At 42.6% G+C, this 71,900-nt stretch overlaps 2 protein-coding genes across 14 annotated transcripts in view; both read right to left on the bottom strand.

The window, feature by feature from the left end:
• Nucleotides 1–27,479: 27,479 nt before the first annotated feature.
• On the bottom strand, nucleotides 27,480–31,603 carry EDN1 (endothelin 1). 2 transcript variants are annotated; one of them, XR_001873763.1, is made up of 6 exons: nucleotides 31,401–31,603; nucleotides 31,099–31,240; nucleotides 29,950–30,108; nucleotides 29,570–29,677; nucleotides 28,511–28,802; nucleotides 27,480–27,502 (listed from the first exon to the last, which is right to left on the bottom strand). XR_001873763.1 is itself a non-coding variant. In XM_017808417.1 (5 exons), exons 1-5 carry the CDS (start codon nucleotides 31,462–31,464, stop codon nucleotides 28,664–28,666), a joined length of 612 nt encoding a protein of 203 aa, XP_017663906.1. In that variant the 5' UTR covers nucleotides 31,465–31,603; the 3' UTR covers nucleotides 27,522–28,663. The 2 variants fall into 2 exon arrangements, 1 of the variants encoding a protein (XP_017663906.1); XM_017808417.1 differs by lacking the exon at nucleotides 27,480–27,502 and having other exon boundaries at nucleotides 27,522–28,802.
• A 30,750-nt stretch (nucleotides 31,604–62,353) lies between these two features.
• Nucleotides 62,354–71,900, bottom strand: part of HIVEP1 (human immunodeficiency virus type I enhancer binding protein 1) — a 132,064-nt gene continuing 122,517 nt past the window's right edge. For 7 of the 12 annotated variants that reach the window (XM_017808515.1, XM_017808517.1, XM_017808516.1 and 4 more), the window contains one exon: nucleotides 70,351–71,526. In XM_017808515.1, coding sequence (XP_017664004.1) covers nucleotides 70,351–71,526 — 1,176 coding nt within the window. The other 5 variants (XM_017808518.1, XM_017808521.1, XM_017808523.1 and 2 more) reach the window with 5 other exon arrangements.

Here is a 71,900-nt window from a genome sequence, read left to right as displayed (position 1 = left end):
TTGATACTGAAGATGGTAACTTTCAAACCGGGCCTGCTTTGAGCAAGGGACATGGCAGATGTCCCTTCCAATCTCAATTATTCTTGGGGATCTGTGGTTTTATGCTGCCTCTTTCCCTAAATCTTGCCTTTTAAATGACAGAGCTCTGTTGCCTAAGTAAGAACAGCACCCAGGGAGCAGGTCACCGGCCAGCTCCTTTGTCCTCTTGTAGCACAGGCCTGGGGTGACATGGACCATTTTGCAAATTTCCATTCAGGCTATTACAGATGAATTCCTGTTGCAGGAAAGACTGGACCCAAACTGGAAGAGAGAAAAAACAAAATACAAGGCAAATAGGAGCAGGGGTCAGGGAGCCACAGCAAGAGGGGTGCAGGAGAGTGTTTTACACATACTCACAAGAATGGTCATGTACACACATTCACTGAGACATTTGACATTGAGGTCAATCACGTCTTTCAGCTATTTGGAGAACGACATTGCTGCAGGTTTCGAAAGGGTGATCTGCAAGTGCAGCCAAAGCCATCTCATTAGAGCACCTGCCAGTCTTTGTCTGTTGTCAAATAAAGCAGATGGATTTGGTCAGCAAACCTGCAGATAAAACATTAAAGGTTTTGTTATGCTTTTTTCTTACTTTGGGCCCCACTTCAAAGCTAGTTTCTGCTTTAAAGTTCTGACTCAGTCTGATAAATAAAAGAAGTCTAAGTTTCCAGTTAACCATGTTTATTAACAAAAAACCAACACAACTGACCCTTACAATTTTTAGGTTAGGCAGACTCCACCTCCAATTTTTTTTCATAAATGGAGGGGAAATTTACCAGAAGTTACAGCGAAATAATTCTATAAATAAAATAGCAAGTCTTAATGATAATCATCCAGTAGCAACATCCATTACCTCTTATCTTAGCAGTTTAAAACAATTATGCCTTACAGAACCTAAGACAAGATGACACGAGTTAAAGGAGATAATTCCCATGTGGCCGTAAAATTAGGCTGCTGTCCTCAGCATGAAGTTCACAAGAATGGACACAGGAATTGATACAGGAGGGCTGCATCTCACCATGAGCCTCACAGACTACTAGATTTTACATAACTCACTGGCATACTTTTTCTGGAGCTGGCACTTGCCACCACTATGGCTGAAAGCCCACTCCCCTCCAGTGGGGTAGATCACCAAGGGGCAGATAATTTTCCTGCCCCCCTTTCAGCCCCTTTGGAAGGAGGAGCAATGCTGAGTCTGGTTCACCAAGCCTTGGCTTGTGTGGGTACAAAAATCCTTATCACTCAGGTGTTGGTGCAACACAAACATTAGAAAGAAGAATAGATACCATCAGAGAGAATTCATTAGGAAAACACAAATTCTTCTCCTGGGCAAGCTACTTACATTTTCCTTTCAGCTCTGATTATCATTACAGAAAGCACCTCTCCATATTCATCACTTTCCAGCAGCTACTTCATAATCTATTTCACTGCTAATGGGATTGGGTGTTGCTTTAGATATATTTCTGATGCTGGGATTAAGAAATGGGCATCTTTCTGGGATTATTACCAAGGGCATAAATCTCAGAACGATGTGATGAATGGAGAGGTGCGAGGGAGGCACTTGAGGAACAGACCTTGTCTCATGCCAAAGATTTCAGGCAGGTAGGGATCTTTCGGAGAAGAAGTTACAAGCACTTGTCAAATATCATAGTAAGAGATTAGACATAATTCAGCAAATGTTTTCTGGTGAAGTAAGTAAGAGTAAGAAATACTCTTTCTTTCCTGGCAAAGCCCTCATTTATCACCTGGGAGCAAAACTAATTGAGTGATTCAAATGAGAATTATGAAGTGATGCTTTTAATTATCTCTTCCGTGTAATAATTCTTTTTCATGCAGACATGCAAACGATTTGCAGTTCCCAAAAGACGTGTTTGTGACTAAAGAGAAGAAAACAGGCCTGATTTTACCTTCAGAAGCACAAGCCTACATCCACTGTAGAGTCATCAAAGGTGTTGGAATAACACACGATTTAATACATAATTGAGAGCTATTCCAGCTTCAAATCATACTATTTTATCACCGTGTGCTTTTCCTGATGCCTCAGGAGCAATATGTGTTAAATCTGACAAAGAGAGGTTTCTGTTCAGTGAGGAGTACCTGCAGCTGATACGGTGGCAGTTTGGCAACATTTTAATATTCCAAGCAAACCTGTAAGGGTCAAAACAAACCATGGAGCCTGCAATCTCTGCATCTGGCATTTCAGCTGACATTCACCTGGTGGGGAGCAGGAGGAATGGTGGGAGGGAAAGAAGAGAGGGAGGAGCAGCACTGGCTTTCGGGTGGAATTGTAATAATTATCCTTTATGGTATAGAGCCTGTGCCAGTGAAATTAGCCCACCATTGTACGGAATAAACAGCGCCTTGGTTGAGACAACAAACCTGTTGATCTTATCTGTCGACACCGAGATCATCATCTGGGCTCTGACTTATCATCTGCTCTGTCAACAGTTCCCCCATAGAGAAAAGAAATGGCAATAGCAAGAGTAAAAGCAGCCTCCAGCATAAGATAAACTTTTTGCTTTAGCAAACTGCCAGACCTCAAAACCGTGCCATTTTAAAGAAGAAAGCACATTTTTACTGGATAAGATAGCCTCTGGGCAATGATCAAAAATGGGGTTATAGTGAATTCCATCTTGGACAACAGCTTGGTGATGCAGATGGCGTAGAGTTCAGTGTTTGCAATTGAACTTTTTCATCAGAAACCTCAGACTTTTAGTCTTTAATTTTGCTTGGTTTTCCTTTGTGCATTTGTCTCTGTACCTAAATTTAATGGAGAAATATAACAAAACAAACAAACAAAACCCAAAGCATGATGCTTCCATTAATAAAATATTTTGGCAGAAAGCTTAATCAGCAGAACCAGGGGACTCATCACTGTGTTTCCTTCCCTTGCAGCTCATTTTTCATCTTCTGTTTCTCTTTCCTTTTCTGTCAAGCTGCCATGAGAAGATGGCCTTTTGTTATGTGAGCAACGGGAATTAGCCCTGGATGAGTAACAGCTCCTTAGCCAACATAACCTGCAGCTGCATAATATCAACTTGGAGAAGTTCACAAAGGAAAGATTTGTCCGAGTGCCCAGGTGCTGATAAAAGGTGGCGTAGTTTCTTACCCTATTTGTATTCCATTTACTGCTGAGCCACCACGGTGCATAGAAAGAGGCAAAGCAATATCAGGAGTGTGAGGGAAGCCATATCTTGGGGAAGGAAGATCCAGGGAGAGCTGACTGCCTAGCCACACTCTGCTCTCTGAAACATATTGTAAGAGTTCAAACTCTTATTAAGAGGATCAACCTGTCCCTTTCTGAAACAATTTTGCAACTGTGAAGTCTGTAACATCCTCGTGTCTTTAACAAGGAAAAGAAAAAACTACTTAAATTAAATGGCTTTGGTGCAAAAAGGATCTGGCAGTGGGCAGCTTTATATTATTAACATTTCCCAGGAGTGATGTTCCACAGTGGCAGGCTGATGTAATTACCAGAAATGAAGTTGTAAGTACTATTGAAAAGACCAAGAGATTTACTAGCAACTTCAAAGAGGTAAAGATTTACGTGGATTTGCACAGGGATAGAAAATGCAATGGGTTAGAAAATCAGGTCCTCCAGTGTCTTTAATCTTTTGTGGGCTTTATCCAGACATTTTGGTCTACAGGGGATTTAAATTAAGTTGCAAAAGAGACTTCCTAAACTTTCTATCTGAATGTTATATTATGTGGGTTTTATACTATTAGCTTAAAAAATTGACCTTTTCTAAGCTTTTTGGATTAATGGCTTGTGGACAACTAATACTGGCTTAACACTGGCAAGGAATTTACTTTCATGATGTAGAGACAGATGATGATCTAATAGTGATTTGCTTTTATCCAGGAAATTCATGTATATATTAAAAGATGAGAGAAATATCTTGGGATGAACTATTAAATTATCAAAAATGACAGGTCATGATAAAGTACTCTGGAAAATGTATTTGAGAGAACTTATAGTACAAAATATGCAACAGAGAGTCACTCTGAAAGTATATGATCAGATGTTTAGACCTTTTTCGGTCCTGTTTTTGTTTGAAGAGTAATGGTTCTAAAGTAATTGTACAGGTTTGTTCTGAATTATTCAAAATTGATCATGCACCAAGTTTTGCATTGATTTGGTGATGTGTTTTTTTGGGGGGGTTTTTTTGGTTTTTTTTATGGAGGTCAGTCTAAAATGTGAAAAAGGTAAAAAAAAATTCATACTCGTTATTTAACATAATCTGGTGTCCATATCCCTTTGCTCCACATCCAAATCTTTTTTCAGACCATGCATTCTGATAAGATGTCCCAAAGATCCAGTGTTCTGAGGATCCTGCCTGTTGTTTTACAGCACAGGTGAGAGCATCACTTCTATAAGGTAGGGAGACACATTTTGAAAAACTCTCAGCAGTGTGAAAGAGCTGTAAGTTGTCTGGACCAGAGGTCACTGCAAAGATTCCTTCACAGATAAAAAAGCATCTTTTAAAAGATTTCCAGCTTCCATTCAGACCTTGCCATTGGTCAGCTTTTCCTTCTGGCCTCTAGATTCCAGCATACTTTGAAAATCTATCATTGTAAGAATTTTATGCAGGTCAAACAGGGAAAAGGTTAAGGCATGCTTCACTAGACAAACAGCCTTCCATTAAAAGAAATGTTGTATGATAGTTTCGACTCTGCCTTTGTTTCCCCCCGTATTCAATTGGAATAAAAATATTTATTTCACAGCAACATTGCATGGTTAAAACTGGCTTGCTTTTTAAAACCTCTGGAGAGGAGCTGACATGGTGGTCTGGGGATGATTGTCAACTTACCCTTGAGAAGAAGCGCAGTAATTTTGGACCCCAGTATCCTCAAAAAGGCAGACAGAGAGAACTCAGTAGGAGCTGAATGAAGCATGTGTTAAACACCAGCTGTGGGAGGTGGTGTCCATCCCATGCCTTCTGTCTTCAAGCCCTTTGCTGGCCCGTTACTGTGTTCTGGGAGTGCTGTAGCCAAGGCTGAAGTTAAAAGACAAGGACTACTACAGGATAATCTAGATAGACTGTGAATGCAACACAAAAACTTGTTCTCTCTGTTCACACCCAAAACCGAAAAGTACTACTTGTGACCTTCTCCCAGCTCAGGCATTTTGGAGATAACACTGTAAAATTTCTATTCTTTTTGATTATTCTTACAAAAACATGTATCAACTCCGTGACTGTCTCAGTTCCTCACAGATGTTGTATCAGTCAAAGGTGTTGATGCACAAAAGGACTGTGGTTGGACATACAGTACATACAATTCTCTGGGTTAACTTACTCATTAGACCTGACTGGCTGAGAAGGAGACAGAGCAGAGAAATATGGCAAACAGTACAGTAGTTATGGGAAGACCATCACCATTATTTGCTTGTTCCAACACAAGTTTCCCCCTGCAGATGAGGAGAGCCTTGTAGGAATGCTGTTTTAGCCAATATGGAAGAGGTTCCTTATAAGCTGGAATTAGTCTGATGGAGAAATGCCCCCTGCTGCACAGTGTGCAGGTGCCCAGCTGCTGTTCTGCAGTCGAGATAAAAAGTATATAGAGAGACATACCAAACCATGTCCCAAGAAGGGTCTTTGGGCAATGCTTTGCTGCATATGACACCACTTGCTAGACATTCTTTTGAAGGAAATAATATGTTTTGCCAACACCAGCTTGCAGAGACATTCGATGCCTTTAATATTTAGGACAGTGAAATCAAATCTGCAGTTGACTCACAGAAACATAATTTCATGGTACTTGGCTTCTCCCTTGCCTTGGTCCATTTTATGGTACTTACTGCCCTGCAAAATAATGCCAGTTGTTAATAAGGACATGCTGGTTCCACTCAAGGTAAATGACCAGGGAATTCTGATTCTGCCATATTTTCCCTCTGTTTTGTTTTCACTACCCTGAGTGTGGATTACTCTGTCCTTTGCTCAGTTCAGGACACAGACAGAATTTCACTATGGTTAGCCTCGTGCTCTGCCATAGCTGCAGCAATGAATGCCTTTAAGGAAAGTTAGAGCAGCCTCTGAACTGTTCCTCTAACACCGACAACTCTGTATAGATACACTGCATCCGTGATTCTTCTCTGTCATAAGCAACAGCTTATAAATTACGTAGTGGTCCATTTTGCCTGTTGAAATGTCCAGATGTAAGTCTGGAGCTAACTATCCATAAGAAGTAAAGTGAGGTATCTCACACTGGGCTATTTCTTATCATGCATACTAGAAATCCTTGCGATGAAGCAGAGGTGAACTTTTCCCAGAGGCAAGAGACTGCACAAGACTGAGGTGATTTAGTCTTGTTTATTCAATCTATATCTGAAGTGAGAAATTTAGTCAGGAGAGACCTCGGCTGGAGGAACCACATGTCTTTCTGAGGACTGCATCTGTAATTAACTTGTATTTGCCACATGCTGCACAGCTTTGCATAATGGTTATACATACTAGACAAACCCAGTGGCCAATAACCTCACCAGTATCAGGTAGCAAACTTTCACACAGTGATTGTACTCTAGAGTTACAGAGCAAAATCTGTGACTGGGGAAAAAAATCCAAACCAACAAGCGAAAAAAAACACCATAGGGAAAATGTGAGAAAATATGCTTTTTTGCAATATTTTTGCTCCTATTGAGGGATGCATGAAGGTTTACTTCAAATTAAAATCTAAATTTTAATTCTGCATTTAGGAAATAAGGAGTTTCTCAAATGGATGTATGCATGATTAGCAAGGAAAATCTGTCTTAAAAGGCAAATGCCTGAAATTGCCTAAGTAAATCTATAAAATAATTTTGAATGAATAATGAACTCCAGATTTAATTGCAACTGCAGTGAAGTCAGCCACCTGCCAGCTTGTAAGCTGCCACTGTGTTAAACTGATATACAGCAGGCATGAGCTAGCAGAGCTGCCCTGATTTCAGCTTCAGGGAAACACTGGGCTCAGTGAACCAATCCCAGGAGAAGATGAAGATTCAACACTGCAGTCAAACTCATCAGACTCCTCCCAGAAGTCAGCTTCTACATATACTACTGATGTGGCAGCGTGTATTGCAAATCCTAGTAGCATCAAATCTTGTAGAGCATGTTGTACATGATGTTTGGATTAAGCCAAATACTTGACTGGGGGCCGAGGAAGACCATTCCAGGAGACCAATATTGCATTCTTCTGCAGTATGTGAGATACAACCTGATTCCTAGAGCTATTTCAGACTTTTAAGTAACATTTTCCTACTGCATTATTGTTTCTGGACATGGGCTTCCCATGGGTCTCTTCTTCTCCCTTTACATACTACATTATTTGTATGGGCTCTCAGTCTTTACCATAGGTTTTAGTTTGTCAGAGGGTATTAGGAAGCTATTTTGAAGCCTCTAATAGTTAGTGGCATGTGGAGAGGATGCTCCAGGGCTCTGTTGGGATTAAACATTTACTGCTTGGCTTGTTTGTGATGACACAGACCTGGCTGGACTTCTCTGCCTATGCAAACTGGCAAAGCTCTGCATTTCAGCAGCCGGGAAACCCTGTCGGCACCAATTCTTTGTAGTGAGGAGCAGCTTAGCCTGAAAGCACGGAGTCTCAAAGCAGCCCTATCTGTCCTCCAGCACAAAACTCTTTGATGAGTTCTACAGAACATCCTGATAATACTAGCGAGAGGATTGCTGAGTGCATGTCTTTTCTTCACAGACCATGGAAATGGCATCCAGTGAAGACTGGGCACTCCTTCCCTGTCACTGGAAAGGTAGGTGATGCATAGACAGCACAAATAAAAATAAAAAAATCTGGGCACTCAGAATATCTGACAAGATAGGAACATGCAAATCAGCTGTCACCCACCACTCTTTCCCTAGCCCTGGTACATGAGGCACTGACAGCTAGCAAAGTGAGAACAGACACCATGCAAGTCATAAGTGCCACCACATTGGTTTTAATGACAATTATTGTCTCTCTGCCCATGTGCTCAGATCTCCTCTAGCCTGCTGGGAATATTTTTGCTGTGCTATGCTTTCCCTGGACTCACTAATCTAGCTATCTTAAGTTGCTAGCGTGTAACAGTGGAGCTATCTCATGCTCACTTCCGTATTTTGTAATTTCTGTTACCAACTATGATTAGATGGGTGCATCTATCTTGTATTTGGCAAGCTATCAACCAATGTGCTTAATGGCTACTGATGTCTATGGACAAGGAATAATACTTTTTCAGAACAGAGCACTCATCTCAGCAAACTTGCCTTTACTCACCTTTCCAAAACCTCCCAAGTGAGGACTCTATCCCATTCCTACCAAGAAGAAGTGTTAATACAAACAAAAGAAAGTATTTCTCCTGCACAAGCACAGAAAAGCTCTAGAGCTTCTTGCCACTCCAGAATTTTTGACAGACAAAGGTAGAAAGTAGTTCAAAAAAAAAAAAAAAAAAAAAAAAAGAAGCCAAACGCACCCTGCTATGTAACCATAAACTGAAATGATTGAAGGTATAAGTATCCCAATGTGGGAGGCAGACAGCTGTGTCCTTGCCTAGTTCTACGCTCTTTCCCTGAACATTTGTTGCTGGCCACGAGTGATTTGATTAACTACATGAGACAAATTTATGTCCTTATTTTACAGCCATCTTTCAGATAAAATACAACCCAGAATAGATCCTGACTGCTTCTTCTTGTTGCAGATGTCTCATTACTTGCCTTGAGGATAATCTGTGTATGAAGCCAGCTGAAATGCAGTGGTATTCAGGGATGCCCTATGGTTTTGTTGGGCTTTAAGCTAAGTATCAAATCAACTCAAGTAATCATGTTTTACCCATCTATAACAAGTTTCCTCTAGTAAGTTCAACTGAAAAAATTCCTTCACATTACTCTGTAAAGCAGACCTTACTGCAGCAGGTTAGCTACCATGTCCTGCTCAGAATAAGTCACCAGTTGCAATGATAGCCAGTAGATCCTGTACCCACATGTAATCTGTGTTATTTTGGAAGCAGCACAGAAAAAGTCAGAAAAACAGAGATTTTTTTTTTTTTTTATGACGGATATATGCAAAAAAAGCTCACACTCAAATTCAGGCTGTCCCAGCTAATAACATTTGTTCTCCATTGCTCTGAGGGTACCTATGTGCCTTTCTGGATTCAGCTTTCCAAGTGGAACTTGATCTGGGTGAGAGCAGGGAGGTGCAGGCATGCAGGATGCTTTCTGCTCCTCCCCAAGGCTATTGCATCACAGCCTTTGAGTCAAACATTTCAGACCTCCCACAGAGAGAAGTGCTGGCTCTTCACCTGTGCAAGCTTCAGCAAAATAACTTTGGGTAGCTTTCTCCAAGGCGTTTTGCTGAGGTCATACATGACTGTCACAAATATCTCCCACATTACCAAATCATGTGTGTTGGACAAAGAATTTAAATTTTATTTTTTATTTAAATTACTGTAAGGCAGAGGTTAGCTAAAAAACTAAAAATCATAGAAATAAATATCATACAAAGTGATACAAATAAAAATTACAAATAAAAATCATACAAAGTGATGCCTGAGTCACTTGATTGTGAATTCTTGCATTAAAAACCAGAAACACAGAAGAATCCCAATTCTGCTTCTTCCTTTTTTGTACCGTAAGGCTCTTCTTGCAACATCAGCTAAGAAAGCAATTTTCTGGAAACTTTCTGAAATAAGGGAATCTCTGAAGGAGGTGGTCGAAATTTGTATGTTGTGAACCTTATGCACCATGAAAAAGAAAGGAGGTTTTGTTGGAAGCATCAAACTACCCGGAAAAGTACTAACAGAGGGCTTGGCTAACTGGTGTAGTTTAGAATAGGACTGAGGATACTGGGGGGTGAAACAGAGAGCTAGAAAGCTTTGACTAGTTCCCTGATTTTATGTATAAGCTGCCCACAAGGAAATTAAGGCTGACATTTCTTGGGAGGGACTGTTAGCTGGTGAAAAGTCTCAGTTTCTGGTGAAGTAGCAAAAAAACTCCCAATGTATGTGTTGCTTTCTTGTAGAAGAACATATACAGCAACTATTTCAACCACGCAGGTGAGACTAACAAGGTAGCTGAGGTACCTACTGACAGCTAACAGATTTCTCAGAAGCAGCACAGCAGATCAGAATAACAGCAAAGCTCTGATGGTGTGCGAGGCTCTTGTATTTGCTGTTCGCACGGGATAACACTCCTGCCAACATTTGTTGAAACTTGTATCCTTGATCAGGAATGACATTTTGTCATTTCTGCAAAAGAGCAAAATTCCTCTGGTGAAGAATTTGAAGTTTAAGCAGAGTCAAAATTGCTCAATGTCATTAGTAGGGCCCAGGCTGAGCTTTCATGCTGAAATAACAACAATTAGAGAAGGAAAAAAATAGAAGGTTCAGAAAGCAGCCAGGAGGCCCCAGAAGGGTGTAAATGGTGCAAATTTTTGTTCTCTCAGTCGGCACATTGTTTCAATACTTTCCAATTTATTTTCTGCCTCCTTTTTTTATGCACTTATTTTCTGATTGAACAAACCCATTTTGGACACAGGAAAGTCAAAGTATTCTTACCTTGTTTGTGGAGCAGAATACAAATGACCCCTTTTAGAGTGTGGGACAGGTATGTGGTTAGCTGATGCTGAAACTATGTCAGGTTTTCTACAGAGCAGAAATAACTGGATAAACTAAGCATAGGTCCCTTCCTTTTGTTACTACATTATTGTTCCAGGAAAGCACCTATTGATTTCACCACAACTTTTACTAAAGACTAAATCTATACAGACTTCAGAACAGGGCCTTCAAGAGGGGGAACAACTGTATTTTTGTTGGTGTTCCTAAGAAATATGTGTAGCTATGATATCATCTGCTTGCAGAAGTTAACAAGTCTGAAGTCAGATTATTTAAGTGTCCTCATGTGAATGCCCACTGTTACTGTGTACAAGTCAGGGGGACATGTTGAATCCTTGGTAAACAGCAGACCTCCAAAACACATTTGTTGCTTTTGGGTTGATGGACAGGAATGGCAAAATATGTTTCTAATGAAGAAGCCTTAATTTTCCTTCTATAAATGAACCTAATACTATGGATTCCAGGTTTCTGCACTTCAACTACTCTATCTTAGCTATTTCATAAACCCTTTGGTCACTAGTAAGTTCATGCTACAGCTGGGTAAGTGCCTGAATCCTGGTCCCAATGGAGTCTAAAGAATAACTGCAAGAAAACATTCTAAGACATAGAAACTTTTTCCTTCAGTGAACTGATGGTCAGGCCCAATGCATACAGTTTTTATACACACACACACATATGTATATGTAAGTATGTATAAATGCATGTAAAATGTATTTATGCATGTGCTTGTGGTTAGGTACATGCTCTGCACATCTTCTTGACAGTGCTGACTTCCACTTAAGGGCAGCATTTGAAAAAAATATAGTTATTCTTTTAATGGAGAATCAGGTCACAACTGAGTAATAAGGGAAATAAAACCAAAAGCTACTCCTCCTCACTTCCTGAGCAAGAAGATTTCGGGTTTGAGGCTTCTGACAGGAGGAAGTTGTTAGGAGTTTTCATCCTAGCAGATCTCAGATCTGTGCTCAGCTGTCCTGGCAGTAAGCAGACTTGCTGCTCAACAGATTGGCACAGACAAGTGAATTTGTCAGCCTCACTTCAGACAGCAAGAGGCAAGGAAACATCTGGGCCTTCAACTAGCACTAGTGTTTCACTAGAAACACATCTGGGACATGCCCAACAAATACATCCTGGAGAAACAGTGAAGAGAAACAGGTCTGAGTCTCTCTTACATTTTTGTGGTATCATACAGCTGTAGGAACTTGGGGCTGTATAAGAAAAGCCTTATTTTTTCACCCTGCTAGTGCCAGTTAGTACTGCAGCACTATGTCAGCACATGATGTGTAAAACTGGAGTGTCATGGGGATCACAGTTCCAGCATACGCCCCTGTTTATGGGTTTTATCAACATAAAAGCACCCATTGCTAGAAACAAAATAATTTTAATAAACATCTTGGTTTGTTTTGCTCAGTAACTACATGGGTGCTATTTTGCCTCAGTGAGTCTTTGGTTTCTGATGTATAAAAATAGTATATTTCATTCTAGAAGAAGAGCTTCCTTCCTATTTTTAGAGGGTTTTGGTTTTTTCTTGGTCAATGCATGCCTTTCAGAAATGTAGTTAGTAGCATGAATGAATCGTCCTGCCTGTGAACCTAGAACCTTTGCTCAGCTGTAGACTTGCACTGTAATAGAGTGATTTTGGTCTTTTGTTTCCTTCAGTTTTACATGTAGGTTCCCTGGATTTAGTGATTTACCTAAAGAGTCTCTAGGCAAGCTTGTAGATCACAGAGTCACAGAACAGCCAAGGTTAGAAGGGAAGACTGGAGGTCATCTTGTCCAACCTCCCTGCTCAAGCAGAGTCCCTTAGAGCATGTTACTCAGGATTGTGTCCAAATGGCTTATGAGCGTCTCCAGGGAAGGAGACTATATTTTTTTGCCAGTGAACAGTGATGTGCTATTTTCCAAAAAAACTGTTGATTTTTATACAATAGTCCGTACCTGTGTATCCAGAAGAGTCCTCTTTTGGTAAGAAAGAGTACGATGGAAACCCAACAGTGGCATAGAAATAATTTGGTTGAATGATACTATGTCAGGTCCAAGCTGAACTGAGAAAGAGTTAAACTAACTCCAGAGCTCTTCCTCTGCCTACATAGACTGGGTTGATGATCTCAGGCACGGATTGACACTTTGTTTCCTACAGATTGCAGAGCATGTCTTAACAGTGAGTCAGTTCTTGTCCAAAATTTATGGGTAGCCCAAAGATAATGCCCTGCAGTAGCAGGCAATCTGCCACAGGGCTGCCAAAGGCTGGCCAGATTTTGAACAGCAACCGGCAGGGCCAGTAATCATCTGTGAGTCACAGTATTTTGTGGCTGGTGTCTATAAGAGATAGCAACTTTTGTTTCCCAGTTTCTGGTCAGTTTTGGGTTTGGTGGGAGGCAGGAGCTGCTTCACAGAGGCAGATGGTGCAGTACTGCTGCTATACTTCAATCTGTGCTGTAGTTGACGGCATTTTTCCTCCAGGTAAGACAGCATCTCCCACTGCACACACAGTGTCTCTTGGTATGCCTGACTTCCAGCTGGGAAGGAACTCTAGAGCTCTGAGTATCAGTTTGCAGAAGCTGCTGATGTGTGTTCTTATCTGTTCTCTCTCTTCATTTTGAGACTAAGTCATGAAGAGGCATCACGGTTTATATAACTTAGTGGAATGAGTTATAGAAATTAAATGCCCTGTTATCCTTATTTCTAAATCATGTGTCACCCTTGTCATTCTTTAAAAGAAGAAATCTTCTAATATATCTTCAATGATAAGAAAAGGCTTCTTGATCTCTTTTTGTTGCTCACATAGACACATTCGTCTGTTGTGCATTCACACGCTCATCTCCTCTTCTTTCTCTCTCACACGTGTTCTTGCACCCCCCTGGAGGTCCTGCTTTCTTACATGTATGTTGGTACACAAAACACAACCAGGACAAAAGACTTGCACATCCTAATTAGCCTGGATGATTTTTACTTGATGGTGAGAGCCTTAAAACCTGAAAAGGCATTGAATATCAACAGCGTCGCACTTTATCTAACAAGGGAATATTTGTTTTCATAAGTGAGCTACCCAGTACCAGCAGTCCTGACCTGCCTGGCCATGGGGTGAACTGAGATGGAAGAAAACACTCTACTTTCCCAAGAATAAGCTTAGGTTATCTTTTCTTTAACCTTCTAGTTTGTTTCCCCTGCTTGTTTGTTTGGGTTGTTTTACCCTCTACCCATTTGAGGTGTGTTTCTGGTTCAATGCCCCTGTAAAGGCCAGAGGAATTAGCACTGTTGAAAGAAATCCAGTACTGAATTGCCCTTGTGTTGTCTGGACTTTGTTATGGCTTCAGTTCATTAAAACCAAGAGATGGACAGCTGGAAGATAGAGAGAGACCAGCTAGAGGGGGACACTTGGGGCTGGATTGTGGTAAATCTTTTTTAGGGGCCAGACCTGTTTTCTTTTGAAAAGAACACTATGAAAAAGTCACAGCTGTGAAATGGCAGGCTGCGTAGGAAATTACATATTCCAGGCAAGCTGGAGAAAGATAGATACTCTATGCCCTAATTTTCCCAAGTGTCTCATGTCTGGATCCCATCAGAGCTGCAACTCAATCTGTAGATGAGTATGCTCCATCCCTGCCTCACTTCTTCAGTTCTCTGAGCTATCCGTTGATTTATTCCTCCACACACCTCCCAGTCCTCTGATGTCCCTGAAGAATGATCTGAGCAGGTCCCTTTGCTGGTGTGGTGGGCTGCCTGCCACTCCTGCCAATTGTGGGCATCCCTGAGGACCTGTGGGCAAGAGCATTTCTCAATGCGGAATTCAACTGCCATGTATTTGTTGACTCTATCCCAAACAGATGGACAAAGCACAGGATGAAGACTGCAGTAGGGGAGAGATGGTACCTTCCCAGAGACTGAGAGATGCAGCCAGTTGAGAAAAAGGGGGAGGCAAGACTGAACCCCTAGTTTGTCTCATTTTCTCCAAAAATTGAGATCTTCAGAAAGCTGCATTTTGCATAGCTATTCCAAATCAAACTTCCCAGGTCTCCCCTGCCTACTTAGGTAAAATTATCAAGACAACCGAAAATAGGAGTGGAGTCCTTGAGGCATGGTGGCAATAGAGTGACTTTTTCCTATCAGTTCTCTGAAAACTTGCTGTTGCTACACCAGTAATTGCAACAAGGGAGATGGTCATTGTAACAAGCTGGCCTATTTTTAACAACAAACCAGGACTGAAACTTTTCTCCCTTCTCTGTTCTCAAAACTTTTATTCCTGTTTCCTTCCCCTCTTCCCCCAATTTAACCATTTAATTGCTGGGGGAAAAGGAAAATAGTAGGAAAATAATATAGAGGACACTAATGACATAGAAGAGAGTCCTGGAAGAAAAAGGTCTGTTTCTTCCATTTCATCCAAAAAAATTTAAAAAATGTTTCAAAAACCAAACTTTGAGGCTTTTATTTTTCCCAGAGAGTTAAATACTTAATGAAAAGTATTTTATTTTAAAACATGCACCAGCTCTGTGAAATAAACCACTGAAAACGAGTTTTCTACCTTGTAAGTGTGTCAATGTCTGCTAAACAACATACATTATAAATAAATCAATGTGACTGAATACTCCTGTATTTGGAGGGAAACATATATCAAAACTCTTTTGAAGTTATTTCTGTCTGATGTGTCAGAGTTTACTAAGCTGCTTCCTAGACTCTCTGTCAAAGAACAGCAGAAACCATATAAAATATGATTTAAAAATAGCTACTTATTAGGAAGAACAGATGGTGCATTCATATACCACAAAATTGCAAATTTTTAGGAACCTTGAATATCAAGTTCTTGAGTTGTAACTCAATTGCACTGGAAACTTAGTTAGCAAGTCAGAGAAAACACACAGAATACTGCAGAGCTGTAAAAGAAACGAGTGCTGACACATTAAATAAAATGCGTCTATTTTTATGTCAAGTCCTGATAACAGTACATTTTTTTGTTTTCAAATATAAAGAGAAAAAGAATTCAGTTCTTTCCAGAACTTGGCCAAGGCACCTGATTCACAACGGAAAATATTTTTATGTCTTATGTCAGCATTACTTTGTTCCAAATTAAGGACTCTGGTACTGAAATCTTTCTTTTATGACAGCATTCATTTCTCACCAGTTCTCTCTTTCCCATAATAGTGTTGCACATTGGAGATGCAACACAGAAGCATTTCGGCTCACTCAGCTCTGCACATCAGTTTTCATTTATATCTGAATGCAAAATTACCTAATGAAATCTATTTTTGTGATGCAAACCAGTGAAACCGTGCAGGAAGAATGAGAGCTTGAAACAAAATTTCCCAAACAAATTAGTCTGAATCAGACTTTAACTGAAATATTACCAGAAAAAAATGGTTACATACATCTAAGATGTCACTGCAAGCATTTAAGGGCCAAGGCTGAAGACTCAAATCTCCCTTTCAACTTAACCGACTATCCCTGTCACTTGTTACTATCTGGAACAGAACGGCAAATTGTTATGAGTGTGTTAGCAATATTAAGTTCTTGAAAGATAAATCAATAAACTGAGAAAGAGAGATGTATCAACACTGCCAAAATGCTAGCATTACTCAGACAATTTTGGAAGGCTTAATATCAGCAGCTGGAAAAAAGCTACATTAATTCTTAGTAACCGTGCATTTCACTAGGGGGCTAAGTCTGTCTAGCTCTCCCCATGATTTTGCACCCCAGTTCAATGAATTTTCAAAGCCCACATGAAAAGTCATCTCTGATATTATTTTGCAGAAGCCAAAGTCCCACTGAAGTCAATGGGGCTTGAAGAATACAACAGGGACAGGGCTTGCTTAAGGGGCTTTAGTCCCATCGTGTACAGCCAGCATATATCCCTAGTACTTTGGACTTCTCATGACACATCTGGAATCTTAGTGTGTAACTTCCATGCCATCCCTGTCTACCTTTCTCTTCTGCCCTTTCCCACAGTTGTAAACATTTCAGAAATTGGATTGGTTGGACCATGTTTTTTATCCCTCTAACCACCTTCTTTTCCTTTTTGTACCAGTGCAACCATTTACCCAGGATGTGCTAGAAGACAACGCCTGACTGGAAAACTCACTTCTAGCAAGTGCTGTCCTTACTGTTATTCTTCATTCAATACACTAGCTCAGTGTCTACAGACACTGCCTGAGTAACAGAGTTCCCTGTACCTCAGCAGAGCTCTTTGTGTCATTGCAATGCTGCAAAACACAAACACGAGTAAACTTGAGAGCAGCATCTCTGCCAGGTAAACTGCTCATTAAACAGACAGGAGATAAGCTAAACTTGCTCCACCTTTGCAGCTGAATACAGGTCTCTGAATTAAGAGACAAGCCAACAAAACTTTATGTGTAGTTGTTCATAAGAGTACGAGAGATAGACTATTGTCCTCTTCCTTGTTTTCATCTGCAGTGAAAGGTCAAAATCAATTTAGAAGTTACCTGTATTTTTATCATCTCATCCAGTGAAGAGAAAAAAAGTATTTAAGCTTATCCAAAGGAACAAGAGACACACGTTCTCACATGGGATTGACTGTGAATATTAGAGACCTGAGGAGAATATTTTTTGCCCTTACAATAGTTTTTTGCAGCAGCAGGCAGTACCCTCTGCTGTCAAACATTAATGAGAAATCGATGCAAGTCAAGGTGGCCCTATCTCACAACTTTGTTCTCTCTCTTCAGCACTGAAGTCACTTAATTAGGTTCCACTGAGTACCCACATGGCTCAAAGCTAGCATGATTCTTCATCTACATATTTCAGGGTAGAGCATAGTGGGCTTGGACCTGTTCTGTCCTATGTGTTTGATACTACTCTGGAAACTTCAGCTGACCCATCCTGACTTTCTCACCAGCCAAACTTACATTGAGAAATAGGCCAGTGCTGTCTAAATAATTTGATTTTCTGATGGTAGTACACATGGAATGCATTCACAAGGTTTCTTCCAACTGAGAGTGAGTACAGTAAGAACTGATCTACAGTGAGATCCTCGCGTATACTCTGATGCTATCAGGATCGACAGTCCAGTGCTGTTTCTACATCCTTTCTAATCACACTGAAATTACTATTTTCCACTAATTTTATTATTGAAACTTGTCCTTGAATTACCTCACTCTTCTCCTTTTTTTTTCAGAGAAGATTTCCCAATGAAAAATTGCCCTGGAAGTGTGCGATATAAATAACATCTGGGTGTTCTAAGCTCTTCAAATAGCCGACTAAGTCAGAAAAAAGCATGAAGAAATTTTCTTTTTTTTTTTTTTCTTTTCTCAGTATGATATTTGAAACTAGTAATCTCTTCCTCTTGAGTCAGCACAGCAATGTGAGGGTGATAGGTCAGACTGCCTCATTCAACATTTCATGGAAATAAAATTCTCTTCAGCCTGCCTTCTCTCTCACTTCTTTCTTCCCTCTGTCTTGTTGCCTCCTCAGGATGTCCTAGACTTAATTCATGGCAATGACACCCATCCTAGAAACTCAGCTTAAGATGACAAGTTACTTCTGCCAAGAGTTTCCTTTATGCTATTTCCTTCATCACACCTTCAGTTTATTGCATAGCTGTTATACAATGCATCTTGCTCCTGCTTACCTCTAAAACATACCAGAAGGTTGTTATTTATCTACGGGAAAACAACTGATAAATGGCTGTCCTGCTATTCTTCTGTGAGAATTTTGTGTTTCCCATAAGAAAATTGAATACCGAATACATTTCCATCTGTTTAATGTGGTTTCGTCCCTTGAACGCTACTCCATGAGGATAAGGTGGATATTCCTCCATAGGCTCCTTCACAAGGTCAAAGAAGAAAGTCAGATGTCTCCAGAGAAAAATTCCTCTCAGTTCTGGTGCATCGATGATCTATGTAAATCAAGTAGGATTAAACTAGGCATTTTTTTCCCACTGTGTCTCCACATTGCCAGTAGATCCTTCCTGTATATTTTACTGCCATCCTATTTCTGGCCTCTCCATATCAACCTGTCCTCCTGGCTCATACCCACCTCCTTTATCGTTCACCTATAGCATAATATCTTGGGAGCAATCTCATTTTCTTAGAGAATATCCCCTAGACTTTTGCACTTAACCATTTCTCATAAAATTAGGCTGGCTGTAACTCTCCTTTCCTCCACCCTCATTGCTTGCTTAGTGGATCCTAATCTGCAAATGTGTCTGCTTCTAAACCCTTTACTCAGCTGGGAAGCATACTGGCTTCGGGTGAATAGCATACCGAGAATAAATTCCACAGTATTGAATTGCTACTAAATTAATACCCGTTTGGGAACTTTGAACTGATCACCCAGCTCTGCTCATCTTGGTGCATTCTTGTTGCCCTTTCTGTTTTGGAAGGCAGTTCTTTGTTGGTAGCTTCATGAGACCCTCAGGGTCAGAAAGTAACTTGCCGCAAGAGGCTGTGCAGACTGAGTCTCTTCAGTCTCATTTCACTCTTGCATCATTCCCATCTCTGTCTTGTTGCCTCTTTAAGGTGTAGCTCCCTAGAGTGCGTGGTGATTAGGGCTGTCCTCCAGATCAAGTTTCCCAGCCCTGAGGCCTTGTGGCCTGGAGAAAAAACTCCCTATGGATCACCTGCATACTACTATAGGCTGAAGGTTTGGAGAACTTCTAAGGCCAGTAAGACAGCAAAGGATTCGTGTGGACAGGTGCAGGATTTCACTGTATAAACCATGTGCATGTGCCATTTCCTTCACTCTGCTAGTAACAGCTATTTAAAGCTGGTAAGGTCTCCGTTCTTCCTTTCTGTAACAGATGCTGTGACTCTGTCCAAGTGTTCCTCAGTCTGGAGGACACCAGAGGGGAATTTCACTCTTAGGGAGCACCTCTTCTGCCTGTGGTGAGGACAAGCCTTGGTGGCCAAGCCCCAGATGGCCTTGCAATAACCACACTGAACCTCATTACAAAACCTCGCATTTGTGAACAAGCTTTTTAGGGGAGAATGGAAAGTGAAGCATCAGTCAACACTTCCCGTAGCTCCAGCCTCTTGCACACACTTGAGTTGTGGTGTTTCATTTTTCTAACAAATGCTCTCTCATCAGAGATAAAAAAGAAGCCGTCAAATGACTGTGTAAGAGAAACATGACCTCTGGACTATCCTGAATGCTCTGTAAAGGGTTCTGCTGTAAAAGCACCACCAACCTGCTTAAACAGCCCAAGAATGAGGTTCCATTAGGTTCTTCATCATGTGGTGATCATGACACACTCTTGCAGGACAGGGCTGGGACCAAATTCTGTGCATGAGACCTCCCTTATAGGGACCCTATTTGGCTAAATATTGGCTCATTCCTCCAGATGAGCAAAGCCAGCTTTGCACTGAGCAAAGTACAGTCATTGCTGGGTAGGGTGGACTCTGGCCACATGCAGGTGAGGCCATAGAATTTTGTACGCCATGTCTCTGCTGTGCTGTAACCAGATGGCAACAGGTGAAGGAGATGTATGCTGGCAGACAGTCAGGAGCTCTGCCTCTGGAAGATGCAGCATGTCCTCACAAACAGACCAGCTGGGCTCCCTGTAGGGGCTGGATACTGGGAGCCATAAGCAGGATTTCTATTCCACTGCCACCTTGAAGGTGCTGCTATTCCCCATGATGCTACTTATCATCCAGAATTTTCCAACCCTGCCTTGCTGCAGTAGTTTTTAACAGTTTTCTCTTCCTAGAGAGACCATCCCAAGGAGCTGGGAGTAAGATTTGAGGACCGTCCTGCTTCCTATTCAATGCCATCTAGACTGACCTGCTTCTCAGATGCTTTCTCTCTCTGCCCTTACCAAGCCTCACTCCTGCAGCAATGCCTGATGTTCTCTGGGCAAGGTGCTGGGAAGAGGCGGAAATGAGCATTTGCAAATACTTTGAACTGTCTCCTGAATAAATGGAAGAAAACTAAAGGATCCCAAGACCTCAAGGATTATTGATTTTATAGTTATTTCAACAGCTCCATCAGCAGTGGCATGAAAAAGGAGCTCATCATTTATAAATTAACTCTTCCAGGGATCAAAGGCCTGTCAGGGCAACAATTAGTTCTGGTAATTTATCAGTTGTTTGAGCTTGTCAGATGGAGATAGAAGGGTAGTTCTGCTTCAGCTCCCCTGCAAAGTTGTGACTGTAGACAGGGCTAGGTAGGATGTGCAGGTCACTCATTTGCTAAATATTTCATGTTCTCCAATGTTTCATTAGTCCTTCTGATACCTGATCCAATTTGACTAGGCTGTCAGGTGAAAAGGAGGCATCAATTAGCACACTAATGTCACTCCAGCTACAGGTTCTTTGTCTCCTTAACAATGTCCCTGTCAAATCCCTGCTGCGCAGCTAAACAAATTGGAATGCAACAAAAAGAAGGAAAAAAAAAAAAGGCAACCAAAACCTGTGGTCTGTTTTTAATTAGCCTATACACCATTCAGAGCTTCCCAACTGTGCTGTCCAGAGAGGGAAAACTGAGGACAAATACACTCTCTCCTAATAGACCTCATAGTAAAAAAAAAACCAAAACAACAAACATGTAAGCAACATGAACTGATTGAACAGAGGAGAAACCTGGGCAAAAGCAACCATTCTGTGTAGCAGTGCCTGGGAAGCGTGCTAAGAACAGTTGAGCCCTTTGCAACATCCTTTGCAAGTGCACCCAAGGAATTTTGCTATACTGACCAGAACTCTGCTAGGTTAAATAGGGATTAAAAAAAACCCCAGATATCAAGACAGAGAGCCCCTTGATTCTGGAGTTTTCTGACAGTGGGATGTAGATCCAAAATGTGTTGTACAACATTGAAAAGACCTTCACTGCAATACATTACACTGCATGTGCACACATTTCTATGCTTACAACTACACATGCAGGGTTGGTAAATGCTTCAAATTTTCCCTGATGTACCTGATTGCACACACACTTTGCAGTACCTGATAATGTATTAATACAATCATATTTTTATAATAAAAGTATCTTTGTTATTTCCTATGTGGCTGGACTCAATTCTGCACTTTCCTTTGCTGACAGCTTCATTTTGCAACTTATTTTCAAACCTACTTTGCATGGATAACCACAAGTTTAATTAGTTTGTAATGTGAGCCACCAAAAAATTTCCAGTGGAAGTGCAAACTCTTCCAGGAATTTCACATATGCAGGTTGTCATAAAGCACATATGAACTTGCATCCCTTAATTACATCTCATGGTTCTTCAGGCGTTCACGGATCGCAGGCTGAAGAAACAGCTGCTCTCACAGTTCATATAGAAGCAGCTCACAAAAGTTATGTTTGGCCACAAAAACAGCACAGCAATACTTGTGTGAAAATAAAAATACAGGAAAGACTGGAGTTTGCTTAGAAAGTTGACCCCTGTGCATGTACAGACATTTATAGAAATGTCTGTGGAGAAAAATGATTACTCAGCAGAAAGTGGTTAGTTCAAAGAATAAATTTTTACCATATAGTAATACCCAGCCAACTTTCTGACTTTCCTAAAGGGTCAACACTGGAACCAGTAATCCATAATCTATTGCCAATTCAGAGCAAAGGATGGCACTCATGAGGACTTTGCTTTTCAGCCAGGTGAAAGACATCCTTGTGCTTATGATGAAGCAGACTCAGGGTGAAATAAAATTAAATTAACAGCCTTAATGCACATTTGGAAGCCACCGGAAAGCATATAGCTGTAAAGTGTCCAGCTGAATGTGTACCGAGAATGACATAATAGTTAGCAGAGACCCAGAAGGAAAAACAGCAGGCCAAGTTCTCAGGAAAAGCCATAAGATTTTAGAAAGGTAAGGGTAAAATTTCTGGGAAAATTAAGAAAATGTTCTTCTTATGATTACATGAAAGAAACATAGACCATTGCTGAGGTGGATTTCACAGTTGTAGGCTATTGCTGCATGACTGATACACTGTAAAACCATCGGGCTGGTGAAATAAGGGGTGTTCCTCCAAACTCACCTGAATAATGCCAGTTTAGTCTATTCACAGGGAAGATGGGAAAGGCCTCCCAACTGAGATGTTTTCTCAGAAAAATCTGCTATAATGTACTGATAAAACCTGTGGGGTCATTTTGAGACAATATGTATGGAAATAGCATCTGCCATCACAAAGCCACCCACACAGCATTACCCAGAGTGAACCCACAGGCACGTGGGAAGGGCGGTTTGCATTTCCAGGGGAATGATCAGGGCTGCTGGTGTGGCTTGTAACTTGCAGGCACCCTTTCTCCCATCTCCCAGAGGGTATGCTGGCAGCTGCATCGAGCATGGCAGGCTCTGTGCAGCCCAGTGATGATCACTCTTTTCAGCAGCAGGGGTTCTTTGATCCCTGCTTGCCTTGTCTCATAATTTAGTCGATTGCCTGATGGATGTCCTGGGTAGTCCTTGTGTGTGGAAAGACAATCTCCTTTGAGGTCAGCTGAAAGGTACAGTCATGAGGGAAAAACCCACAGGGTGCTCTCAAGACACCTCTTCAGCATATAATATCGTGGTTCTTGTTCTGTGCTTGTTTATGTTACTCAAGGGAAATCCTCCCACAGGCAAATACATACCTTAAAGGCCTTCACATTTCTGATAAGAATACAACATGTACCATTTGTCCAGTTTTTCTGTCCACTTTAGTTTGCTGTCTAGTTTGTGAATATCACTGTTTCACACTTGTTAGATATAAGAGAAGATTAAAATATGAAGCAGAAGAAAAACAGACTTCTTGCAACAATAGGACTGAAAGAAATATGAGAAAGAAGTTCTGGTCCATTAAAACATTCAATGCATCAATGCATGTGGCTACCTTTGCACAAGAGCATTGGCCCTTTTTTCATGATGGACACTTCACCAAGTCCTCAGTTGAATTGTGTTTGTGAAAAGAGGTGAAGAAAGCAGAGAAAAATGTAAATCCAATATATGTGACCAAAATACAGTGCTGCTTTCTTCTTGCCAGACTAGAAGTTGGATTTGTTTCTAGTGACTGGCACATAACATACATTTTTTCCTTTAGCTAGGAAAAAAGTTAGTTTTAGGGTTGTTTTTTTTTTAATTTTATTTCCTTGGAGGGAAAAACACAACAACAACAGTGTGGGCTTGAATTACAGTTGATGAACTCAAATCATTTCTGCAGCCCCCAAAATAGCTGGTAAGGTCAATGAAACCGCAAACTCCACAGGGCTCATCCATGAATGCAGCTTTTTGAGCCAGAGGCAAACTGCCCCATTGCTTACCAAAGTGAAATTTATCTAATTTATTACTAGGAAATGCTTGCAGGGAGTAAAAAGCCAAACAACCAACAAAACCACCCCAAACCCAGACCAAGAACAGCAAGAGCCACTGAAGGCCTGTACTAGCACCAGCAAACCAGTGTCTATTTGTCCCCAGCGCAGTGATACCAGAAAGAAGGAAGCCTTTCTAGGTCAAATCTGCTCTCATTTGCACTGGCATAAATGATGCCTCTAAAGCTGAGGGAATTGTTGGCTGGCTGACTGGATCAGTGGACTTCAGGCAGAATTCAGGTCTCCTTGACCTGATCGGAGCAGAGGAGCTTGTCTCAGGCACACTCCTGAGACATACCAACTGATTGTTTAACCATATTGAGCAAAATAGGCTTCCCTATCATTTTTCACCTAGCTCAGATTTGATTAGAGATATAAAATAAAGAAAGACATGAACACCCATTCTGGCTAAGTTTTTGAAATGTCATTCTCACGATGTTTACCACAGGAAAAATGATCCTGCCACTATCTTTGTACTTTATCTGCAGCTTTCAGTCTCTTTGCATACTTACACTTAGCATCACAGCTTCCAAGCATTCTCCTCTAATTAATCAAAAAGTCCGTCCTTCTGTTTCCTAGGTCACGAAGGAAGAATAGTACATTAAATAAAGGCATTGGCTGAGGATGGAAGCTGGATTTCTCCCCAAGGAACCTAATAACAGTGTTTTGATGCAGGCCAAGTCAAAATTGATACGGTTTTATATACACAGAGGCAAACAGTTGAGTGTGAAGAAAGTAAACATCAGATAGCATTCAAACAGTGGTTTATCCAGCTCATTCTGTGTTTGTAAATACAGAAGTGTGTTGCGGTGGCTAAATTTATCCTAATGTAAGGAAACGTGAACAAAGAGGCTACTATTTGGTAACTTCTATAGGCAACATTAGGACATCCTGCGTGAATTATTTAGGGGCAGTTTATGATAACATAGTGCAGATTAGAGTTGCCATTTCTGGAAAAATTAGGTCAGAATTATGTAGATAAGATGGAAAGAATTTCAGTAGCATTGTAGTATTTTCCTGACTTGAAGCCTGACTCACACGTCAAAGCTTTGTTTTATTGTATACCTTGTTTTGATCTATAGTCAAAACAACCTTTATCCAGCGAAAATGAAAATAAACCAGCTGAGAAAGAAAGAATTACACTCAGTATTTAATAAAAATAAGTACCTCAAGCTTAATTTTGGAGAATAGTTGTCTTTTCCTGTGAAACTTTTTGTAACTTTGGAAATTACCACGCTGAACCCAGGAAAATTCAGAGGAGGGTGATACATTTTGGTAACAGCTAAGGAATGGAGCTTTTCCTTGCTCTTGATCTGAGCTGGAATTTCAGTCATAACGTCAGGTGTATTTTCAGCCACACTGGAAACTGGTGGCCCTCTTCTCTACATGCTTCCCTTTATCCTTCTCAAATTTCCTCATGGATTATAAGAACCTCTCACTTAAAAATGAGATGATCACGGTCATGAAAGGTTCACTTTTTCAGAGAAGTGAGATTAGTTCTAGTTAGAAGAACGAGAGCTCTTACTCCGCAGCCTTGCCTTTGCAGTCAGCACAATGTTTCCATTGGCTTCAGGTAGAATATTTTTTCACTCAGGTCGTTTATTATAAGTAAGAATGTACTTTTACACTGCTCTGTGTTCAGTGCCATAAAACCCAGCACATACCATGCTTCTCTTTTTTCACCGGGGGCTCTAGCCTAAGTTACTGAATCTCTCTCTGCCATGGAGCTCACTTTGAGAGGGAACAAACCTCCGGGCAGACCCTGGTACTTGTATATGAACCAGCCATAAGATAAAATGCTTTGTGTTCCCTTTTGCTTATTCAGTGAGACAAACAGACTATTAAATTCTGGCTTTTGGTCCAGCTCATTAATGCAAACCAGGGTAAGCTGCAGTTTATGCTTCTATGCCAGAAGGCAAACAGTGAAGGTGGAGGCAGAAGCAGAGGTGTGCCCCCTTTCACCCTTGCTGCATGCTAGCAGGCCACTGAAGCCAGCTGGACAGCACAAAATGGTTTCTGCCACTGCCAAAGCCTGCAAACCCCTGCCTCCTGGGCTCTTTGCATTGCCACTCAGGCTCAGTGCTGTGTGGGACTCTACTTTGCATGATGCTGGGAACTGTGCCTAACCCAAAAAGCCAGTGGGTGCCCATCACTACACAAAGCTGCAGCATGAACCAGCAGTGGACACAGTTTCCTGGGAAGGAGAGGAGAATGGAAGCCAGCTTTTGAGTCCAAGCATGAGCAAAGTAAACCCTAGGAGGAACAGGTTTATTTTTAGGATGGTCTCTCAAGAATCTTTTAAGCAGTTAGCCAGGAATATGGGCTACTAAAGCCCACCCATGACATCATTCAGCTCAGCCACTTACAAAATCAAAATAGCCAGCCTTAATAACAGCACAGACATTGCTGCAGTGCTCCTCCACTCCCAGAACTGATCCTTTCCTCATGCTCTTTTCTGGAAGACAAAACAGGAGCAACTGGGATGGGATGCTGTCCCTTCCCTAGCAGGGACATCCCACACCACCTGCTTGCCCATCACTTTGGCTGAGTGAGAGGTAGTGCCTTAACTACTTGCTTGTTTATTTTCCCTGCCAAAGGCAACCAGTGGTAGGAGAAGAAATGGAAAATCAGGGAGCATTAGTGAGATCTCTTCACGCCTGACAGAGGTCACTGATCCAGGCACATCCCGAGCAGTTAAGTGCAGGTGATGCAGAGATCAAAGAGCAGCTCCAGGGGCTGCATCCTGCCCTGCAGAAGCACAGCAGCTCCCAGTTCCTTCCCACTGCCTGGGCTAGGTGCTCCTGTCAGACCAGGGCTGCCAGCAATACCATGTCCCCACTGAATTACTGCTCCAATACACAGCAGAACAGTGTGAAGAAAACATGATATGGGGTTTATGCAGCCTTAGAGTGTTTGGGTGTGAAAATGCTGCAAAGAAATTAAAATTGACAAGAAATTCAGAAATTTTCAGTGGTGACTGCCAGTGCTTATGTCACAATCCTTGTATTTCTTTGTAAAGGTTTGTTTTTAAAAAGTCCCAGACTCAGTTTTTTCACGGTTTAAGTCTTGTACTTTTCTTTCCCTATGGGATCAGAGATGATTAAATCCATTTATTTGCTTTAAGCATCTTTCTAGGTATAACTGCTTTACAACAATGTTTGGAGATACGTAAAAATTTAACTATTTCTCTAGCTCTTTCCTGAGTTTGGGCCCCATTGAAGTTCCATTGAGGTCTCCATCTTTAAACTTGCATGGGCTGGGCTGACACTCTGAGGATAGCATGGTAATAAGTAATATAACCCCTCCTAGTCCAAGAGAACCCACAGAGCATCCAGAGTGTGCATTTTATCCTCTAGTTCATCTATACCCAGACCCCTATTGCCCATATTTTAATGGTAGAGTAAATCCAACATTAGAATTCATCCTACTGAGTGAAAAAGACATCAGCCATGTGAGCAAGATAAATTACTTTGGCCAATTCAAAGTTTGCCATAAAGTTTGGATAAGCAAGCTTGAAGCGAGAACAAGTATTATCTCCTGTCTCACATCTGGCACAAACTTCATGTGCCATGGTCTGGCTAACCTGACAGAAGGGCAGTCATGTGCACACACTTCACCTAGGTCAGCATTGTACGTGGGGCAATCTATCTTCATGATCATGGAGCCACAGCCTAAGGAAAAACAAGCCAATACAGTAATTAAAAATATTTATTTCCAAAGATATTTACCTTGATAGGCATAAAGCATTTCCCAATTTCATACAGAAATACATAAAACATGCATAGACCAATATGGCCTACTTCAATGTGTATTCAACATGGTAAATATAATGAAGAACTTGTGTGAATATAAATACAAGACACAAAAAATAAGCACATAAGAATTCAACCTGTCAGCAAATTCAACAATGTGAACAAATTCACTGCTATAAACATTCACCCAATATTAGCCTTTTGACTTAATTCAAAACAACCCTTTGTTTAAATTTATTTCCAGCAAAAAAAGGCCCTGAATAAATCTCACAGTAGCCTCTGCTACATCCCCACTTCAATGCATTTTTGGTGGCATGTGAGACACAACAACCTCTATTATTAGAACTTCAGTTAGCCAAATATCCTTGTTATGGGAAACTTAGTAGTATCCTCTAACTTTTATTTTATGTTGAAGAGTCCTTTAGTATCCAAAACCAAAGGACTTTGACTATGCAAACAACCAGAGTGTCTAACCCACATTCAGATAACTCTGGTTGTACAAGTAAACTAGACTTCTGAAAAAGACAAAGGGTTGCAGCTGATTAGTAAAGGCAATAACAAGGTGTAAAAATACTCTAGAAGGAGTGCAACAAACAGTACGCGAGGTAGACATGTATATAAGCAGTAAGTCCTGATTAAAGTAGCACTGTGGCTTTCATTTTTGCATTTTAATGAAAAGGTAGAGTTCTTCGCTTTGAAGTTTGTACTTAGATCTTGCTTTCTGTCCTTGCTAAGCACATCTGTGAGGTCTTCCTTGCAAGATGCTTGTGATGTAGACTCTGAAAGCTGCTCAACCGATGGGTAAGTTTCCAGAAGCAATATTCAAATATTTCCTCAGACAGATGTCTTTTCATGTATGTGACTGTGGATTTCCCTTCAACCCATCCATCTGAATTCCAAAAATTATAAAATCCTTTGTTTTTATACCTCCGAATACAGGGTCTCCTTATCATTTTGCTCCGCTGGGCAAACACTTGGACAGAGAGGCCCTTCACCATCTTGGAATGTTGGAATCAAGAGACAGTTTTGGTGATGCTTTGTCAGCAAACGTTTTGGAGAAAGATTCAGGTGATCTTCCCACTAGGATGCTTTCAGGCTTTCCCAGATGCTTTGCCTCTTGTTCGCCCTGTTATGTTTGAGCTTCTGTCCTTTCCGGAGCTCAGCCTTCAGCTTTGCAATACTGAAGGAAGCTTTGATACTGTTACCAATGGCTTCCAGCCTGCAAAACCAAGAAATATACATTTATCGTCGTGACAATGAAGATGCTTCTCCAGTGTGCAAACATTCGGTTTTTGATTAAATAAACCTCAGTCTAGATTTCTGCCCTGGGATCCTCATAAACTGTTAATTGGTATACCTCTGTCAGAATCACGCTAACCTAAGCCACTTTAAATATTGTATTCATAATTTCAATACAAACATTAATATAAGTTAAAATATTCACTCAAATAAAGATGCTCTAGACTTCCTTTAAATAGCATGTATCCAGCCAAGAGGTTTCCAGTGTTACTCTTTTTGGCTATTTTGTTTCTTTTAGGTAAACCTGATCCTACTTCCAATGAACAAGTACATTTTTCACGTAATTAAGCAAGCAAGCCCCATTTTCAAAAAATTATTTAAGACTTCCAGGGCCTAAGTTTCACTCAAAATCATCAGGCTGCTTGTTCCCATAAATCCCGTTCTGCTTGTGAAAGCAGAACTAAAGAGCCTTCTTTAGTATGGGCAAACTTCTGTATACCATACTTTTACATGGGCATATGGTTGACCAGTGAATGCAAAGTGGAGGATGCTAGGCAGAGCTCAGCACCTTTTTCCTCACGAGCTAAAAACCCAGTGCATGAAGAAAAGCTGTCAAGATATCCCCACTAACTCTTCTGGAACTCTCAAGCTGAAATCATCAGCTAAGCCCATGATGACCTGAAGGCAGGTGAACTGTGCTCTCTATTGCTGCCTCAGGGAACTACAATGGGATGAGAAGAAACTCACCGCTTCATTTTCTTGCTGTCAACAAGCTGTCGGTTCATGCATTTGGGTGCAATGCACTTGCCAGCTTTGATGCGGTGATGTGAGGTTTTCTCCACAGTGGACTGAGCCCTGTTAAAAGTGAAAAGGTGCTGCTATTAAAAAAACCAACCAAGTCTGCAGTCCACAAGGTGAGACATCTCACCAACCACTTCTCAAGGCATGTAATAAGCAATCTTTCTGGGCCAAACCATAGTATGTATCATAGCAGCGTGAGCACTATGAGGTAGGAGGCAGGGCTTTGGGGAGATTATTTGCTCAGCAAGTGCCAAAATGAGTAAGTGTACCACAATCCATCCTTTTTACATGCACTGCCTTTTAAAGAGTGGCAACAAGAGACACACCAGAGATCTTTTCCTGTCTGGCAGAAGTTCAGACATTTCTTGTCCTTCTGGTTTGCACATCGGCATCTGCTGCTGGGTTCAGTGAGTGTCTCCGGCACCATGTCCTTCAGTGATCTTCTGGAACGAGAAGGGCCTCCGAGACCATATGGAACAGTCTTCCTACGATCAAAGGGACAACATGAAAGTCATTCAAATAATTCTGTGCCTTCAAAGCACTCTGGCGTATTTTGGGCAGTCTTATCAATGGGATTGATTGCTGGAGTAAAGGTTGTGGGATTGGGAATGCCTCGTTAGTCACAATTTCAATGCAAATGCTTCTGATGATCCTGCAATGTATTCATTAGCATGCCTACTGACAAGGATAATGACCTTTTAATTGTGTTTTCACAAGGCTGCTGTGCCTCCCCGTGCAATGGAAAGCAATGAAACCTCATCTCTTTGAACTTTGGCAACTGCCAACACTGAAAGAAGCAATAAAAGTGAGGAACAAATCCTCTGCACTCATAAGAAACCCAGCAGCAGAACAAATCACCACAGCCAGTGTTTGCAGCCCTAGGTTAGGCTCTGGCTCACTACTTTTTGGTGAGGAGAGAGTAGAAATGGGTACTATGCATGATCCTGTTAATACGTGGGATGTGTTAACTTGCAGCAGAGAGCAGCAAAAGGGAGCTAGGAGCCCCCCAGTGTCAAAGCATGCCTTCCAGCCTCCTAACTGGTCGGAAAGAAAGGCGGTCAAATTCAGGCTGGCAAAATCATGCCTTTGGCATTTTGTCTGCTTCTGATTCATACTGAAAAGTATCCTGCAGCCTTTGCTGAGCAGCACCCAAAGGAAATACTCCTGCCCAGATTTTAGGAAAGCAGGTGTGTTAGGGCTATTAGGAGCTATCTGCTCAATCTAAGCGGTCAAATCCTGTCTACTTTCTCCCGGTGAATAGTCTCGTTGCTAAACTCGGCAGAAAAGTGGGAGCGGTGAGGGGGGAAAGCAATAGGAGAAAGTGTGCAAAGAAATATTCCTTCCTCCCCTTCCCATTTTCTGCAGGGGATTTTTGGTTCTTAATTTTTCCCTTCACGCTCCCCTCCCTTCCCTTTTTCCTAACCAAAGGGGAACCCAGAGCTGGGGAACTGCCGAAGCGCCTTCGCTCCACTCACTCGGGAGTGTTGATCCAGATGATGTCGAGGTGGCAGAAGTAGACGCACTCCTCGTCCAGAAGCGAGGAGCAGGAGCAGCGCCGGGCGCGGCGGTGCGCGGCGGCGGCGGGGGGCGGCGCGGCGTCCACCTCGGCTCCGGGGGCTGCGGGAGAGAGCGGCAGAGCTCAGCACCCACGGCACGGCTAGGCAAACGCGCATCCCCTTCCGCAGCATCCCTCGGGCATCCCTCCCCGGAGCCGGGCACAGAGCCCGGCTGCGGCCCCGCAACACCCCCCCGCGAGCGGCAGCGGACCGGCACCTACCTGCCGGCAGCAGCCCCGGGCAGAGCACGAAGAGCAGCGAGACGATCATCTGGGAATAATCCATAGCAGGCGGCGGAGGGCGGACGGAAAAACTGGTGTGTGGAAAGGGGGGGAAAATTAATAAAAGTCGAGGGAAAAGCGCGGAAAGTGTCTCCCGGCGTGAGGACCGAGCGCCGTGGCGGGTGCCCTGCGTGGTGCGGCTCGGTGCGCCCCGGCGCGTCTGGCTGGCGCGGCGGTCCCCGGCGCCCTTTTATAGCGAACCCCCATGGAGCTGGTAAACAGCCCCGGCGCTATTTTATCCCGAGACAATGTTATTCTGCTATTAGTCACCGCGCGGCAACGTGCGGGCCGAGATAAGGCCGGGGCTGGAAAGGAAATCGCCTGCGAACTTCAAGAGCGGCGGCGGCGGCGGGCGGGGGGAGCCGCGGGCGCCCGGGGGGCGGGAGGCGAGCGCCGGGGACCGCCAGGGGGCGCCCCGCCCGCGCATCGCACCTGAGGGCGGCTCTGGGATCTGGGATCCCGGGCGCCGGGATTCGGGGCTGCAGTACTTCAGGGATTTAGGGCTTCAAGGGTCCAGGGATTCGGGAGTTCAGGGCTTCAGTGATTCAGTGACACAGGGCTTTAGGGCTTCAGTGATTCGGGGCTTCAGGGCTCAGCACTCTCGGCTTGGCCCGATGCTCACTGCTGCCTTGGGGGAGAACTCGGTCGTGCGACACGGGAGGTCACTTTGGCGGGGATGAAGGATGTCTGACTGCGTGGGGACCCTGCCCTGCTGGGTGGGCTCGGAGGTCTCAAGTGGTTTGGGATTGGCAGCAGCGGTGGGACATTGGGGTATAATCCCCCTTTTCTGGTGTGGTAAGGCAAGGTGCCGTGCCACAGAGCGTATTTTAGGTGTGAGCAGGTGTGTAAAGGGAAGGAGGGAAGGCCGATGCCTCTCCTTTGCCTTTGTATCTCACCGCAAGGTCTCTTTTCTGGTGAGTTTGTTTTTGCTGCCTTGTGTCAAGGTGCAGTAGCTGCCAGTGTGGAAGCTGGACACTTGAGGAATGGCAGTGCCATCACAGATGTATACATGCATGGAATCCACTGAGCTCCTAACGGAGTAAACCAGCCCCTGAATATAAACTTAAGTGAACTCAAATGCCTGTGATCCGCTGTGGAGCCGTCGTGCCGCAAAACGTGCCAATTTCACCTATGATAAATAGATAAGGCTCTCTTGGTATTTGTGGAATTTCCGTGCACTGTGCTGTAATAATAGAATGACCTTGAATATCACAAAGACTGAGGCTGTTAAGCGCAAGTTGCATTGTGATCTGTCAGGTGAATGGCCATTTTTTTAAAGTATGAAATTATACTGTGCCACTGTATCATAGCGGACAGACTGTCTGCAGCCGTGCTGAGTCAGAATAAAGGTCCATTTAGCTGGTATCCTTTCTCCCACAATGGCTGTTAGCTGGTGGTATGAGAAGGAGTACAAGAAAGGAATGCAAGTAGAGACTAATCCTTTCCTCGGTGTAACTTCCCTGCTTCTAACAGGATGAAGTGTAGGGGCTTTCCGAGCAATAATGAACATTTAGACCATTATGCTGAACAAACACTAGTGGCCTTAGATGGTCATATCTCTTTATCAAAGGTTCTCTAAAAACTGCCCTATAAAAGCTCTGCGAGTGGAGAAAGCTAGGCTATACAATTTTTTTTTTCCACACCTTTCCAGCGTGGGAGTCTGTTTTTCAGAGCAGGGATTGTATTATCTTGTGTATTGTGTCTCCTTGTGAATGTAGGGCAGGACTTACCGGAATGCCAATGTATCCGTACCTGTGTGTATGAATTGCTGCAGTCATGATAAGAATCTGCCAGCAGAGGTCACACAGCTACATACAAAAAGTAATCACAGCCCTCTGAAGTAATAAACTCTATTAGTGTCCAAAAGTTGGGAAAGAAAGTAAATGATTTTTTTTTGGGGGGGGGGGTGTTTAAAAAAACCCAAACAAAACCAACAACCAACAAAAAACCCAGAACTAAAACAAGCAAATGAACAAAAAGAAAAGAAAAAACACAAAGCATTTTTGAGGGTTGAAAGATAGTTATCATTCTGTATTGAGTACAAGTATGCATAGCCTTTCCAGGCCTGTCACTTGAAGGTTGTCTTTCATGCCAGCACTTACTTACATTTTTTTTTCCTGAGATTCCTTTTTCCGAGATGTGCACTTGAAGCCAAAATGACTCAGTGTAAGATATTTTCAGCTTTGTCAAAATGCCTTGTTAGAAAGTATTTTGTCAGCTGACAAAAACGACATACATGTTTCCTGTAACTAACAGAGCACAAACACATTGCAGGCACCTCTGAAGGTGCTATTCTTTTCTACATTTTTTTTTAAGCAAAAACATCTACAGTAATTTTTCATAAGAATTCACAAATATTATTGTTGTCAGAGATCCATTTCCTCTGATTCAGCGATTTCTGATAGCTCCACTTTCAGATCTTGAGACTAACCAGAATCAAGCTATTCCTGTTGCTTGTTTGTGTAATGCAAAAACAAATTTATGTTCAGTTACCAGTGGCCCAGATGGGTCATTTCAGGCTGCCAGGATTTCAAGGCAAGGAGGTGGGTTTCCCTGCGAAGAGGTAACCCTGACCCTTTCTTGGACACTGGGAGGTACCGGGAGGCAAATTTGTGCCATGAAGAAATACCCTTTGAGAGTTTTGACAAAGAAAGAAGATTTGCTCGCTTTAAAGCTGTTTAAAGGAGGAGTCTGTAACAGTAGGGGTCCCAGTAGGGGTCTTATAAAATATACATAACAAGACTAAATTTAGTCCAGCATTCAGGGTTTGCAGGATGGAAATATGAAGTCAGGTACCCAACCAATCATCCCAGTGCATGCCATGCCAGCTCGCCCCAAGGGCTGGGAAGTTTGCACATATTTGCACTGCTACCCCTGTGGGTAAGGGTGGAAGCAGGAGCTGAAGCTGACTACTCCCACAGCAGGCTTTGTCCCTTTCTAGCTGGAGCACCTTGGCCAGCCACAGCTGAGACATTGTGTTACGCAGTGAAAACTTAGCTGGCCAGGCAGGCTGTGGTTGTAACGTTCCAGCTGGAAAAGGCCATGGCACTGAGTTTTCTAAAGGACATTTTGTTTAGTGTCAGAAATGTGAAATGCCTGCTTATCAGCAAAACAATAAAAGGAGATTGTAAAACTGTGCCTTTCTGTCTAGGGAGCAAGGGGAGCAACGTGCTGTTTTCTGTAGATTTGAAACACAATTCTCAATTAAGTAAAAGTTGCATAACTTGTCCCTTCACTTGCTGCCCTTCTTGCACCTTATTTTCCTCTTAAGGGCTGTCCAGTCCCCCTGTGCCCCTTACTACACAAGAAACAAATTTTTTATGTAACATGCAAGTTAAAGAGCTAACTAGGACATCCAGTGGGACCTGGGCAGGCTTGAGAGGTGAGCCCATGTGAACCTCATGAAGTTCAACAGGGCCAAGTGCAAGATTCTGCACCTGGGTCAGGGCAATCTCAATCCCAAATACAAGATGAAGGATGAAAGGATTGAGAGCAGACCTGAGGAGAAGGACTTGCAGGTGTTGGCTGACAAGAAGCTTGACATGAGCTCGCAATGCGCGCTTCCAGCCCAGAAAGCCAGTTGTATCCTAGACTGCATCAAAAGCAGTGTGGCTGAGGGAGGTGATTTTGCCCCTCTGCTCTGCTCTGGTGAGACTTCACCTGGAGTACTGCATCCAGTTCTGGGAACCCCAACATAAGAAGGACATGGACCTGTTGGAGCAAGTACAGAGGAGGCCACAAAGGTGCTCAGAAAGCTGGAGCAACTCTCCTATGAAGACAGGCTGAGAGAGTTGCTTTTGTTTTTGCTAGAAAAGCAAAAGCTCCAAGGAGACCTTATAGCAGCCTTCCAGTACCTAAAGGGGGCCTGCAAGAGAGATGGAGGACTTTTTACAAGGGCATGTAGTGATAATACAAGGGGGAATGTTTTTAATCTAAAAGAGGGTGGGTGTAGAACAGGAAGAAATTCTTTACTGTGGGGATAGTGAGGAACTGGAACAGGTTGTCCAGAGAAGCTGTGGATGTCTCATCCACAAGGCCAGGTTGGATGGAGCTTTGAGCAACCTTCTAGTCGAAGTTGTCCCTGCCCATGGCAGGGGTGTTGGAATGGAATGATCTTACAGGTCTCTTCCAACACAAAGCATTCTAGGATTCCATGATAACTTAGGCTTCTTGGAAATCACCTTATTCTGATCTGTCACTATCCAGCCTAAAATAGATTTAAGTCTCCTTAAAAATATGAGAGTCTTTGGGCAGAAGCCTAGTTTCTTGTATAGCAACTTTCTTCATCTCTCCCCATCTCCAGTTAGTGACGTTTGGCAAAGGACATAGGTACCTGTCTCACAATACACTTGCGGACCTCTTAAAGTGCTGAGGAGAGGAGTAAGGTCAGCCACTAATCCCAGAACCTCAGCCACACCTCTTTGTTAAATGGTGCCCAACTAGGCGAACTACCATCAGACCTTTGTGACGCAGTTATCATCACCTTATATAAGAAGAAAGGAGATAAATCAGACTGCTCAAATTACCGAGGCATTACTCCGATCTCCATTGCTGGTAAAATCCTTGCAAGAATACTTTTGAACAGACCCGCTATAGCAGAAGAACTTCTACCTGAAAACCAGTGTGGTTTCAGAGCCAACAGGAGTACCACAGACATAGTATTTGTTCTCAGACAACTGCAAGAGAAGTGTAGGGAACAGAACAAAGGTCTCTGTGTAACCTTTGTTGATCTCACCAAAGCTTTTGATACTATGAGCAGGAAAGGTCTATGGCAGATTTTGGAATGTTTAGGATGTCCCCTCAAGTTCCTTAAAATGATCATCTCACTTCATGAGGATCAGCATGGCCAAGTCAGATATGACAATGTACTTTCTGAGCCCTTTCAAATAACCAATGGTGTGAAACAAGGCTGCGTTCTTGCACCAAGCCTATTCACAGTCTTTTTCAGCATGATGCTCCAAAGGCTCACGGCAGATCTTGATGAAGAAAATGGTATCTATATCCGATATCGTACCGATGGAAGCCTATTCAACCTAAGGCGACTGAAGGCCCACACTAAGACCTTAAATTATCTTGTCCATGAGCTGCTTTACGTTGACGACGACGCCCTCATCGCCCACGCAGAAGTAACCCTGCAGCGTTTAACATCCTGCTTTGCTGAGGCTGCTGAACTTTTTGGGCTGGAAGTCAGCTTAAAGAAGACAGAAGTTTTCTATCAACCTGCACCTCAGGAAGTCTTATATCATCCCCATATCACCATTGGCCAATCAGAGCTCAAATCAGTCCAGCAGTTTAATTACCTGGGAAACATCATCTCCTCGGACGGTAAGATTGACGGAGAGATAGACAACAGGTTAGCAAAGGCATATAGAGCTTTCAGAAAACTCCATAAAAGAGTTTAGCGAAATAAACACCTAAAGAAAAGTACAAAGATCAGTGTTTACAGAGCCATCGTACTGTCTACTCTTTTATATGGGTCCAAATCATGGGTCATTTACAGCCACCATCTGCAACTCCTAGAACACTTCCATCAACGCTGTCTCCGTACAATCCTAAATATCCACTGGTCTGATTATGTGACTAACACGTCTGTTCTAGGACAAGCAGCAGTCACAAGTATTGAGGCCATGCTACTGAGAACACAGCTGCGTTGGGCAGGACACGTCTCAAGGATGAAGGACCACTGCCTCCCTAAGATTGTGCTTTATGGTGAACTTGCTACTGGCTGCTGCAAGAGAGGAGCCCCGAAGAGGAGATACAGGGACTCCCTGAAACATCATCTCAGCTTTGGCCTTCATCATTGGTCTACTCTGGCCTCCAATCGGGAGGTCTGGAGACACACCATCTATAACGCTGCTGCTTCTCTTGAGAACGTGCGCAGGATCACTCTTGAGGAGAAAAGACAACATAGGAAGAATCATGTCTTGTTGATACCACCTAAGGAGTCTTTCTGCTGTGTCTTTTGCAACCGTACTTGTCTATCTCACATTGGCCTTTTTAGCCACCAGCGTGCTTGTAGCAAGTGTGGGTAGAGTCCTTCCCAAATCTTCGTTAGCAAAGCCTAGCCATGAGATCCTCTCCTCATCCCAATACCATCAGCAATTATTTTCTTTTCAAAATTCACTCCACATACAAAATCCTATTTAAAATAGGGAGAAAAGTGGCAGCTACATGATGTTTGGAGCAGAGGAGCCATCAGCAGATGAGAAAAGAAAGCTCTTCCAGATCATGCATGTCCTGGCACCAGGTAGCAGTGACTAGGTACCATTAAAATACAGAAATCAAACTGAGCTTAGAGCTGAAACAGAGGAGAAAACCAAAAGTATTGAAAAAAGTTCATAGTTTCTCCCAGGACTAAAATTGTTATTGCCAGAAACACAAGAAAGATTGTTTGCAGAGATTGAGGTTTCAGAGGTGCTCTTGTGAACCCTTCCTCCTACTTATACTTTCCACAACAAAGAACTGGAAAGCAGAATCAGCTTTTAAATGAGGGGAAATATCAAGTGGGAAAAGGAAAAGGCTTAAGTAGTCTGGGAATAAAGAATTCATGTAACTTTTAGGTAAGAGTTAAACAGGAACTTCTCCCCTACTTCTACCGTCCCTTTCTACCTTGATGACATGAGAGAGTGTGTCCACTTCCCACTGAAGTGAGCCACAGGGATGCTGGAGGTGCTTGGCTGTTCCTTGTCCAGCAAGCTGTAGCAGCTCCTCCTGCTTCCATCTTTTACTCTGTTTGCTCTTGTGGAGGAGCAGAAAGAAGAATATCAGGAGTAGGGCAAAAATTTACACTCTGTAGGTGGAACACGGGGCAGGAGACCTGAGCTCTCTCTCCCAGGCCTTGTGAGGTGACAGAAGTGACCAATAATGCCGAGGGAGTGCCTGGTGTGGTACCAGGATGGCTCAGGTGGGTGGTCATTTCTGCTGTGGTAGCTCAGGATTCTGCACACAGGAGCCCTGAAGGAATTCAATCCCTAGCCCTTCGGCATTAAAAACAATTTGTGCTGGGGTGCTTTAAGAGGATTTAATTTTTTAATTGACCCAATTCTCATGTCACTGACAACATTAATAGAAGTTATATGACAAAGGCCTTACTCCTCGCCCAGAAAACCTTGAATTCTGGAGAAGGAGCTCTCTGTCTTATCCTTGTGCTCTTGCAGACACATCCACCTTCAGCCATGTCAGTCAGAAAATGCTGGGCTGGACAGTCTGATCCCATGGCACTGTGATATATTCTCATAGCCATGCTTGGACTTTTAAGTTTGTTTTAGGAAAAAAAAAAAAAGTATTTCTGCTTGGTCTTCAGCTCCATTCCTCAAGTCAAGTTCAAAATACAAACAGCATGAACTAAGTCTTCTAGAAGTGTGAAAAGATGGTAAAATATTACATGTATCAATAATCAGCCTCTTAAGAATGGGTTATGCAAGTAAGAGTTCAACTATATAAAGACTATCATCAGCAAATACAAGAGACTGGTGAAAAGCCAGCAACAGAAGGCTTTAGCAAAGAAAAGCAAAATACAAAACAAAAGGCATCACTTGTAGAAAGCCAGATCTGGTTCCGTATACAAGCTCTTCAATGAATACAGCAGCATATGACTGAACACTTATTTGCAAATAACAGTTAGTGGAAAATGTGCTTTATCAGGTTTGTTTACTTACTTCTTGGCAAGTCTGGCTTGCATGGAAGTCAAGCCCAATGCTTCCAATCAGAAAATCTTCTAAAGCAAATTGCTAAGAATAGTACACAGTGCTCCAACTGATTTCTTGCTTCTATCAAAAATGCATTTCAGAGTTTCATGTTCTTTAAAAAATGTCACTTTCCCATGGTCTTGGCAAAGAATCAGTGATGCCATCCCAATGTCCAGAGCTGTGAATTGAAGGGAGGAGGACAGTTCTCATCCTGTCTGACAGCAGATACTCTACTACGCTTTCTAAATTAGAGGAATATCTTGACTCACCTGGTGTCTGAATTGCCCTCTTGAGTATGGAAAGGGGCCTAAGGTGCTGACAGTCCTAAATTTAGGCACCATCCTCTTCTTGACATCTGGAGTTAGCTGGTGATGAATCCAAGTTGGTAACTTGCCCATGGGACCATGAGAAATTGCTGTGTGGGTGCAGAAAGGAGCTGAGTTCCTCAAACCCACGTCCGATATCCTTCCCCCTATACTGTCAGCCCTCCCAGCACACAGAGGTTTGCTTATCAAAACTGACTTTTTTTGCTGTTTTGATTTGTCCATCTCTTGGAATTTATGTTGCTTTTCTCAGAAAAAGTACTTGGGAGATCTTCATGCAACTTGCTCAGAGACACTTCTTTGAGTTAATGAATTTAATTGACTTTTCGTGCCTAGTTTTTCCACCTGTCATGTGGCCTGCTCCACCTTTGTATGAGTCTCCAAAGACTCAAATCAGTAGATTTCTGAGAGCTAGCGGCTCTACCCTTTCCTGAGTGCATAGAAGCTTTGATGAAATGAAGGTAATTAGAAAAATGCATTGTTCCAAAAATGGTGTTTGTTGAACTTTCTTTATAGCACAGCCCTTTGGCTACCAACACGTAGCCCCGCTGTGACTGTTTTGCCACCTCCTTTTTAGGCCTGGAGTAAGATAAGTGGGCTTGCTGCTTCCAATCTTTTCTTTGTGAGAGAAATGGGTATGTGCTAGGAAACACCATGGATTTAGATGCCGCCTGAGCCATTGGGGTATGGGTTTATTATTCTTTGGTTACTTGTTCCAGGTACTTGCTTTGCTCCCAGATCCCCTAGCACTATGCTTCTGTGCATGACTGCCTGGAAAATGGACAGGAAAGTAGCCTCATTCCAAACCAATGCTTCTAGCATCAAAGGTATACTCACTGTGCATTTAGGCATATGCTTGTGGGGTTTTTTTTGTCCAGAACATACTTTGACTGTAAAAGAAGTGCTGATCATCTCTCTTCAACTGCAGTTCCTAGTCTTTATCTGTCCTTGTTTCTCCCAGGAGAAGGCAGCATTGTGAGGAAACACTGCATTAAACGTGATCCAGCTGTTTTTGGCACACAGTCTCAGCTTGAACAAGTTACACCAAAAGCTGACAGAGGAAAGAAGCTGTAGATTAATTGCAATTATCAAAAAAGAAGTTGAATTCAGAAATTCTCCTTCTTATTTATAAAGGAACAATAAGAGGGATACCCTTTTCTTTTTCAAGAGACATATATACATTAAAATATCTACTCTGTGTCAGAGGCAAAATATGGACCACACAGATCCAGGGGTTGTTATGGCAATTGCTCACCAGTGACACTGACAAGAAGGAGATTTTGTGACACGTTAAGGGTAAGAAAACAGGAATAGCAGCCTGAGGACAGCTGATGCCCCAGCACTGAGCTAAGATTACCTTACACCCCCCCTCCCCACACTCAGCTGCAAGAACTAGCCTGTTCTGAAGTGTGCATGCCACCTGCAGCATCAGCACTGCTCCAGCACACCACAAACTGCCTGGGAAATGTGAGACACCACTGGAAGGGAAAGGTCTATATATGACTCCAGGTTCCCATGAGCAGCTAAAAATCGAGATGCCTGACAGGGCTGTGCGTCAATATTTGCCATATGACATACATGACAAATAGCATATAGGAATAAGGCCAGCATTTCTGGCTGCTTTTACTAAGCATCCTTGAGGCATGTCTCTATAACGAATTTTTCACCATCATTTCCATTTTGACTGCTTGTCAGAGCCTGAATTAGTGCCCCTGGGAACTCCTCTGCAGTCTTGGTGCCTGCAGCCAGACCTTTCTGTTTCTGCTTTTTTGAGCAGGTTTACTTGCTACACCAAAAAAGGGCAATGCAATTTCCTCAGTTTCCTATAAGTGTTCAGCATTATAGTTGTATTCAGCTGAAGTGCTGGAAGCCTCGGTGGGAAAGGTATCCCAGAGCAAATGACAGGTTGTGCTTTGGCATGGATGATGAAGACTTTTCCACTCTTTCTACCAGTACTGTATATGTGGAAACCCATTCATCATCCTTTGACTAAATTAATGTTCAGATTAGTTAACTGACTTGTAGTTATCCTGTTACCACTGGCATAACTGTATGTGAACCTTGCTTCATAATGACAATTTTTTCCCAACATTTATAATTTCTTCACAGTTTTTAACAGTGTCTTCTTTTTATTTAAAGACAAACATATTCCACCTTTCCTAACAGGATTATTCTGTAAGACTGTAGCATTGGTTTCAATTTCAACAGATACAAACAGGAACGACCAGATTTTTACACTGGGTCTAGGATGAGTCTTTTGAAAATAGAAACTGCATATATCACACAGGTTAGGTCAAACCATCAACTGACAGAATAGTCTAGCTTTCTTCAAATTTTTGCAGATATATTTCCTTTTTCAAGTGGAAAGACTCTTTCTGAAAAGCTAAGCTGGCTTCACACCATTGGAAACCAAGCAAAAGTGGTTTCATTTTAGTTTATGAAGACAGAATAGTAAGGAGGATCCAAACCTGGCCACATCCAGTTGGCAGCCAGTCACTAGTGGCGTCCCTCAGGCCTCAGAGTTGGGCCTAGTCCTGTTTAATATCTGGATATTAATCATCTGGATGAGGGGATTGAGTGTACCATTAGAAAATTTGCAGATGACACCAAGTTGGGGGGTACTGTCAATCTTCTGGAGGGTGGGAGGTCTCTGCAGAGTGACCTGGACAGTCTGGATAGATGGGCTGAATCCAATGGTATGAGGTTCAACAAGGCCAAGTGTCAGGTCCTGCACTTTGGCCACAACAACCCCCTGCGGCACTACAGGCTGGGCACAGAGTGGCTGGAGAGCAGCCAGGCAGAAAGGGACCTGGGAGTTTGGATTGACAGCAAGCTGAACATGAGCCAGCAGTGTGCCTGGGTGGCCAAGAAGGCCAAGGGTATCCTGGCCTGTCTCAGGAACAGTGTGGCCAACAGGTCCAGGGAAGTGATTCTTCCTTCCCCTGTACTCAGCGCTGGTGAGGCCACACCTTGAATGCTGTGTCCAGTTTTGGGCCCCTCACTTCAAGAAAGACATTGAGGTGCTGGAGCAGGTCCAGAGAAGAGCAACGGAGCTGGTGAAGGGTCTGGAGCAGAAGTCCTATGAGAAGCAGCTGACGAAGCTGGGGGTGTTTAGCCTGGAGAAGAGAGGCTTGGAAGAGACCTCATCACTCTCTACAATTCCCTGAAAAGAGGTTGTAGCCAGGTGGGGGTCGGTCTCTTCTCCCAGACAATCAGCAGTAGGACAAGAGGGAACAATCTTAAGCTGCACCAAGGGAAGTTTAGGTTGGACATTAGGAAGGAATTCTTTACTGAAAGAGCACTAGAATGGGTTACCCAGGGAGGTGGCGGAGTAACCATCCCTGGAGATAGTTGAGACTGGATATGATGCTTCCTGACATAGTCTTAGTTGACAGGTGGTGTTAGGTCAAAGGTTGGACTCCATGATCTCAAAGGTCTTTTTCAATCTAGTTGATTCTGTGATTCTGATTGAAACAAGTTCAGTACTGGGTTTTCAGCACATTTCAGCAGTGAGTTATACACCTAGTTTTGTTACTAGATTTTAAAATGGCTTTTAAATCACACTTTTCTCTAGGACACAGAAATACAGTTAAGAGAAATTCCAGGTCAAACTTAAGGAAGAGCAAAGGCCTCCTTTCTCAAGAATTTTGATCCTGCTGCCAAGTTTTTTAACTTTTCTTCAGCTACTGGTTACCAGAACTGTATCTTTTCCCAGAAGAAGTGGAACTGGCAGTAAATTTGAAATTGTTTTGTTTTGCATAACAGAAAACAGAAATAAAATGCTTTGCTTCCTTTGATGATTCAAAAAGTTTCACTCATGGAATGGGACCATGACACAGCTCAAAGCTTTCTCTGTTTCTTTACAGCTTGCTTGCTTCTCTGGCAAAGTGAAAGTCAAAAGCAACAAGGCAAAGTGACCCTCTCAAAACCCACTTTTGTCACATGAAAATGATTTAGGATCAGGCAAACCGGAAGTTCCCACTTCCTTTTTCCAGAGAAATTACACCATGTCAATTACCAGATGTCTGTTTCATTTTCATCCACTTACCCTTGTTATAAGAATAGGAAGAAGCAGGGCACCTAAGGCTATCTGCCTTTTGCTGCCATTATTGTTCACAGTTTTTCCCCTCTTTCATTTAATATAAATATCAGTGTGACACTTGAATGAAATAGCATCCTGTTTTCCTTGCAGTTTGCTTGGGATTGTGTAAGATATTCCTTACAATGAGAAGGTGGGATTTCCAATGCTGGTAGAAAAGAGAGAGTTCTACTGAAAACAATCATCTTTGAGTGTCTGGAAATACCTCACCTTTTAACATATAAGGGAAGCTTGTAAGAAAGATGGAGAGAGGTTTTTTAAAAAGGCCTGTAGTGACGGGACAAAGGGGAACAGTTAAAAACTGGAAGGGAAGATTTAGATTGGACATAAGGAAGAAATGTTTTATGATGAAAGTGGTGAGGTATTGGAACAGGTTGCCTGGAAAAATGGTGGATTCCCCACCCCTGGAAGTGTTCAAGGCCAGGTTGGCTGGGGCTTTGAACAGCCTGGTCTAGTGGAAGATGTCCCTACCCATGGCAGTTGGAGTGGAACTGGATGATTTTAAAGGTGCCTTCCAACCCAAACCACCTGTGTTTCTTTATTTTTCTGTCTTCAGCTAAGACCTTGCTTGCTGCACTCTACCACCATTGGCATGTGTGCTGTACAGAACATAAATGGGTAGAACTGCAGTTAGGGTAAATGGGCTGGCTTCTTGGACCTTCCAAATTGCACTGTGCTGTGGGAAGTTCTGGGAAATCACCAAGTGGGGTCCTCATTTTCCATCTCCAAAGCTGCTGCTGGGAGGGCAGAGAATGTGGTCCTGGGGCTGGCCACAGTGTGAGACCTCCTCAAAAGAGACCAGTTTGCAGGGCCCATGGAGCTGGAGCTCTGTCTCCCCATTCTCCTCCTGCAAAACAGTTACAGTAGGTAAACTGCTGCTTTGAGATAGGGACCCTGCCATACATTTCCTTGTAACAAAGTACATTGTAGCAAAAGAAGGGGCTGATTAGTGCATACAATATAAACTGCTGTGACAAAGACTTTTTTATTTATTTTATTTTGCATTTCTTTGGTCTTATCAGCAAGGGCATGGTTTTCTCAAAGGTTATTTGACAGCCCAGAGTCTTAAAGCAGACACATTGACCCACTGCATGAGAAATACAGCTGAGCAATGAAGGAACTACAAAGTGCTGCATCCTCTATGCAATGTAGCATTGATGTTTAACTTAATCCCAGAGCATCACAAACCATAAAAGAGGTATGAAAGACGAGAATCTCAGAAGATCAAGCCCTAAAATAGGCACTTATACGCATTGATGGGGGGCGATTCAAGAGACAGTTCCAACAGAGATCCATGTAGCTGCTGAAATAGCAAGGTCTGCGCTGCTGTGCTCCTTTGAACAGGTAACCTGTGCTCAGCAGTTTTAAGTGCATGACCAGCTCCACTGGCTTTGAGAATATCTTTAAGCACACGCTCGAGTGTTCGTAGAATGAGGGTTGGATGTGTGTCTTTTTTGGAGTGCCAATACATGGCAGAGTCCATGTGACAGAAGGATTTAAAACTCCTCTGGAAGTATTGCATTCTTGTGGATACCAAGAAAGGAAAGTTCATGGGCTGACAGGTGCATACTGTCACCCTGCTGTGGTCACTTACCTCTTGTGGAGTGTGTCCCTGTCATATAAAATCCAAAGCTTGGGAGTTTCACTGAGCAGAGAAAATTTTTTTTTTTTTTTTTTTTTTTTATTTTTTTTTTTAAGGAGGCTTGATCTTAGGGTAAAAGGCTTCAGGAAAATTTTTTTCTCCCCATTCAGGTCTGTCAGAGGTGTGCTTCTCTCACCACAAGGATTTAGTGATGTTTTGCACGTGTCTGGGGATGTTAGAAATATTAGACAGGACACCATTCTGGATCTTAAAAGTGGCCACAGATATTTCTTCGAAAGCTTCTCTCTAGTCAGGGAGACCAACTGTAGGAAAATAGCAACTTGGAGACACAAATATATCCAGAGCTAGTCTTCAATTGTGATACAGTTACTGCTATGGAGAGCTACTTCATTACAATAACTAACTTCACTGATGCAATAAACTTCATGCCACATACCCTGTGGCATAAAACAAACAAACCCAACTCTGCCTTCATAGACCTAGCAATTATTTTTTGAGTTCCTACTTGAGAGAAGCCAGCAACAGATTTATAGTGGAAAAAGAAGTTGCAATAAGAAGAAGGACAACCTGGAAGGAAGAAAATAAGAAGGGGGTGGAAAGTTAAGGTATATGGATCTGTTTTCTGAAGGCACTAGTTCACCAGTTTCTGGAAAGCTGATCTGAATGCAAGGAGAGGAGCCCAGATGGTTTAGAGCACGGAATCGATAATTCAACTTAGCATCGAGGTCCAAAAGGAAGTGGCCTCAGAAAAGAGGAATAGCTTTTTCCCTCAGTAGTGCTATAATCCTGGTCTGTTCTGCCTGGAGAGGTCGCTCAGCTATTCAAGACTACAAAGCCGTGATGTTGTGGGTGACCACAACAACCAATTACTGAAATCTGCTTTTGTTTAATAGCTAAAAATTGAGGCTGGGACTTTCACAAAAAAAGTGCCCAAATCAAGTAACTGGTAAACTGAGCACATCTTGCCTGGATTATGGAGTTATCCCAATTAAAGTGTCCCATGGGGCTCTTTTCTGTGGGCTGAATTTCCCCTCCCAAACCATCTGACTCACAGCTTGCTCTCTCGGGGGGGCTTTCAGGTTTGCATTTATGGTTCAAACTAATCAACTTGTTTTGATAAAATAAGGAAAATGGGAACTCTGAGGCTTTTATTTTTAGTGACAGGCGCCGTACTACATTGTTATTGTGGTGAAAAAAAGCCGTAGCCTGGCCGTGCTTTACCTCCGGGCTTACTACAGCCCGCGTGCCTCTAGGTGGTGCCTCGATCTACAGTTTGGTGCCAGGAGCCGAGGAGCAGCAGCCTCGGGCTGGGCGATGCCAGCAGGCACATCACACACACAGTGCCCTTCCCGGCGCGGCAGAGGCAGCAAAGCAGGCCACTTTCTCACAAGCATTAGGCAAAGGAGGCACAGCTGGAACTAGGAGGATCCTTCTCCCGCAGAGACAGACATGTCTGCGGTTCATCCCCACATTGCAGACTTACTCAGAGCTGACTGAGACACCTTCACTTAAAGCCACATCCCAAAGAAAACCATCAGTTCTTTTGCTTTGAAGGAGCTGAAAAGCCCTGTTGTCTAGAGAATTGCTGTCTGTAAGGAGATGTAACCAAGTTTATACTTTTCAGAGTGAGGTGTTAGAAGAGAAAAATGAAGTGGGTAAGCTTGTGGGTCATCAGCAGGAGCAGGTGCCTATTTCTTTTATGCTCTGCAGCCTATTTTGCTAACCTGAACTGTGTGAAAAGTCTAGAGTGTGTGGCAGGAACAACTCTTGGAAACACCTGTGGAGCAAAGGATGCAATAGATGGTATAAAGCTGTCTCCTATCCTTGACTGTGAGGAAGGGATTGGAATTCAAAAGCTACACTGAGTTTGTTGGTGTGGAATAAGCGGTTTTTGGTATTTCTCTTTACATCTGGAAGGTGACAGACATCCACCAGGGATGTTCACAGCCTTGGGATGATCACAGCACAACTCTTCATCATGTTTCCTCCTTTTCCACTGTACAGCTAGGAAGCAGAACACACACTTCGCTTTGAAGCAAACTATTTGGCACACATAGCCATGCCAAGTCCAAATCAGCCCTGACACTGCTGAGAGACCCCAACTCCCACTGCTGAGAGACCCCAACTCCCACCTACTCATGGTGTGTTCATTTATGTCCCACTCATGCTAGAGTAACACAGCTCCCTGACTCCTACTTGGAAAGATGGGAGCTGTCTTGGAAGGCTAGCTATTTTCTTTTCTGGTATACCCTGCTTTTGAGATGAGTGACAGTGCCTGTATTTACTATAGGGAGGAAGAATTCACCCTCGGGCTTCCTGCTTGCCCCTACAGGTTCCCATGTACCTGCATTTCAGCAGAGAGCAAACCTGGGACAAAGGATGAGGTGGTGTCACAGCTGGATGGACATCTGAGAAGGGTCATCACACAAGTTCATCTAGATGCAGGACATGCCTAGCAGGAGGAGGGTGAACATCTTTGACATGCTCTCCTGAGGAGGCTGAAGGATTAGCCCCTGGATTTGTTTTTCAGATGATCCCATGCTAACAGCTTTGGGTGGATTTGGGCTGACTTCTCCACACTGAGTCCTTTGACCTTTTAATCCTTCTGAAATAACCTATTCCTTCCCTCCCTGACAACTCCCAATGCCAGCAGATTGCCTTTTGTTGTTTTTCTCCTTAGATATGTTTTAGGAGCTTGTCACAGCTTTTCTAGTGGGCTGGGTAATTAGCTGGCAGCTCTGGTTCCTTCCTTCCACTGGGCTGTACCTGGAAAAATTTTTCAGGGCTAAATTCATAAACTGGCTTTTACGATAAATTATAAGGAATATCTCTGACTTCTTTGCCCTTATTTTAACTTCTTCATCCCTCACTGCATCTGGCATGCCCAAAGGGTTACGCAGTTCTAAAAGGGGAAGAAAATAAGCCTGTAGAAAAAAAGAAGATTACGGATTGTAGCTGAAGCCAGATATAGCTGTGGTGTGGATGGGAAAGGGAGAAAGAGAAGAAAGCTGGAGGGATGGCAGCAGAGCTGTTCACGTAACTGAGATGAAATAACTTAAGGTCCCGGAGTGTGGGGGAGATGCAGCCTCTCCTAAAACCACTGCACATACAGTCACTAAAAGCTGTGTGAGGATGTCATTTTAGGCCCCGATTCAGCTTGCATAATTTTGAGGCTTTGAAGGAAGCAATCCAACTAACGGCACATCCATAGGGAGGTTCAGTCATGTTCAGCCAGAGGATGGGTGCATACTGTGTTTTTTCCCAAAGATGGATAACATGCTCTGTCTCCAGTCACGTCCTGCTGTCGCCTGGGCTTCCTCTGCCATCGGTGGGTGAAATAAGAGGATCATAAGTGGCTCTTGCAAAGCATTTCACATGGGTGCAGGAGAAGATAGTCTATAGTTATCCTTTTGGGCTTAGGTCTTTAAGCAGACAGATGGGATATGCTTACTTCTTCAGTTCATCTTCAAACTCTGGTGTAGAAGAAGTGCAGGGACTACTTAGAAAATTGTGGGGTGCCTTGCTTAAATTCATGCAAGGCTTATAGTTATCTGAGGTCCTTGAGACCTTTAGATGTTGCCTTTAAAGTTATGTGTATAACTGAAGTTTTTCTCTCAAGAAAGATGACTTAAGCATATTGGAATTGGAAAAGTCCTTTTCCCTCATCATCCACAACTGCTGTATAAAAAACCCAAATGAGTTCATGGTTAGCTGACTACGAGTGGCAAAATACACAGAGGTGTTTCCTTGTCTCTGGATAAGAAAAGGGTGGCACTGTGGCAGCATTCTAGGGACTCAGCTTTCTCCTGTTGTCTTCTAGGGAAAGTTTGTTGGAGAAGGAATGCACAGAAAGGAAGCTGGGAAGCTGAGGACAACAGCTGCACAGCTCAGTGTGTGATAGCGCAAGAGCCGAATGCAGAGGAGGAGGACGAGGAGGATGGCAATGCCTGATCTAACCCAAAATAGGGACATCCACCCAAGCGATCAAAGAGGAACACAGTTATCTTAGTAGCTCATCCCACACCCCTGCACAAGGTCATCCATGCTGGACTTGAAAAGGCATGGATATTTCCCTACACAGCCCAGCAAGTTTGTTCACTTTACTTCTATAAGTAAAACTCTGCCAGGGTCACAGTTTCTGAACAGTTTACACTCTCACATAGTTGCTTTCTATGTAAGCAAAGGAACTAACTAGGTGTCACACTCCTTTGCATGCCTATGAAGGATGATGGCACGGATCTGTGGGCATTATACTGCAGACCTGCTGTAAGACCAAGGTTTTGGGCTTAATCACATGTGATACATAGGGAAATAAATTCCATCTGAACGTACAATGTAAAGGAAACAACCTTTACACATCCATCGTGCCATCCAATGACATGTTTAATTGAAAAACAAAACAAAGTACAACACGGAAAAATCTTCACAAAAAGGTCCTAAGACAGGTGGTTTTTTGCTTTTTTCAGGCAGTAGGGAAAATAATCTGATTAATTCTTAAGGGATGTCTGTATGCAAAAAACCTTCTACTATCTCTGACCAAATACTGTTAAATTAAGCATGGTAAACATAATCCTGAGCACTGTTTGTGTAAACAAACAAACAAAAAAACAAACTAAGGAACTTTTGGCAGGTCTTTGAAGTCAAAACCCAAGAAGGGCTGAGCTGCCATGGAGGTATTCAGTGGGTTCCTGAAGAGTTTGTGTCAACCAGCAGTTGGAAAACCAAAAAGGTACACAAGATTTTGGGTTAATTCCTCCTCCAAATAGTTGTCTCACCTTACTCACCCTTTTCCAGGGCCTAGGTGCTACACTGCATCCCCTTCAAATCCCTTGTGCCTCCTGAATCCTTTGTTATATACCCTTTAGTTCACTTCAAATCGGTTGCCTGGTCATTGCTTTATAATCCTTAGTTCCTGTCTTGGAGGACCCTTATGTCCCTCCCTCCTAACACGCAAGCAGGAGACCTGTAGACACACCAGTAGACTCCTGTCATCACCCCACAGTCATGCCTGCTGTACTGGGACTGGTTTCCCTTTCTCCTGTGCTGGTGTAAGTCAGAAGTAGCACGGTGAATTCTGCAGGGGCTGTACAGGAAGCACAGAAGAGAATATGCCTGTGTAGTTTCTTAATGGAAATTCTGATGTAACCCTGCAATGTGGCCCTCATTCTAACACAAGAGATTTCCTTATGTTACATCTAAAGCTACTCTGTGCCACTAGTAACAGAGCAATAAACGAGTGCTCTTTTCTTTCCTGTCCAGAGGGAAAAGGAAACAGGGACTTGAATGCTAAATTCAGTTTTCAACTTCATCAAGATATTGTTTCTGGTTTGGATGTTTTCAGAGTTTTGGTTTTAAAAGTGATCAAATTTATAACCCAAATGTCCATGCTCACTCAGAAATTCAATGAATTCAGGGGAAACAACTGGTCTCTGAACAGCTGTTACTTTAGTTTTGAGTGTTTCAGAGGATCTTATTAAAATAATAAATTTCAACAGGAACTGCTACTGCAGAACTTTTATTTTTTTTATTTTTCCTTCAAGAGGAAAGTTTTGCAAGGCCTGCTGGATGTAATGAGCACATCTGGACAGCTTAGAGACTGGAGACTTTTGCAGAAAGAAGAGAAAAATGGCAAAGAAACTCAGGGTTTTCTCAGCTCGGAGTAGGTAGTGGGATTCTGGAGAGAGAACTACAAATTCTGCCATCCCCAGGAGGGCTTTGCTTGGTTCTTTGCTATCCAAAAGGGCACTCCATTTGGCAGCCATCACAGACAGCAAATAGCTGCTGATTGCCACAGTGGGAAGTGCAGGGCCAAGTAAATTCATTCCCGATTCCAGCACTAAATACTTACTCCTTAGCTATGGCTTTTATTTTTGCTCTTGGGGAATCTGCAGAAGGAGGGTTTGTTCCCCCTCTTGCCTAACTAAGAAATATTGCACAACAGACGGGTGCTGGATGTCTTGGAGCAAGTTCAACTCAGTCATGCAGATAGGAAAGCCAGGGGATGCGCATGCAGGTGGACGGGAGCCTGCTGCAGCTATTGCACCTCACAGCTACCACTATGCAACTGCATCCTTTCAGTGCCTCCAGATGCAAGCCAGGGCAACAGCTACTTGCATTTTAGTTTAGACTCACATAGCACACAACTACAACACTCCTATCAGGTTCACAAGCCTCTAGGACCTGACTGATGGTGCACTTGTGAGCCCCCCGGCCTGCTGAAAAGCAGATCTACTCATTCAGGTGAAGGTTCCTGAAAGGGTTGTAGAGTTAAAAAAAGAAATTGCTTTGGTTTAAGCTGCTTCATACATCTTCATGATATAACTGTTTTTCAACAGAGCCACCTCTTAAAAACATAATTAGAGGTCAAACATTAATGGACAATCCGTATCTTCAAATGTAATTAAAAGCACTGATACAAAACTACCTCTGTCCAGAAAGTTCCTGTGCTTGGCTAAACTTTCAGGGGCTGGTCATTACTCTTAGCAATAGAGCTGCTTAAATCATGTTGATTCATAATCCTTAGCAAGAGAAAAATCAATGCTGGAGTGCTTTGCTTGTGTAACAACATATATTAGTGAACCTGGAGTGCCTCTTCAATGAGATAATACCAAGCCGTTAAAGTATGTAGAGAAAGCCTCCTGAATTCATTATGAATCGATTTTTATCCTTTTAATATTCTTGCTTACAAAGGAGTTCCTGTGTAACACACTGGCCTATTTCTCTGGCAGTTCATCTCCTTCAGGCTTGTTCCTTGGTGTTCTCCCAGTACAGGCTGGAGAAGAGAATTATAGCAGGAACAGCCTGTTGATGAGCTCCGCATAAACTGAGTCATATAAACTCAACACTAAGATAGTCACAGTTAGAGAGAAGAAGAAAGCCGAAGGAAATGGCTAGTAGCCCTTGCAATGGTGAAAATAAGAACTTCTTATCAGTCTACCCCTTCCTTCTCCATGGCTTCAGGTGGCCTGGCCTGCGTGAACAGTAGTTGGCTTCTCCCCTGACTGTGGGCATGCTTATTACAGGTCCTCTGTGGTTTTCCAGATAGTTTTCTGGGGATAAAGTGATTTGATAGGATTTGGTGAAACAAATAATTTCCCTTGCTACCTTGCAAGACATAAGGAGTTAAGGAATGAGTGCTGATGAGTCATGGTCTCTCTTCAAAGGGTTAACCACACAATTTGGGCCATAGCAGAATGTGTTAGGTCTCCTCAGTCTGTACTATCTTTAGAAAAGGCTTTTAGCAGGGCACAATTATTTTCTTTTGCCTTATCTCAGCAGATAGACCTGTACCTGTAGGCTGAGCCCATGCTCTACGGCTATGTCCACTCCAGGTAATTTTTCTAGTGTAGATGCATCGTTCGCCAGCAGTATCTCCTTGCAAACTCTGTCTTTCACAATTCCACCAGGAAAAATAAGCAACATGGGCCTAATTTCCTGTTCTGCTTTTCATAGGCCACTGTAACTGTGCTCTGCCTCAGCCCAATTTCCTACTAACCAGGCTTAGGAAACATTCTGCTCCATTTTTTTTGACAAATTGAGTGTGTGCTGAAAATTAGTATCTGATGTACACATGGCTTGCACGTGTACTCTCTGACTATGTGTTAGTTTGCTTATTTATAGATGATTAAATACAAAAACAGATTAAAGCATTTGTGTGCAACAAAATATGTTTTGTATGGGGTGATAAGCATATTTTCATATGTTACTTTAATAGCAGTAAAATATCTAGAGATATGCAAAAACCAAGGTTTCCAGTGGAAAATGTTTCAACAACAGATGATGAATCCTGATAAAGCAGGTTTATGCTTAAAATCATAATTAAAATTATTTTAAGAAAAGCTGCGAATATACTGGCAAAGCCACTATCCTTCCCTGAGACTTCCAGATGTTTTAGTGCCACTTGAACTGCAATAGTGTCTCTTATTTTGATAAATACTTTGTTGTATTTTCTCCTATTCTCCCACTCCCCTCTTTACATCCAGCCATATCCTCGCTTTCCTTGACCTGGGCTATCAGCTTGAAGCTTTGCATTTGCATTTGCACAGAAACACCCCTCACTCCGAGTGGAATTGCTGAGAGTCCTACCAAAGGCTCTGCTTCTTCTCAGATGGAAACTGCTGCAGAGACAGGCATCCATCAATGTGCTGTCATAAGCAATGGTGTTAGATAAAGTTTCCAGCTGGAGAGGGAGGAATGCTTCTTTTCCCATCAGAAAATGCCTACCCACTCCAGGGGCTAAATTATATCTAAGGTCCGCTTCTGCTGATGTTTTCTACCATATCAGTGCTCTCTCAGGATGCAGGCGGAGGAAGCCTGTTGAGGTTTGGGGCTGTTCTACACTCACAGACAATTTTTGGAAAAGAATCCAATTGGAAATTATACATGTGCTCCTCAAAGCATGAGGTTTGATCCAGCATCAGTTCTTTGCACGGGAACTTTCCTTTTCTCACTCAATTTAATGCAGCAGAAGTGATGACAACTTCTGCAAGCAATCTTCCTGGCACATGGGATTTTTTTCTAAATAAGATATAGAGATGCATCTTTTGGGCCTCTGTTTTTTGGAAACTGCTCAGGTACTCCATCCTTAATGAGCAGGCTAGGGATGTTGTCCTCACCTATATCTCGACATAAAGAAAATGTTTGAAACAGCCTTTTTGTTCCCAGCAATCCATAAAGAAACATATTCGCAAATTCATGCCCTTGTCAGATTATTTTTATCATTACAATTGTTCTCCCCATGGAATTCGTTAACATGTTGTTGGCTATTTTCATCCTCCACGTGAAAATGTAGCTATCAGGTATCACAGAGCTTAGTTATTATGAGGGTTTTTGGATGAAAGACTTAAATTGCTTCTGAGAAATATGAATTACATGGCCTAATGTCCCCCCAGAGATTTTAATTTAATACACAAAAGAAGCCTATCACTCCGTATTGAGGTTATTACACAGAAATATTTTTTCTAGCGAACAGAGTAATAGGGACCACTGGAGCTTGTCTCCTCCTCCCCCCTCAAGAAAAGGGATGGGTCAATTTTAGTTGCCTCTGAAGGTTCATAAATTTTGTGAGTGATCATGCCTAAGATGAATTTTGTTGTTGTTTCTATAATGACCAAGGAACTTGTGAGAGCCCCTACTCATGCACAGGCATTGTTTGAGATAGTGGCCTGTCCTCTCACCATTACATGGCACTGCAGTACCCAAACCATGGTGCCAACCCCCTCTCCCTTCACCATGAAACCCCTTTGGAATGCAAAATAACCCTCAGAAAATGTAGTGGATCAGTGAGAAGGAGAGAGTATCCCAAGAGGCTGGCCATGTCCTAGGTGCCTGAAATGGTTCGTGGCCAAGGTAGACTCTGGACAACATTATGGAGCCAATCCTGCCCATCTGCTTTTCCATTGGGACTGCTCTGTAGGAATTTGAACTTTAGGGCTAGGCAGTCTAAGGCAGATTCAGCAAAGTCCCCATATACTCATTTAATTCCAGGATAAACAAACGTGCTGAGGTCACCCCAAGTTATGGCAGCGTGGGAGTCAGAGGGATGTTGGCAGGTCAGGCTGCGGGGTCAGGGAAGATGATCCCACTGCAGTCCCCGGTACAGTCCCATTACAGTCCCATTAACCTCAGCAACTCATGGGTGGTTAAAATTTAAACCCTTGCATAAGTGGTTTGCTGAACTGGTGCCAGAGAGATCAGTGTCTTTTAGGACTGAGCCCATTAATTCTCACTCTCTGAGAAGTAGCGGGGGGAAGAGATGAGCCAGAAAACTAAACAGCTTTGGACTGTTTGATCCAACAAGAAGGGCAAATTCCAAAGTCGAGGAAACCTCACATGCTTTGTAAGGAAAAAAAAAGACAAAGGGAGTTCAGGGTTTCCATGCCACAACCGTGCTCGGGGCTGTGGTAACCATGACTTTGCAAGGATGCAGGATATTTTTGCACAGCGAAAAAAGCCAAGACGTTATTCATCATGCCTATTTGTAGGCACAAATTACATGTATTACTAGTGTGAAATTCAGCCTCTTATTTCTAACTTGAGAAAAACTTCCCTAACACTCATTTTTTTCTTAATCTCCTATTGCAGAACAAAGCACTCAGGAGAACAGGCAGCCAGGAGACACACTCAATCCCTGAATGCCACTAAACTTCTTTAACACATACAGATGATAACAAGTATACTAAAAACAAGAATAAAAATATGACTCAAACAAAAGCAATATACTTCCAAAACAAGGCTCTCAACCACACAGGTTTCTCCCAGTGGGGAGAGGCTGAGAGAACAAACAGGCGACACTTTTTAGTCACGTCACTTAAACGCACTCCTGGAAAGCACTCAGATCTGCTGGTGATGGGGATGACACCATAAGACCCTATGCAGAACATAAACACTGTGCTTCGGTAAAGGCTTTCACAATGGTGTAGATGGAACCATTATTTTCCCCTAGGGTTTTAGGCACTGAATTCTTTCAGAAGCCATTTAATTATTTCATTTTATTCAATCTATATAGGAAAGCATAGTAAAAGGACTGTTCATTTTGACATGGTTCCTCAGGGAAACCTCAAGACAAAATAGCAGTAATTTCTTCCCCATATAACTCACCAAGAAAAATAGCAGTGGAAATAAAGGGGTAATAACAGAAAATGGAGGATTATCTTTTAAAAGCAATTGCTTGATACCAATACACAGCGAATGTATTTAATATCATAAATATAGGTTACTTAGGGAAGATATGAGGACATGTCAGGAGCAAAGAGACTTACAGTTAAAATGAAATTAAGACTTGCAAGTGTAAAAGGAGAGTGGAGGGAGGGGGAAAGAGAATCCCATTAGTGAGGTTCCCATGGTCCTGATGAAGACTTGATAGCTGTATCCCAGCTGTGTGTTTCTTGCTGGCTAGGCTGTCAAAGCACCTGCTAAACTGGTAGCCTTACTGGCTTTCTTTTTCCTTGTAGGAAGACAGTTGAGGTAGAGATCTGTACAGATAAATACACATATGTCTCTGATGTGAACTTGCTTACAGGACAAGTTATAAAGTCCTGCTTCCCTGAACATGTGAGGGCTTTTTTTCCTCTGCTCTAAAACTTGCAAGGTTGCTGACCCCCAAGCCCTTCACCCAATCAGCCCTACCTTTCTTCCCATCCTCTGGCTATGCTCTGATGACACCTGCTTTCTTCCAGGCACAAGGACACAGGCATTTCATGGTTCTACGTACCACCAATGCTCCCCTTCTCACGAGACTGTCCCCGTGCCCTAGCTGAGAGCTCGGTGGTGCTGCTGCCTGGGGAACCTCAGCTGGGGCTTCTGCCAAGCCTGGGAGATGCTACTTTCCACTGGTGAACAGGAAACCCCATCCAGCAGTTATCAGTATCTTTTCTAACGGTAGATCTTTCCTTACACCTCCAGCACAAAGGTATAATCTGTGTTTTTAAACGGATTAAGAGACCACTGTTCCCATGACTGCAAAAAAAGGCTCAACGGTATTTTCTTGTCTGTACTTGTTCTGAGCCTTTTGGGCCCTGGAACTTCAAAGACTCACTCATGTTGCTGAATTTTAGTCTTAGAAGCAATGAGTTACCCCTTTGACTTGATATACACCTGATTTTATGGTTCGCGATTGATGTGGTGACCATTCCCCCAGTGTCTCTAAGGCACTGCTTACAACGTGGCAGTACATAAATCATGGCACATTTCAGGCTTGGACTTTTCTCCCCTAGAAAATATGTTGAAAATACTCAGTCAGGTCCAGCTCTCAGCTGAGGATACTGGTGACACTGAGTGCCTTGAGAGCAGTCATGGCTCAGTGTCCAGCACATATCCCTGAAGGTGATATGTCCTTCCCCCACACCAGGCAACCAGCCAGGCAATGGGATCTTAAACGCAAACTCCATCCCCATAAATTCTTATGCTCATAAATTTTACAGCCATGGGGAGCACTAGGGTTCTCTATGCTATCTTTTGTTTAATATGAGCCAAAGAGACTCATTCAACAAATTCTGTGTCAAACTCAGATATTCTGATTGAGACATGCAGAAAGTTATCCAAATATTGACGAAAGGCTGAAAGGAATGGGGAACATCCCATATTAAACTGTTCTCATTTTGGATATATCCTCATTTGTCTTCTCTCTTTGTAACAACTCACATGTCTCACTTAAGCTTCCAGCTTTAGGTCTTTGCTGCTTCTTTATTTGCCAGCTTGAACAGCCCTTTCCTTCTTCCCACCCTAAAAAAAAAATAATTAAATCACAGAGTTGGAATTACTTAGAGTAAATGCTGATCCCAGAGTTATACTGTACTGGACTACAGGAGCTGTGTTTGGGCATTCAGGCATTAGATCTTCCTTATTCGATATTAATTCTCTTCATAGGATTGTTCTTTCTAATATTTTTCAAGGCAGAACTCTTGGGGAAGGAGAAAGTAATTATGAGAGAGCTATATACTATACAAAAAGGCAGAGAATAAAAGCCTGGAGCATGATTACTTTTACAACAGGTTCATACATAGGCAATAGCAATACGAAGCTCCCTTCCTTGTGATGCAGCAGGTGTGGTTAGCAAAGACTTTTAGGAAGATTCAGAAACTTGGGGGTATAAAACAGACCTGGGGATGTTTTTCATAGTTGTGGCCATCTCCCTCAGGCTCATGCTGGGTCAAGTACACACAAATTTCTGCTGAATAGAAGAGAGACAAGCAGGAGGAAAGAGAGAAACCAGGAGGAGCTTGCCTTCCCCACCTCAATACAAACACTGCATGGGAGAGGCCCATTTTAGAAGTATAGGAAAAGGGATACTGATAGTAAATGGGAACAAGAAGGTAGGAGATAGTGCTCTCTTAGCAGGAGAGAGTCCTTGGCAAAGTAAATTCAAATCAGGCAACTGTCACCTCCCAAAGCACCCATAATCCTGGACCTGCCTGTCCTCACTTCGCTCAAGTGGTGTCCAGGCATGGACAACTCTCTGTGAACCCAAACTGAATCAGATTGATAGTACCACTTCTAGTGCTCAAATCACTAGCACACGAATTAGAGATCTGACTTGATAATTATCACAAATAGCTATTAAATGGAAAATGAGTGTAAATCAAGCAGCTAAAATCAGACTGAGCACAAGAAGAATTCTCACTATAATTGTGGCAAAAAATCTGCTCACTTATGTGAGCCTCTGTCCTCCTCCTTCCTCTGAGAGAGCACTGTGCTACTGAAAGGTTCCTCCATCCAAGCAGGCTGCATTCTTGCTCCCCTCTCTCCCTTCCATACTCTGCCTCCCTGCTTAATAGCTCATCTCACAACCCACATAGTTCCTGGCTTCTAAATCCAGTTTATATCTGATTTCCAGTCTATAAGCGTTTTCACACTGACAGGCATCTTCTCCAGGCTTCTTGCCCTTCCCAGGCCCTCAACCCATCAACATTAGGGCAATTCCTCACCATGCTGTTCACACCTCCCATATGAGTAACAGCAAGCTCTTCTCAGGGACCCAGTGACAACTGTGTCCTCCTTCCCTTATTCTTTATCCTCCCCCTCCCCTTGCCTCTTTCCTGACATAACTGGCTCCATGTGGTGCTTCTCCGACTGGAAAGCTGGTTTCTTCAGTGTCTGAGATTATCCCTAAAATGACTGGAGACAAGGAGGTTGTACAGACTCTTTTTGGCTTCCATAAACCAAAAAGACAGCCTTCTCCTTTTCCTCCTGCTGATTTTTAAAATAGAGCTATCTGTTTTCCATATCGTTATCCTGCCTGACTTAATGAGACATTCTCCTCAAACATTTCACATTAGCATGTTTATGTATTTGCTTGCTTGGCTGGGTTCTTTAATAGTGTGCCTTTGGTTCAGGTGATCCCAGCAGACGGCTGCTCTGCTGGGCTGCAGGAAGCCCTCCATTCGCCACAGCTGTGTTCCCAAATGATGCTCTGTGACTGACTGCTTTTGGGGCAATTGCTCAATGGTAATAAAAAGGACTTGGACAAACTGGATATTTTTCCACAGAATCCATTAGCACTGTGCCTTGGAGAGACTGGATTCAGTCTCAGTGGGGTTTTTTTCATGATCATGATCAGCTGAAGATCCCAGCAGGAGGATTATTTAAGAGTAGAGTCTAGATTAATATCTCCTGCTAACCTAGAATGTGGCTAGTAAGGCTGATGCAGGGGGTACTGGGATACAGGTTTGGGGGATAACCCTAAAAGTAGTACCATTTTCATTTTAAACAAGGTTGGCAAGCCAACCTCACCCTTGACAGAAAAGGGATGTCTGACTTGGCTTATTGACTCTTCCATGAAGCCTGTTTCCAACGTCAGGCTCGTTTCTCTGACTACTGCTACAAGATCTACACCTGCAGGGTTTTTCTTCTCTCTTTTGCCCCTGTGCTGGGTAAACTTGAGTTATGACTGAGATAGCAGCCACAAGAAGCCAGGCAGTGAAAGCAAGCCTTTCTACCGTACCTACATTCTTGAAAGTTTCCTGTGAAATTGGATTAGCGCTTACATGTTCTGTGACGGAGCTTTATGTTCCAGGTTTTGTAAATGTTCCCAAGGAAAAAGAAAAAAAAAAATCATTCCTCAAACTCTGTATCATTTGGGGACAATTATAGTATTGGCAGATTAATTACAGTGTTTCTACATTGCTCTCCTCTGATTCTACTATTAGAACACAGCAGAAATCAGAGTCTGTTTTGACCTTTATTCAGAGCCTCCTGTTAAAGTGACTTTCACAACAGAACTCAATTTGTCACATTTTATTTGTACTTTAATTTTATTATTAACAGATTAATGAAGCTGGAAATGGGTTTCCCGATGCTCCCTTTGGAAACTTGAACTGTGTCCCTTCCTTACATCAATCTGCTGTCAGCAGATGAAGTGCCTTTGCAAAATGCTATTAACTGTTACCAGAAGCAATTAGTCAAAATAGCAAGTCAGCTTCAAAAGGAAAGGCTCCAGATTCCCTCAGTGCGTTAGGAAAAGCACATTAGTAGGATTTAGTCTTTCCAGCAGACACAAGCTTTAGGCACTGCAGTAGGTGGCTGGCTTAATGACATGTAGAAATGCAAATGTATCGGATTTTAATTTGCTTGAAGGAGCAATGCTGGGTTAAAAAAAAAAAATCACTTTCTGGTGTCATTAAAAGCAATCCCCATTGTGCTAGAAATACCCATGCTCTGTTGTAACATATTTTTTCTGCGCCAGCCTTAAGAATCCATGAGTGAAATCCTGGCTCTCCTGAAGGCAGCAGGAGACTGCTCATGACAACGACAACACTTAGGCCAGGCTTTGTCTTCTTTGTCTTAATTTTCTGACCCAAACAAATATTTTAGAAGTATTTGCTATCACCCTCCAAAGCATCAAAGTCCACCCCCTTCTCAGACAGCTCTCTCTTTTATGCCTGTGCCAGAAACTCACAAGACAATTGCTAGTGAGACACATGCAAACCTAGCCCAGCTCCACTTCTCCCCTGGGCATTGATGGTTTGGTACCATCATTATTCAGATAGCTTTATTGTCTGGTCAGTACTCCACATGGGGTGGCAACCCTGCCCATGGCAGGGGTGGTTGGAACTAGATGATCTTTAAGGTCCCTTCCAGCCCAAGTCACAAAATTGCATTATCGTGCACATACAGAACAAAACTTGTGCTCAATAAATGGTCCCTAGTAGGATGAAGTGGAAGTCTGAACCATTTTGAGGCATCAGCTGGCACCTGGGTAACAAGTCAGCAGTGTCCAGCTCCCTCATCACTGACCTGGATGAATAGACAGAGAGGAATCTGGGGGAGGTAAAGCATCTGGTATAATGTTCTACATGTCCAGTGAAGTTTCAAGCATATGCTGTGGTATTCCCACTTGGCATCTACAGATTGCTTTCTAGATTGGACAGACTAACAGTTGCCCCCCTTTCTCTTAAAAAAGTTGGAAAATGATGTTATCATTATTTCCAGTGCATTGCTAAGCACATGTGTACTGTATACATGGGGCCAATTAAAGGGGGAAGGTCATGAAAACAACAGAAATTCCACTTATTATGAAAACAAAAAGGATTATCCCTTTGTTCTCAGGAGTGGGCAATGAGGTTTCTGTTTCTATGCAGAGGGTTATCTTTTTCATGTTATTTGGCCCTTATTCCTTCAAACCCACTCCCAACTCCTTTGGATGGTTGCAGTGGCTCTGATGGCTGCCCCAGACAGGGAAGCTGCAGCAAGGGGCAAACTTTGGGCTCAGTTCACATGCCTCTCAAAGCCTGCCATATGCTGCTACTCCCACACTGGGGTTTTTCTTGGAGGCAAAGAACAACTCAGCACCAGACCTTGAGGACATTTTTCCTCAAAGAAAACAGAAACAGCTGAACCCCACCCAGGGACTTGGACAAACTATCGTCTGGATAAAAAAACGCCCCCCTTTATTTTGCCAAAACCTCATTGATTAAGAATATGCAGATCTAATGATTTTGATGAGTGTTTGCAGAGTGTATTCCTCCTGAGTGTTCTCCTCTCCACAGCCTTGCCTTTAAGTGAGTGTTTAAAGTGTGTAAGGTTAAAAGTGTTTCTTTTCCCCTTCCAGTGTAGAAGGTTAATAAAAGACTTAGAATTCTAGGACTAAAAGCCTGACACAGTGCACTCTAAGATGTAAGAGCAGCACATTTTATCTTCCTTTGATATGACCTTAATGACAGCAAAAGGACTGTCCTTTAGTCCTTCATTCAGTACTTTTCACTGACTGGAGGAACAGTTTCTTGAAAAACACAATATATTGTTCAAACACTCCCATAAAAATGGTCTCTCTTACTATCCAAACACATTGTATGTCGTCTGAGATCAAACATGGCTCTTATTCTTAAACATGAGGATTAAAAGGCATCCATTAAAAGGAGAGTTTAAAATTCTATTTTAAAAGAAGTTCAGAATCTTAAAAGACTAATTATTTGTGCAATCTTCAAGATCAAACGTTGCTGAAATAAAGACTTTAACTCCCTTATCAGATAAAACCTGTGTTCAAAGATTGCAAGAGGAGAAGAGACTATTAAGATAATCTAGTTTGACCTCACGACCTTAGGTTTTGGCATTTCACTGCTACAGGATCTTTTCAGTTGTTCATATAGCTAAATGAAAAATTGAATAAAACCATAGAGGGCACAACAGACTACATAAACTTGAAAAAACAGACAACAGGTTTTCATGTTCCTTTAATTTGTGTGTTTGTAGGCAAGGCTCAATACTTAAATGGAAAGTACCAAGTCCTCTGCTGATGCAGTTAGTGCAGTTCTTGCTGAAGCTTACGGATGCCAGTTTCCATCAGATGAGGATCTAGCCTGAGGAGTTTCCAACTGCAAGGGAGAACTAAATAAGTACAAAAGTGCAAATACCTAGAAAGAGCAATTTGTAGAAGTCTCTGGGTAAACTACATTTCCAAAGTCTCTCTCTTTTTTTCTTCCATTTGTCTTTATCCTTTTGTATCAAGTGCATAGAATTGTGTTCACTGTACCAGTTTTCAGCAGGACAGGAGGGACAACTGGGATGCATTTCTTTGTGTGTGTCTTTTCTAATTTGTTTGAGCTGTCTGATGTCTTCATATCTAATACATTCTGGATCTTTGATCTGAGTTGGAGGATGTCTCAAGAAGGAATGATGATTCACAGGAAAACAGGATATCCACAGGGGAGCCAGTTATCCAGTCCAGCAGAATTCATCAGCATTAGCTGTGTGAGCTCTTGCTCTGAACACTGTAAATAAGAAAGAGTCATGGATGATTATAGGTATGCAAATAAACAAAGAGAGAAACAAAATTTAAACCTCTAAGTGTCAAAAATGGTTTCTGAACCACCCACTTGATATTTTGGTGGAGCAAAACTGCCTGGTGTCCAGATGAAAACATGACTTCTGTTTTGCAAAGAGGCGCTGTTTCAACATTTGCCTCTGTTCTGGCACCTAAACTGTTTTTGCAAACGAGGGACACACCTAACACTGGGTAACAGGTCTGAAATACAAGAGCTGCCTTCCTGTGCCCAAACAACCCAACAGCCTGGCTACAACACAGTGCTCTCCCTGGCTTGCTCTGTCTTGCAGCTTTGTTTTTCTTTCTTCTCTCATGGCCTCGTTTCTGCCAGCAAGTGCCTGCAGCTGGTCTGGCTACAGCACAGGAGCTTGGAGCAGCCTCCTGGGAAAGAGGTGTAACCAACGAAGGTGCCCACCTCCCTTGCTATATAGTCCCTGGCTGATGAGGAGAGAGCTGGTGCAGCATTAGTGCCCTTCAGCCTCCCATGAGAGGATAGTGACTCTACTTTTCCTCACAGACGGAGTAGCAGAGGGTGCCACCACTGCAGTATTGGTGGCGGAGCGTGTAAGAAGTGGACATCATCAACTCCTTCTCCTCATGCTCATGTGTTCAGAATGAAGACCTTGTGATTGCTTTGTATAAAGGGTATGACCTCTCTGGACACAGTGTTCCTGAAGCAAACTGCCTTGTTGCTTAATCCTGTGGAGAAGAGCTGGGTGGCAGACAAGCAGCAGCTCAGGCTGGTGAATTTTTGAGCATTAGTAGGAACAGGAACTATAGTAATTTTCTGTTCAAATAGGGAATTTTGGCTTCATGTCAAAATTCCTCCTGTTTTGTCAAAAATTTCTGTCAAAAGGTGCCTTTTAATACTTTATTTTGACTTGATATACCTTGATCATAAGGAAGGGAAAGGGTTAAGTCTCAAGCTGATGGCTTTCCACTTAGCTGCTTTGGATCTGGGTAGGTCCTGTTCATAGAAATCATGTTTGAGTTAACCTTTTAAAGGTTATCTATTCCAATGCCCCTGCAATGATGCCTAACTCCTTTTTCAAAATCTGCACCTGCACGAGGCCTGGCACTGAGTAAAAGCCTGAGAGGTTCTCTGTGGCCCTCTGCTCCTGAGAGGTGAGTGGATGTTCACAGTGATGCTCCCTCCATGCTGGGTCCCTCCCTGGACATTCTCATCCAAAGATGACTCCTGCCTTACACAGGCACCCCGGGGAAACCCCCTCATGAAGGTGGGGGTGCTGTTGCTGCGATGGGGACAAGTCCTCTGCAAGCAAGGGCTGTGAACTCGCTTGCATGTCTGCATCTGGAGCAGGGATCTGATGGGGTGGGGACCAACTCTCACCACTCAGTGATTGTTTTTAGAGAGCAGTTGTATAAGAGATGTAGCTGTCACCTATGTCAAATGCTTTGCTTCTCAGGAGGAATCCAACGGCAAGGTATTTAGGTACCAACACCAAAGCAGCTTAGACCTGAATGACCTGCAAATGGAACTTCTGAAGCCCAAAGGGATGTTGTAACTGCCTTAACTTAACAAAAAGAGGAAATGCTAGGGGCATTCTGCTTTACAAACAGCCTTCGGTTGGCCTGTTTCCAGCACAAATGCCTTACCCGTGGTAATGGATTTCAAATACACTAAAGAGTACAGCCACAAAACCAAACAAGCCTTAACATTTGACCTTATTGGGAAAAACAAGCCTACTATTACCAAAGAAAACTAAGCATGCCTAGCTAATTGACTCATCTTAGAACTCTAAGTTTTGTTTCCATGACTGAACTGTAGGAATGTAAAGCCTTGCCATCTTTCAGCTAGCGTGGTTTCCTTACATCTCATGGAATATCTGAAAATCACCAGCCATCTCATAACATTTTGAGTAGTCAGGCCAGTATAGAGAGAAGTGGACGGACAAACATGATGGCAATAGCACCTTTGCCATAAAGATTTTTTTTTCGATTCAGCATTTCTGGAACAAAACATGAACATCCATTCAATTCATTGCATGCTGTTACATCCTTGCTGCTGTTTGGTCATCCACATATAAAATATAAAATTACCTAATAATCAATTTGAAGTACTTTAAAGTAGTTTATTCTCATCCTAAGTCAGTAACAGAATTAGCAATCCAGAGTCTGGACCTAAGACAGTGGCCTCATCTTCAAAGATATAAGCCATAAATGGTTTCTATCAGGTGTAAATCTTTGGTATTTTATGTATCATTAAAAAAAGGCCATCTGTGTGTGTTGAGCCTTCTTACAAGGAAAGGAAATTTCCCTAAGACATGGGAAGACAATTCTAAGTTGTTATTTTAAGTAATTCATAATTTAACATCCACAACTAGACACTGACCACAAGTCACCTAAGTTGGTGACACCTATTATTCATATTAATAACCATGAAAGCAAGGAAAGGATTCCCTGCTATGAGATGGTCATATTGGTCTCAGAGGATCTTTCAAAAGCAACAGAGGCAGTGGCCAATCAGCTAAATCAGTTGAAGAGTATCTTGAGGGAGCAATCTTACTTGTGGATTGTTTGGTTTCCACGGCTTTTGGCAAGTCACTCATGCTAAAACTGAGGGTTTTTTTCTGTTTTGATGAAACTGTCCCCATGTTAAAACCATGTCTGAAGGGCAGTTTACACGTTTAAACTACAGTGTTTATAAAGCCTTAGTGGGGATTATTTTGCAAAAAAATAAAGACTTCTGGAATAAAATGTATAGTGACAAATTAATTTTATGTTCTGTTTAACATATATGTCAGTAAACTCAAGGCAAGATAAATCTGTTTAAGAAACCACACAAAACATTTAGTGAAGTGTAAAGCATGGTATGTCTTTGTTTTATGGTATATCTTTGAGGTGGGCCACATTGTGTTCACCCTAAGTAGGTTGTCTGAGATGAAACGCATGTGATGGGCACTTGAATTTGTTTGTATGCAAAACACTGCTGTCAGACTTTCTGGCAGGGGACTGGTGATATGGACCAACTGTGGGCTGCTCTAGCCTTAGGGCATAATTTACAGCAACCTGAAGCTCAGCAAATTACTTGAGAAAGAAAAGGAGCAAAGGTGTGAACAGCAGCAATCAATGCAGGGCAGGGCATCCCTGAACCTAGCAGTTTGCTTTATTCCAGCCACGGTCCAGGAGTTTGGAGTTGTGTCTGGGGATGTAATGCTACAGGTCAAAAGATCTGATGCCACTTACATGAAAAGCGTCTGTCTCTGGTTTAGTTTTTGTCCTAAGGAGTGACAAGTAGGTCATGCTGTAGCTTATTAAAACTCAAATGGGAAACATAGACACTTCTAACAGAGTTCATGTTCCAAACCTGTTGTTATTATTATATGGACATGCTGCCTTCAAAATCAGGTACCCACATCACCAGCAAGCACCATGTATTGCAATGAGAAATCAAGTGAGGTCTGAGTCAAAAGAGAAGAGCTACTGGCCACTGGTTGGTTCTTTTTCTAGTGAGAGCTTTTGGCAAATCACAGGGAAGCATCTGCATGGGTCTCATAGAAGCTGACTGTGCCATCTACTGTAGCTGTATTTGTACCCAGCCTTTAGCTAGCACCTGCTTGCACTCTCTTGATGGGAACAGGTTGTGTAAAGATGCCAGACTGTGCCTGGGTACACTGAGGAGCAACACTTGTTTTGGCCTTCTAATGTTTAAACAGCTGTGCTGGATTTGCCAGAGGATATGTGATAGAGCTGTTAAAAATTGATGGCTGAGTAAACAGCCCCGGTGATATTTACTCCAATTCAGCTGTGATAATTCACACCATCTGAAGAGCAGCCTAATCCTGCACTGGCAGATATCTCAGATGTTTGCTACTGCTTTGAACAGAAGAATCCTTGTGGCAAGGCGAATGCTCTACTACTAATGACTCTGGACAAGAGAATAAAGATAGAACAAAATTTAAAATAAAAGGAATTAATTCAGAATGAAAACATAATTGCTAATGCAGCGGTCACAGGCTTGTGCTGATGCAGGACACCCATGTGTATAGTATATATACATACTATATGTATGCTGACATATAGTATAGATGTTGGTTACATGGATGATTAAAATGAACTGCTAAACACTAACAGAGGACAGGAATGGAGTTTAATCTCCCAGGTCTGGTCACACTCCTACTTTGTTGTTGTTTTTTTTCTTTTTGCACAAGTTGTAGAGGCATCTTAAGGAATATACATTTGGAAACATGCTAGAAGGTAGTGAAATAGTATAACATTTGGGACCACAAACATCTGTCTTCTAGAAAAGTGATTTCCTTCAACTTCTATTTGAACAACATTACATACATCCGCAACTACCTCCGAATCTTTGATTGTTAGTGGAGTTACTGCTTCAAATATGGCTTGTCTGCTTTGCCTGGGTAAGTGTGATGATTCAGTATCTGTCCCCAGACCTCTCAATTTGCACCTTTACATCCTCAGATGCAACTCACAACTTCTGGGCCTTAGCTGAACCAGTACCCATTCTCTTGGTCCTTTTTCTCTATTGTCCTGCTATTAACTTACCAAATGACACGTCTTAACATTCCTCTTTATGACATATCTGTTGTCACGTCATTTTTACTCTTCAAGATACTGCTTTCATCTCTTGACCTTGATGTCTTCAAAACACCTAGAATAGAAAATACAGATGCAGATCACCTGGTTCACCAGGTTAAATTTTCTGTTAAATTAGTGACTTCCTGGAATTAATCCTGAGCAGAAAATGAGCACACCACAAATTGCTAGTCAAGTAAATATTTAAGATGTGTACACAGTAAATCTCTTGAGTTTAATAAAATCATACTTCAGGGCATGTGGAACAGCAATTTCTTACCTACTGCTGCCTTAAAAAACTCAGAGAAATGGTAATAACTTGTGATGGCATTCAAAATTTTGGAGATACTTTTACTTTGGTGTAAATCTGATTCAGTCATCTTTTTTCAGTCGTGCTGTAGACAAATATGCTCAAATTAATCAGCATAGTTCTAGTTTACTGCTAAGTGTAAGTGTCCATTTCAAAGATGCTAAAACTAATGCAAAATTTCCTGATTTCATTAGCTACAAACCATCACTTGATTCTGCTAGAAAAAGCTTCAGGCTCTCAAAGCACATGTAAGACAGCAGTGTTTTGTTTTCAACTTTGTCTGGTTCAGGTAATTTCACATAGGTATAAATGATAATGATTTAAGACACGTTGACATCACTACTACATGTTTATAAAAAGAACATACAAATGCACAGTGACATTTTACACAGTGGCTGCACATAAGACACTCAAAAATTTGAAGTCCAACGCTGCAGGGTGCCGAGTACTCTTAACTCTCATTAAGTTCAATGTGAGTTCAGAGTACTTTGTCGTTCAGGTGCTTGGGCCCTCAGCGAGGCTCTGAACGGTAAGGAATTTTACCTACATTCATGTCAGAAACGAGAGTAATTTCTCCTTTCTAGTATGTGTGTTTCTAATTGCTAGATTAGTACAATTGGCTGATAATCACAAGTAATAAAAATGATTTCTTGGCACTGAAGCACTCTTTCTGAAAGTTAATAAAGCTCACTCAACATCGCCTACAGTTTTACAACACACCGTAATGGAATAATGTAACGAGTACAATGTGAGTACAGTACAAAAGCCGGTGTAAAGTTAAAAATGGATCTAGGATAGTGCTGTTCTTGAATACGAACAGTACAAGGTATGAATTACTTCTCTGAGCTGGGTATAGGAGTTAATCTGTGCACAATGAAGCCCAGCTCACTTTCAGGTTCACTCCCAATATTTTTTCCAGATTTGCTTCCTACCCTGTTCTTCCAGTTGTTTTATACGCACTCATCCTTGTTATTTCCATAAAGGTGATCATGCCTTTAATTTACATCTTCCAGTTTTCTACTGGAATTTGTTGTTAAAGTTCTTATATAAACGTATGTAAGAATGTGATATAAGGACACAGGAGGAAACCAACTCCATTTAAAAATTACAGCACAAATCCAATGTCAATTTGAAACTTCTAGGAATGTTTAGCCTTGTAACTTGTGACAGTGTCTCCTGCAGTAGTTGAACGCCTCAAAAATGTAGTGGTATACATGGTATACTTTACATTGTTTTCACTATGTGCAAAAATAGTGAAGAATTTTGTTAAATTTTCTTATTCTGCGATCCATCCATGGTTTTTTGTATGCCCATGACAGGTTTGTTCATGTAATGGCACATTATTTGTATGTGTAAGACCTCTCGTCCCTTTTTTTTGCCCTGCATGAATAAGACAAAGCCAAATTGAGGGAGAAAATGGCTTTGTCTACCTGTAAATGAAGATCACCTGAAAAGCAGTCTTGTAATATGTTGATGGTAATGCCAAATCCTCATTACAGCAGTGGCATTTTCACCAACTGTATGGTGGATTTTGCAATTAACACACAAAGAATTATTCCTTTCTTGTGTAACAACATTTTAATATCAATAAAAAGTGGGTTTATAGTTCAAGGTTACATATAAAAAATATTTCATCTTGACCCTTTTGCTGTTTTCCTTCAGGGAAGTCTTCAAATTTTAATTAGGCAAAAACATGGGGTGGATGGATGCTCGCTCTACAAAAAGTTGAAGGACTCCCTCCCCATTCCGCCATCACCAGATGTTTTGAAACAGAAGATTGCTCTCCAAGCAAGCCTGATGAGAATACTCTCTCTCTCTCTCTCTCTCTCTCTCTGCCACGGCAGGTGGAACCACAGGGGAATACACCACCACCAGATCCTTTCAAGCTGAATGCAGCTTGAAGGGTACTGAAAGGAACAAGTCAGGCGCCTCTCCAACTACCGGGCTGCATCAAGAAGGCACAACATAAGCAATGGTAAAGTCAGTAAACAAAATTTTACTGTAATATTTTGTAACACAGATACTGTATTTCTCTTTGAAGTGTAAAGCTACCGTCTTACACAAGAAAGATGGACAGACCCTTTTCCAAGACTAATATGGATACAATAAATATGGAGTTTTACATACTAGATCTGTACACAGAAACTTTGTCCCACAGCCATAAAAATTTACATTTAACAGTGCAACATATAATTTAATTCTTTATTTATCTGACATAGGATGTTTACTTACTAAACACAAGCAACTACCTGGGTTTAATATACATATTTTATATATATATATATATTATATATATATTCAACAATCTGTACAGGTTTCTAAACATAAAACTCCAAAAAGGCACAATTGTCTATACAACATGTACAAAAATGGCTGGAGCTGACAAGGAACAACAATTATTGGTCAAGAGTTCATGATTGCACGAAGATTAGTAATGGGTTTGTGTCAGAAAAATGTGCTTTAAGGAAAAGAAGGTTTGCAAAGAAACCTGTAAGTGTTATTAAAAAAACCCAAAAAACCCCTAAAAATAAAAACACAATGCAAAACAAAAACTAGGTTGCTATTACAAGTCTATCCTCATCGTCACTGCTGCCATCGCTAAACTGCACCGTGTTTTGCTGCCGGGGCGGGGCAGCTGGCCTGTGTACCTGTCTGTCCGGGGTGACAGTTCGGTGGACCGGGGACTTGGTTAATGTGTTGGGATTCACCTTGGAGCGGGGCTCTGCCGGGGTAGCCCTCTTCACCTGGTGGGAAGGGAGGTCACGCTTTGGCTTGGTAGGGTTCACGAGGTCAGTCTTTTCAGGATCCGCTTTCCCTGGACCAATGGGTTGCTCGAGGTTGGTCAGTGGGGTGGGCTCAGGATGGCTCTTCCCACCGTACTGCTGGCCGCCAGCCACCACCTGAGGAGAAGCATCCCGGCTGGGCTGGCCAACCTCGGCTGCAGGGAAGCCAACAGGAGCTGGCTCCAGCTGGACCTCGCAGGCTTTGCTGCCTGTAGTAGGTGCCTCAGAGGCTCCATGTCCCTCAGTGCTGGCGGGGCTGACGGAGGGAATGAGGGTCGGCAGGGCGATGTTCAGTATCTGCAGGCCAGGAATGTGCGCCTGTGGGCTGGGGGTGCCCTGTGGGGCCGTGCCAGCGGTCAGCACCTGGAGGCCCACAGCGTTGAGGGTAATTCCTGAAGGGCGCATCTGTGGGGCGATGTTGGTGTTTGCCAGGCCCACTATGTTCACTGTCTCCATGCCCAGAGGTGGCAGAGGCTGTAGGTTGGGCGTGCTGAGACCCTGAATGCCTGGAACGCTCACCTGGCCAATGGGAATGCATGGCACCACGCTGTTCACCTCAGCAACCCCCATGGGATTTGTGGTGGTGCCAGCGGCCGCGCCACCTGCCTCACCAAGGGCGCTGGTAGTTCTGTGAATCACACTAACGGCTGGGATAGTGAGCTGCACCGGCCCGGCCTGGATGGGAACGAAGGTGGAGTAGGTGGCCAGGCCGGCGGGGACCACCTGGATGCCTCCAACGGGTACCATGCCGTAGGGTGCCTTGGCTTGCCGCTGTGAGTGCAGAGGGAGGTGGCTGAAGAGGTGAGTCTGGGGAGCCCTCAGCTCAGCAGCCTGCTGCAGGGACCTGGCCAGGTTCTCCTCAGAGATTTCGGTGTAGAGTGACGGCGCTGTTGTCTGCATGCTGTGGTCTGCCAGCGAGGAGGAGGAACTGATGGAGGGCATGCTCTGGGAGAGAACAACACAGGTGTGTTAATGCAGCAGCCACCACTACCCCCCAGTGCAATGAAAACACAAGGTAGCTGGAATGCTTCATACCCCCTTTTAACTAAAAACAACAAACTGGTTCATAGTATATTCTGCTCAACTTGAACAATGAACTGATATCCTTCCTTTCTTTTTCCGACTTCTTCCTCACCCACTAATTGAATTTTCCTCTCCTAATTAGCCTGCTTAATTTCTCTCAAACACTAGTACTCGAAAACATTGCTGAATATCTTTTCTATGAGTTTTTTTAAGAAGTGAGAAGGCTTTGGAGAACTGTTTTATGTGGAAATCACCTGATGCAAGAAGGTTAAATAAGCATAAGCTGGCATTTTTGA

Source organism: Lepidothrix coronata, unplaced genomic scaffold (genome assembly GCF_001604755.1).
Source record: "Lepidothrix coronata isolate B3197 unplaced genomic scaffold, Lepidothrix_coronata-1.0 Scaffold23, whole genome shotgun sequence".
Taxonomy (NCBI): Eukaryota; Metazoa; Chordata; class Aves; order Passeriformes; family Pipridae; genus Lepidothrix; species Lepidothrix coronata.
Note: the sequence above shows the minus strand (reverse complement) of the source record. Positions and strands in the feature narration are given on the sequence as shown.

Excerpts from the sequence above, each read along its gene's own strand:
- EDN1 (XM_017808417.1), bottom strand. The coding sequence starts at position 31,464 with ATGGATTATTCCCAGATGATCGTCTCGCTGCTCTTCGTGCTCTGCCCG. Across the intron at positions 29,678-29,949 it reads CAGACAGGAAAAGATCTCTG|GGCTCAGTCCACTGTGGAGA; the intron begins GTGTGTCTCTTG and ends CACTTTTAACAG. Across the intron at positions 28,803-29,569 it reads GACAGCAAGAAAATGAAGCG|GCTGGAAGCCATTGGTAACA; the intron begins GTGAGTTTCTTC and ends TTGGTTTTGCAG.